General features: G+C 46.9%; 2 protein-coding genes across 8 annotated transcripts; one reads left to right on the forward strand and one right to left on the reverse strand.

Annotated features, from left to right (window-relative positions):
• Positions 1-20,712: 20,712 nt before the first annotated feature.
• LOC105280539 (regulator of G-protein signaling 17) lies at positions 20,713-34,683 on the reverse strand. 4 transcript variants are annotated; one of them, XM_020032136.2, is made up of 5 exons: positions 34,065-34,683; positions 30,365-30,663; positions 29,640-29,651; positions 26,873-27,233; positions 20,713-25,192 (listed from the first exon to the last, which is right to left on the reverse strand). In XM_020032136.2, exons 1-5 carry the CDS (start codon positions 34,071-34,073, stop codon positions 24,956-24,958), a joined length of 918 nt encoding a protein of 305 aa, XP_019887695.1. In that variant the 5' UTR covers positions 34,074-34,683; the 3' UTR covers positions 20,713-24,955. The 4 variants fall into 4 exon arrangements, with proteins under 4 accessions (XP_019887695.1, XP_019887698.1, XP_011339490.1 ...); XM_020032139.2 differs by having other exon boundaries at positions 29,640-29,648; positions 30,362-30,663; XM_011341188.3 differs by having other exon boundaries at positions 30,362-30,663.
• A 5,132-nt stretch (positions 34,684-39,815) lies between these two features.
• On the forward strand, positions 39,816-53,765 carry LOC105280574 (zinc finger protein hangover). 4 transcript variants are annotated; one of them, XM_026968918.1, is made up of 8 exons: positions 39,816-39,946; positions 44,320-44,494; positions 45,470-45,655; positions 46,639-46,955; positions 47,278-47,879; positions 49,089-49,400; positions 50,777-50,869; positions 51,537-53,765. In XM_026968918.1, the coding sequence occupies exons 2-8, from the start codon at positions 44,395-44,397 to the stop codon at positions 52,528-52,530; spliced, it is 2,604 nt and encodes an 867-aa protein (XP_026824719.1). In that variant the 5' UTR covers positions 39,816-39,946; positions 44,320-44,394; the 3' UTR covers positions 52,531-53,765. The 4 variants fall into 4 exon arrangements, with proteins under 4 accessions (XP_026824719.1, XP_026824722.1, XP_026824720.1 ...); XM_026968921.1 differs by having other exon boundaries at positions 46,651-46,955; XM_026968919.1 differs by having other exon boundaries at positions 39,820-39,946; positions 44,302-44,494.
• The last annotated feature ends 18,324 nt before the right edge of the window (positions 53,766-72,089 follow it).

The raw sequence follows: 72,089 nt of genomic DNA on the forward strand, positions 1-72,089 counted from the left end.
CAGCGCGGGCTCGCTGATTAGTTTCTTTATCACCGCTACCCCCTTCCGGCGCGAGCACCAAGTGCTTAATTAACGATCGATCGATCACGCGCGCTTTTGCGCGGCGCGCGCCGATTCCTAGATGATCTCCTCCAATTCCCGCCGGGAGGAACGCAGGCGATTCCGTTCGCCGACCGTTAGCGGCTCATCCGGACGGAAGCGACGAGGTGGCCATTACGCAGTCACCCCGGAACGATGTATCGTACACGCACGTAGGAAACGGTACAGGGAGGAGGACGCGCAACGGTCGATGCAGCGGGCCGGACCACCAACAATACGAACTTCGTCCGGTCTGAGAGTACAAGCAGCGTCCAGTTCTCACCGGGCCGATAGTGGGTTGTCTTTTGCGTTTGCACACACACATTCACGCACACATACTTCTTCACACCAGCCAGATTACCGTGGTCAAGCGGACACGCAGCGAACGGATCACGCGTGTACGTGCGTGCGCACACAGGTAAATGTGTATACAGGTGAGCCGCGAACCCGTGCTCTCTGTTGGCCCTTCTTCAGGCCGTGCACCGTGCGCTCAATGCCGACCCGGAGGAGAATGAAGGATAAGAAGCGCGCGAAGAGGGAACGGGAGTAGCCGGGCCCTCGTAAGACACGTGAAACTGACCAATAGATCCGGTTTAGCGAGTTTCCGGATTCCACGGGGTCATCGGGTGGGCCCCTCGCTCTGCGCGAGCACCCCTCGTCCCTCTTTCGACTCCTTCGTCCGTGGCAGGGAAGAGAGAGAAAGAGAGAAGAAGAGAGCATGGAAGGTCCGGTCGCAGGACCTGCAACCCCTTGCCACTGTTCGTCCTGTAGTACGCGCACTGTCCATCCGCATACATTACCGCGAAATCCGGTTTTCAACAATGCCTGATGCGCTGCCCTCGCGCACCGCTCGCGGTGCCCCCGATCACGGGTCATGCCCGGGGTCCGAGCGATCGAGGGAAGAAGGGGCACGCAACCTGCCGTGGCCAGTGTGAGAGTCGCGAGATCCGTTCCGGGATCCCTTCGACGAAGATAAAACGAGGACACGAAGATAAAACGAGGCGTGTTTCGTTTTGTACTTGATGTTGTTGTTCCTCGTATTTTGTTACATCCGTGCTGCACGATGGCTTTATTTACCATGGTGAGTATAGGATAAAGAATTTATCGCCTATTTGTGATCATTCTCGTTTACCTGGATAGCAGATGAATCCTCCAGATAAGCGAATATGGGACAAGCGTATTCGGGATTCGTCATGGTATCACGGTATCGGGGAGATGTTTCCAATGTTTTGCATATTTCGGACGTTCGAGGAGAAGGCTCTGAAGGCTTCGAAATAATCATCCTACGTAAATGACATCGACGTTCGTGCGATGAGGCGACGCGCCCTGCCCTTACGTGAGATAGTACGTCTCCCCTTTCTTGCGCGCCGCGCAATGACCATTCGCATACATTATCGCCGTCCACCGAAATCCGGTTTTCGACAATACCCGGTGATACGCGCGGACCGGGGTGCCGTCGTGGGTCACCCTCCCCAAGGAGAGAAGGCAGAAGAGAGAAGCGCAACCTGCGACGCAAACCTCGTGAGACCGCGACGAGGGATGCGCTGTTACGTGGTGGAATACATAAGGGACAGTGACCACGGGTCTCTCTCTGTTTCTCTCTCTTTCTCTCTCTGTCCGGCCGTGATGACGGCGCACAGATTTCCTTTGGGGATGACCATCAATGACCGGGGGTTGCGCGAGCGACTTCTTCCCTCCTTCTCCCTCTTCTTCTATTTTTTTAACAATTCTTTATTTCCTCCACTGTCCCCATCACCGGTCCGGTGGGAACGAAAACCTGATCGGGGGAGTCTTCGTCCACTTCGATCGTTCTGCACCACCAGCACCACTACAAGTGCGACAGAGACGGCGCGCGGAGGGATGAACGAAGACGAGACGGACGCGAACCGTTTTCAGCTTGCCGTCAACCCCCCCGTGATGGACATGTGCGCGCAATGAGACTCTGCTGACCGGTAGAAGATCAGAATTGCCGTATTGTCACGCGCGTCGTTTCGTAGGGTCATGGGAAAACCGGGCAAACCGGACATCGTTGGCGAACGGAAACGGGATTCGCCTTTGATGAGTCGCGCGCGGCGCGAGCGTCACGTACGCCTCGAGACGATTTCGGCGAATTAACGTCCGTTCCATGAAAGGGATGGAAAAGAAAAATTGCGCGGCAGTTACACCCGAGACTTCGCTCGTGCCGTCTGCCCGATGACGGTTACCACTTACGTCCTAACTGCCATAATCGTCGCTGTAACGTCTCGCGACCAACGAACGACGTTTGTTCTTGCGCTGACACCCTCGGTGGTGTTGCATCGACGGTTGAAACTTTAACGAACACGCGGAACCGAACGGTCAGCACGGAAAGAACCGCCACGGTCGACATCCAATTTATGCTAATGTCATTTTGAGAATAGATGTATTGCTCGCGGATCGGAGCTGATTGGGCGCATTTATCTACAACGCCGAGAACGAAACGGGAAACGATCGAGGAAATTGATATTTCTTCAAATACTGTTGCGAAATAATTGCGACACGCGCCGCGTTACGCAAGCCCGAGTACGCATGTAAAAGACATTCCACCTCCTGTCGATATGCGGGGATATGTCAAACTAGGATTTTTTTATCGCGCACATCCGACAGTCGGAGAGCGCACATTGTGAAGTATATTAATGGACGAAGCGTGTAAGTGCAAAACGCTGCGGGAATTGGTCGGGCGATTGATCCTTGAACGACTTTTGCGCGGCGAAGAAATCGATCGAGGAAATTGAGCTCTTTTTCTACGCTCCGATAGGTAACCGCAATAAGCGCGGCGGCGCGGTAGCCAAATGGAATCTAATGTATTGCGTAAGAGAGCGATATCGCCGTCCGTCGTTCTGCAAAAGCGAGCACCAAGTATCGCCCCGGATTGCGGATCGATATATCGCGCAATAATGAGCGCTAACGCGCGAGATAACACGGTTCTCCTCTGACGTCTACATTATTAATCATTAATAATCGCAAGGTCTTTTCCTCGATGTCGGTAGCCGTGGTTGCGCTGCCGGCCGTTGCGCACCAAATAGAACGAAACAATACGGCGTTCCGGACAAAACGCGCCTCGCGAGTTGCGTAGCTGTGCGCCAACGCGCGGCGGGTTTCGTTGAAATATTGACACAGGCCGGCCAATGTTCCTGGTAGAGCTATCGCATAAACATGGACCGACGCCGCACGCTTAACGTGCTAATTAACTCGCGCGGAATTGAAAGCCGCCAGTCAGCCCGAAGACCGTTTTCGAACCACTGACGGGCGTTAAGAACGTCATCGTGGAAAATAACGCTCCGCTCGGCTATCCGCTCGCGGATAACCGCAATAAACTCGTCGCGCGGCGGTAGGTAGATCGCCCGAGCACGCTCGCGCGCGCCACACTCGCGCCAGATTTCTCTCCGTGGAGCAGATAATTCCTCGCGCGATCGGCGCACGCGAGAGCAAACCGCCGGCGATTATTGTCAGACAACGGGCCGCACAAAAAGGTCCTTCTTCTTCCTGAAAGAACGGCGGCTTGTCGACGGCGCACGCACGAGCATCTCGCGATTTCTAGCTACCATCGCCGAGATCGCTCGCTCGGACGCGCAGCGTGCTCCGTGAGCGGTCCGAGGATGCTCGGTCTGTTCCTGTCGATCTATTCGTCGATCAAACGATCGGCATTTATCATTCCTCGCCCCTCCCCGCGCCGTCTCGCTCGTCCCGCGCGTGTTTTGCGCCTTTTTGCGGCGAGTCGCAAATTAAACGCCGCATGATTGGCGCAAAACGGTCGCAGGTGCGCTAAGAACTGGAAGACGGTAAATGCAAATAATTTAATGAGATTGGAAACGCTCGGCGAGTCTAGGCTATGATTATAATTTTATCTCTTGATGCGGCTCTCTCGCTCGAAGCGAGTACCGCAGCTATCGTCGTCGTGGTTTTCGGCAGGCTTCGTAAGACGCGACGCGAAACAGGCGACAGGCGACAGGCGGAAATTTCAACGTACTTACGTCGCGCATCATCGCACGTAATTAGATTATTAATTGGCAGCGAGATGTAAGCAGCTTCGCGATGTGACGTACGTCCAGCACGATAGATGAACGTTAAGTTTTTCCTCGAGATGCGCGAGATTACCGATCAACCAGACCGTTGACCATTGACCATCAGGCGAGGGGTTGGTGGGGACACGCTAACGACCGCGTGTCCAGCCGACGACGTGAACGCTCGGAAACGTTATTCTATCGCGGGGCCGTTGGAGCCGCTAAATCACGCACGTCAACGGCCGCTGCGCAAGAAATTCCCCAGGCGTCAATGGGCAATTATGAATTCCACGAGATTGTCGGCAACTATCGACAGAATGCTACAATATACCGTAACGACGATTATCCGCCGTTTTTATGCGCTCGCGATCCTTTCTCCGCGCGCAATCGTCCTCGAGAGCATTAATCGGCGCGCACAGTCGGCTTCTTACCGAATCCGGTTTGCGTGCCGCTTTGTTCGCCAATAAATGATCGTTCCTCCGTAACACGCCGATTTACTGGCGATTTTCCGGCATAACCGCCGCGAGTACGGGCGCTTATCGTTGTCGCCGCGTGTCGCGTTGGCTCCTAGCCGTGTTCCCCGTGTACGTTTTCTTTAATGATCAATTAATAATATGCAACGTGTAGCGGGCGTTCCAGTTTCCTGCCTGGCGGCCACGATAAAGCGTTCTCTCCCTCTCGCGCGCGCTCCGCCAAATCGGTCTAATTAGAGTATCGCGGAAGCTATCGAAAATCCCCATTACTGATAGCGCTCATTACGGCAATCTCGACCTATTTACCGAGCCTAATGAACCGCGGCCGATGTCGCAATCAGCGACCGATCTCGGCGCAAGCGAGTGAGGGAGGATCGTAGTCCGATGAAGCTTTTGTGTGGCGGTCACACGTCTATTGTGCGGTAATCGGTAATGCCGCCTGGCATGACTATTCTGCACGCGTGTATCAGACAAGTTGGATTTCAGCCGGTACTCGCCAGTTGCCGCATCTCTCGCGCGCGATCTCTGTAATCGGAATCTACGGTAATCCGAATTTCCAGCAATCCGTGGTATCTTCCAGATAGTTGTACACGAATAACGCGCTCGCCCGATGCGAGCACGCGTGTTGCTGCCTCTCTCTCTCTCTCTCTCTCTCTCTCTTTCTTTCTTCCTAGCGCGAAATTATATAAATTGTCAGCTTTGTCGGAGAGCTGGCGCGTATAATAGGCGTGCGTAATTCTTTGAAATTACGGTTGCCATCTTTATCCGTCGGCGTTGCCCATTGGCAGAATGTATCGTATTTCGTTGCATCAATCGACCTGTCGCTCCTCGTGGTCGCTAGTGGTGGTGCTAACCGGAGATCCCCTCACGATCGTTTTGTTCCGTACTTACACCTGAAGCGCCGAGATTACAGGTGATGCGGTGCCGCGGCGCAACAGCCGGACGCGAGCAGCAAGAAGACGAAGCGCCAGTAAATCCATGCGGAGGCAACGCACGCACCGAAAGCCCAATTTCAGTCGCGTCACGCGCGCTCATCCCTCGCCGCAGGCTGTAAGCCGATTTTCTATATCGCGGCCACGTTTCGCGCGGCGTGCACCGCGCAAGAAGAGGGATCATTAGAGACGCGTCCATTCATAATCCATTCATAAATTAACTCGGCCGGGGGAGGATAATGGCACGGACTCGGGGCTTCGTAAGGATCCTCTCTTGACCTGCCGGACCGAGGACCAGCCGGTGGGACGAAGACAGAAGGAGGGAGGTACGCAGCGGACGAAGATGCGGAGATGACGCCAAGAGAGAAGAGGAGGAGGAGAAGATGGTACTGGGGATCGGTTACGATCCACAATTCCGCTGCATCCGCGCGCGGGTCCAGATCGTCGCGCACCACGACGGAATTTATGCGTTTAGAGGCGTCGGCTGAATGCTGATGTATACGGCCTCGTATAACGCCGCTATCGCGGCCAACGGCGTAATGGCTCTCCGCCCGGGCCATCCGCGCGCGTATACGACGTATTCGCCACGGAGAGGACTATCGGTAATTATTTATATCGGCCGCGAGATCCCCGAGAGGGATCATGTCGGGCGAGATGGCACGATCGTCTCTCGTGGACGATCGTCCTATCAGCGCGGCACATCCGCGCGATCTTCTCTCCTCGCGCGATCCGCGCCGCCCGTCCCTTAATCCGCCTCGACGTCGCCGAGACGACAGGGCCTTGTATGGCGTTATCTAGCCCCGTGCGCGTTTTACGATGTCATATACGGACTTAACGGGCGGATGATGCACGCGGACGTTTTACGCGCGCGATGGAGCGCGTTGTCAACTTGTCCTGCCGACGTCCCGACTTCTCGAGGGCTTGAGGTAACACGTGGGTTGTTCCCGGCGATTACTAAACGCACGTATTTATAATGCGAGCGTAATAATAATTAACGGTACGCTACGATGATTTTACACTCGGGGACAGATTATGTCTTTGTACGCCGTACTTTAATCGCGGACTTTATGGCGGATATTAAGCGCGCAGATATGGACGCCATAATACACGCGAGCGTCGGGGTCCCACTTTGTCATTTTTACCTGGGACGGATATCGCACGGCGCTTTAACTTGATTACATCTTAAAAGCGCTGGAAATATACCTCGCGTCTCGCCACGCGTGAACCATACGTTTTGCGCAATACACGTTCGCGAGTAGGTACGTGTAATTACTGATAGCGCGACGGCGAACATCGCGACTCGTCGGCGCACAGCATCACCGTATGTCCACACACGAACATGAACAAGATTACAAGCAATTAGTCAGTTATCGGTCGATTCTAAATCATTGTTGGCCGCGCTATCTCCTCGCGATTTCCGTCTCCCTCGCGGAGGATTTTTATTTTCGCCACGTCCCCTTAATCGCAACTATGACTTTATACGTCGCGCAATCAGGATCGTAGATCCGTTTTACGACGACCAGCACATGGCGAGGTGTAGCGCGCGGGGCACTGCGTAAATACGCGCGCTCGCGCGCCCTTAGCGCACATCCGCGTTGCAACAACCTCCGGAAAAGAATCCCGACGTGCGTGGCGTGCGGCGTAAATTACCGTAAATAGATCTCGGACGTGATACAATCTATCTGCCGTGAGATCAATCTTGTCACCGATCGCCCTTATATTCCTCCGCGATACGGCCTCGTTCATTTTTATCGTCGTTGTGTATCACGAGCCTGCTCTCCACCTCTCGTCCCTCTCGTCACCCAAGTGCGGAATGTACGCGCTTTCGTCGGTGTAAGCGATCACGTGCGGCGATACGTTCCCGCGACTTACGCTGTTGCGTGAACTAACCACGGGTTCGCCTTGTAATTTCATTTGTCGAGATTCTATCGGCGAAATTTATACGGTCGCCCGGTGGAAATACGTCGTGGAAAGCAATAAAACGGCCGGCGCGTGATAACGCGAACGGTGCCGCGTTATGCGCCGTTTTTCGACGCTTCGCGAGCCGTTAAATCGGCGCACGAGGAAACACGAGATCCTCTGTGCTCTCTTTTACTATCTGCGTGCAGGAACTGCTGGATTACGCGATGAATGCGCGAACGAGTTACAATTGGACTCGGCAAATTCGTTTCTGTTCATAAATTTGTGCATTACGGATGAAAAATCGATTAAAATAATACAAATGGAAAGGCCGTCCTTGATTCTGACAACTGGGACTCTAATTTTGCAGCGGAATCCTTTTATAACGCCGTGATTTTCATCCTTTTATGTCAATCTTTATATTTGCAGCTTTTTATGTAATTGGATTTTTCATTTATGTTAACAATTCGTCGCGTTCTCATGCACACAGAATGCGTCATCGCTTTACGCCCCATCAATATCGAAATATCTTGTGCAACATAATCCTTAGCATTAATCGAAATATCATTGAAACCCAACTTAGCAAGCCTCAGCCACGTGAGAGTGCAGTTCTACAGCTTTACTTACACGGATTGTACTGAATGTGAGTCACGTAAGTGCGTCCGAAAAAGAGGCGAGGAATGTACGGTGATGCATCGGTATTCGGCGTATCGAAGAGTGACGCAGCGCGGATCCCGATCGTATACATATGTATATACCTATATATACATGCCATCGATACCTTGATTCGGCGTTCCTGATCGTATAGTTAGAATGTGTACGCCCAGGATCGGCATACAAAGAAATCTACTATTTGAAACGCGATCCGCTGACGGAGTCTGAAGCCCATCGCGTCGACTGCGATGAAGAGTATCATCGAAGCTGGAATCACCATCACAGAGTTTTATTATTTCCGATTCTGCCACTGTGAGTTAACATTACAGTTAACGATCGCAACTTATTTCATTGTATTTTCCCGTCCCCTCAATTTGAAAAAATCAGAAGATTCTTCTGATAACTGATAACTGGATTCTTCTGATTCTAATAACTGGACAAAGCACCATTGATAATACGCGCTATTATTTCTAGGATATTACGCGGTTCTCGGTTCTCAGTGTAAGGTTCCGCAAGGCAATTGCGTTCAGAATTGTGTCGATAAACGGGAATCCCGAAGCTGTGCATTGTCTACTATCAATTGGTCTGTACAGTATCGCACTAACGGTACTGATGTCGGCACTGAGTAAGTACTCTTGTAGTGTGATACCCACGACAAAGACGAGCCATGTCCAGACAACGACAGGAAGAAGTCGATTGGTCACGCAGTGACTGATTAATTGATGACTGCGGAAGTTAATTTTGACGGAATTTCCCGGGTAACGCAATCTTGTAACATAGTATTTTTCTATATTATTCACTACATATTCGATATTGATGAGATATTGGTTATCATCCCTCACAATAAATATCCTTCAAGCGAACTAGGTATTTGGTAGAAGACTCTAAATATATGTATTGAAAATAAACATTTCCTTAAAACTGAAAGATAAAATATGTAAAACCGCGCGATTTGTTTATTAGATGTAACTGAAGTGAAAAAGGAAGGTGACATGAAACCTGTAGGATCCACCTTGCCGTAAAAAACAGGGGAGCACTTGCGCTGGTCTTTTTGTGTCGCGGCGGATAACGATTATGGTAGCAGGTTTATACCGAGTGATAACGCGTATCTGCATCTTGATGTCATTATATCGTATCATTAACGCAATTTCTCTGCTCTCGTCGGGCATAAATTCGGGAAAGTTTGTTGTAAACGGCTCGGGCTTATATAGTGCTGCAGATAAGCACGCGGAAAAAGTCCGCTCCTACTCGATATTAACTCAGAGCAGTAACGTAATTATTTTCTAATCTAATTTGTGCACTCCAACTCACAGATATGAAACTCCAGTTCTTCTTATAGAAGCGTGCACTTTTCCAGTACCGTTTAGTAATTAGACATCTGTAAACGTGGCCGCTCACATTTCTTGCAAGATTACGAGATGGAATCTCGCGGAGCCTTTCCCTTAAGCTGTACAATTTCCTGTAAAAAAATATTTCGACTGAGGAAAAATCGCCCTACGGCTGACACAATGTTTACACGTTTCGGGATGATGGGTACATGCAACAGAAGGAATAAGAAAAATCGTTGCGGCGTCCCCGCCGAATATCGAGACGCCGAGAACACTAAGTGCATTTAATTCCGACCGCAGAACGGCAAAAAAGGGTCCATCTCGGCTGATCGTCGAACGGCGTGCGCATCGTGGAGTCACGAAGCATCAAGGGAGGAAGTCGACAGCCGCAGGAGAGGACGCAGAGAAGAAGAAGAAGAAGGATATGATAATGATGAAGCAGAAGACGAAGAAGAAAGAGGATGAAAGAAGAAGATGAGAAGAGAAGAGGAAGAAGCGAGGATCCAGCCGCGTCTACGGTTCCTCGTGGCGACGCGGGTGCCGATTACGGGCGGCGGGCTTGAATCGCGACACGACGCAACTTTATGTGCCTTGATAGCTAGCTGCACCAGGAGGCGGCGCTGGTACGTGCAACGGCGAGAGCCTACCTACCGGACGAGAAGTCGGGGACCCATTGGCCACCGCAATGACCAATCATCATTTGACATTCTTTCACCTGGCTTCGTCCGGTGCGCCAACCATCACTACCACCATTACCACCGTCACAACCACCACCATACTACCGCAGCGAGTGCATATATGTACACATGCGCGTTGCGTATGTCGTACACATGTACGAGCTGCGCGCATGCACATGCAACGGCTGCTGCGCCGTCACCGACGTTGCTGATCAGCAACGTCCACCACTACACTACCGGCCTCAGCGACGCAGGCGATCGGGAGAATCCGAACGAGTAGCTTCGCCGCGCGGAACACATGCGGCGCGACGCTTAGCGTGCGTCGGTAGCCGGCGAGTACAGGTTTATTAGGAAAAATCACAGCCGCGCACTTCGAATTTCAAGTCGCGCCTGATATATGGCGCGTACGTCCCGTGTACGTCGATGTACACCGGCTGACATTAACGTCCCACGGAGTGACGCTATTTATGGAACTGATTTGCAACGTAGATACTCGGTAGGCTCGGTAAAACATAAAAATAGCATATACCGGTAGCGAGATGCTTTTCAGCGAGTGATATGTGCTCCTACGTTCCTGCTCGCCGACTATCAAATTAATCATGCGACTATCGAAGTCCCAGATTAATCGACTGAACATAGAGACCAGTGCGGGCGTTGATGTCTCCCGCGTTGCGCTCTGCTATCGAAGTCACCGGCGTTGAAGTCACCGACGACAGGCGACAAAAGTCTCGAGCGATAAGATCTCGCTGTAAAATTCTGGGTATAATTAAAAATACGTTTTTATTCTCTAATCAGAACATATTTTATATTAATCAATTAATTATTCAATAATATACATTCACTGTTCTCGGTGAAATCTCAATTCCGGAATTGCTCGCCAGAATATTTAGCACAAAATTGAGCTGTTACAGATTATTACTTATTTATTTCTACATTTCTACATTTATTTATACGTTTAATTCATAAATAAACAAAAGATTAAATTAAATCGGTGGTGTTAACCAGAGTTTAGAAATTATTGATTGCAAGAGATAAAGCACTCGATAATGTACTCGAGCGATGTTTACGCTGCATGTACGCTCGTAAACTAGATAGCCGTACCAATGAATGGAACTTTCCTCATGGATCCTCCGCGTAAACAGTTTTCTCGTAACATAGTGCGCTATGCACGCATGGGTGTGCCCCTTTCCATTTCGCGAGCCGAACGAGAGCGCCTTTCGCCAAGGCGCAGCATGTGGCTGCAGGAATGCCGGGTCGATCTCCCTGGCAATTCGCGATCCTTGGTCTCGGAATTTCATTGACTGCCATCATCGGTTGGGGATCGCTTCGGCCGCCAAACCGGCGCGCTTCGACCGACTCCGTTTCGAAACCGACTCGGCTCGGATTATCGGAAGCAATTTGAATCATCCGCGGGACTCTCTCGCTCGTCTGATTTACGAGCGCGAGAGAATACCGTGCGGACCGAGGTGAGATATGTAGCAGTCATCCAATAAATACCAGATGCGAGGTATTTGCTAAAAGAACGATGAAAACATTGAAATTGATATACCGATATGATCTCCCGCACCGCCAGATCTTATTACGATAACATCTTCGGGACTTAATGCATTATTCCAAACTCGCTATTAATTACTTATTTTTATCTCCCTCGCCTCGCGCTCCATGTTATCGAGAAAAACAGCGAATGACATTTTCGTGATATTTATGCTCTTAATGAATCGAGCAAGCAATTAAGACTCGTAGGATCGATGCGAGGATCAGCGGGATCAATTAAAAAAAAAAGAGAGAGAGAACTGGCCGTCTGCGCACGAATATAGAAACAGCTTGTTTACTTCCTCAAAGCGCCATTCCAGCAGTCAAGATAATATTTGTGGTCACGAATCCCCTCATGCGCCACGATATATGCACGCATCAGCGTGCGCCTCGACAATTTGCCGTACCAGAATTGATATCAAGATCGCCACGAGATCGCCCGCTACTACGACGACGACGAGCACTCACCAGCGGAATGTCTATCGAATAGCTTTCAGCCCCTAACAAAAAAGGAATCACGTGCACACACGCACTTGGGAATCTTATCTGAATTTGAGTAATATCGGCTGCCTCTTCGTTAGGGGGAGCTTCCGTTAATTAATAACGTACTCGCGCACGTTAATGATCATTGGCCACGATAATCGCTCGGCTCCACTGTTGCTGGCGATCTTAGATCCGGTTAGTCCCCGTGATGTATACGATGTCACCGATGCGTGGTTCGCGTTGTCACGCGGGCCATCAGGGACGCGCCATCAGGGGTTGTTGACTCGACGACACTCGCGCCTGGAAAAACCGGCGACTTGGGCATTCAGCGTGTCAGCTGCGACCGATTCCGCGGTAGCACATGCCAGACCAGTTCGGCGAATTGAACAGCTCCACTTGCCATATCCTGCCCGCATCCTGCAAGGCATTTCCCTGCCTATTACGGATCGCGCCGCGGCCTCGGGCAGTAAGGGAGCTGTTCAATGAAATTCTTCGCCGCGAAAACCCACCTCTCTCGGGCCTCGCTCGAGAGGCGCGTCCGTTCCGGGAAACAGACCGCGGAATTCGATTCAGTCGCTATTGCGACTGCCATGAAAATCGTGAAAATCATGCCCGACCGGCGCGGCGTGCCTGCGCCAGAGAAAAAGGAGAATCGATACTCCCATCGCACATGTAAAATAAAATAATCAGTGCGTTCCCCAGATTGCAACTGTGCACTTTTTTTATCCGCAGCGGACTGAAAATTGACCGTGGATTAAACACGGTCATACCTCTGCCTTCAGTCGATATTGAGAGTTGCGGTTCAATGATACTCGGTACGAATACTTGTAGTCTATTTGAAAAATAACGCGTACGCGTGTGTAGCACCTGTCAAATATATTAAGTTGCCCGGTGTTTAGGCGCGGCAAAAATCTCGGGCAATTTGCGGCACGAGAAGAATTTTGACGTACCGGCGGACTGTATATCGAGCAGTTGTGCATGACGAGAACGATAAGCGCTCGCGAAAGAACGAACAACGAACCCCGATACGCGACCTCGAACCCCGATACACCTCTCGAATCGCAGGAAAGTGGAATATACCGTGAAATGTGTATCGGAATGAAACCATAAACGCGCGTCGTGATACAGGCGATACTTAGACGCAGTTAACTATGCGTCACGGTTCACCGCAGAAACAACAATTACGTGAAAAATGTCTATCGCGACGACCTTCGCGCCGCGCGGAGCCGCGAGCATCGCTATCCGCGCGCGATCGCGCGCGCAGCTATTTACCTGGCCTATCCCAGCGGCTTCTAATATTTTATAGCTTATGGAAGTTAATATGCCGATTAAATGCAAATTCGCTGCCAGCGATTACACGCAAACACCGAAGAGGCAGCGTCGCGAGACGTCGTAAACAATCCGATATAGCGTCATCGGGTATCAAAATGTCGCAGAGGCAACGCGCACACACGCAAGCCGACACGAGAAAAAGGATCCACCGGATCGTCGCACCCCGAAGTGCCAGCGTACTCTCTGCGAGGAGAGAGATATTAACGGAAAACGTCGTGAGACGTTTATTCAACATTGCAATCCGTCGTAGCGACAATCGTCGCGCGATAGCATTAACAAGAAGCCCGCTTGCAAAGAACAAGTGACGAGGAATTAGGTGACATAATGATTTACTGATAGGTAGCTGTCACAGAGCAACGTGACATAACAGATTCTAACGAGCCGGAACTCTCGCGTTGCTCTGCTTGGAAAAGTGCGCCGTTACGTAACTCGCGCGCGTTGACGGCGTTAACGAGCACCCCGAACAACTTACGTTAAACGTAATCAAGGCGGTTTTTCTCTTCGCGAGATGAGAGGAGCACGCATAAGTGCGGGTGTGTGTATGTATGTATGTATGATGTATATATGTATTTTAACTAAGAAGGTGGCCCGACCGTCGAGCGTGGTGGACCGTACTCTAATTCCCGGTTTCCATCATCCAGCACTCATCTGGGACCCGAAATCACCGTCGCCCCATCGCAGCAGCGCGGCAGCAGCGCGAGGAGGCGCCGCATTGGCGTGGACCATCTCTTCCTTTCTCCGTCGTTAACGTCCTAACGACGATTCCGACGATTTCCTTTCCCTCCATGGCCAGGGGGTTCGAACGTGACCGCTGCCCCTCTCCTCCTCGCCCCCGATCATACGACCGCCGTTAAGTGGCTGCGCGACCGGCGCATTAGTTACGGCCGGGTCAGTAATGACGTTTTCATTCTAATAAATGGTGCGCGTGGAGACGCGGGAGCGGAGGAGCTGCCGAGCTTTCAAGAGAGAGAGAGAGAAGGAACGAATGAGGCTATCCGGGGAGGAGAAAAGCGGAAAGAGATGGAGCGAGGAGGAGTAGGTCGTTGTCCAGAGACGAAGAGAGATGCACCCTCGTCCTTCCCCTCCCGCCCAATCCACTACCCGGTGACGTCTTCTCTCTTTTTCTTTCTTTCTCATACACACGTCGGTGACGTTGCGATGGTTCTTTTGCGCTAAACCACCGCCTCCTCCTCCTCCTCCTCTCGAATGGAGGATTTTCTCACCACATGGAGGACGCGTCAGTTTCTTCGAGAGAGGCGCCCTTGGCCCTCTCCGGACCTCTCAGCGGGTACCATCGCGTCCCTCGGCCCGCGTGTGTGTGCGTGTGCGTGTGCGGACACACTTCCTTTCGCCGTATCTCTCGCTCGTCCGTCCGTCCGTACTTTCGTTCGTTACGTTCATATGTTCGTACGTCCGTTCGTTCGGTCCTGAAGAGCCGAAGGAAGGCCAACGGCGGCGAAGAGAAGAAGACAGGGCGTGGCCGCGATCGCCCGCGCCATAGAGCGCGTTTATTTCGTCGAGAAATTTCTCCCGCGTTCCCTCCGTTGTCGCCGCCGACAACGTCGTCGTTCTCTCCCGGTGGCGGATTAAAATGTTCGGAGCAACAGCTAAACCGATCTCTCGAAACTCTCCTGCGCGAGATATCTCGACACACATCTGCAATCGCCGCGATGTATATCTTTATCTTATATATCCCAGTGAAATATATTTATAAATCATTTATATTGATTAGCAGTTTTCGGATGAGACGAATAATTATTTTTATTAATTAAGGAAGATGCTAAAATGTATAATACAAAACTGACTTCGCACGCTTTTGACTGTTTCAGCTCCTAGACGTAAGCGCGCTTCATACGCCTATGCCTTCATCGTCCACGATCCTCCACTGCCCCTCCATATCCCTTTCCTTCGGCCAGCTTCCGATGGACCCCGTACGCCCTTTTCTCGTCCCCTTTCCGCGCTTTCCAATCGACGGCTAGAGCGTGCACGCACACACGCACACGCGTGTGTCGGATCGCATCGCAAGGCGCGTCACGCGTTTCGATCGCTTCGTTCGACGTTCTTCACGGCACGAAAGACAGAGAGAGAGAGAAAGAGAGACGAGGAACGTTGGACAGCGCAATGAGGACAGCTCGCGACGAAGGAACGAAAACAGCGACAAAGACAGAGAGTAATGCGAGCGAGGAGGAGGATGGAATACCAGCGCGAGGAGGAATAAAAACAGCCCTCTTCTGCTCCTTATCTTGCTCTCTTTTTCCCTTCGTTCCCCTCTCCCTCTCACTAAACCCTCCCATGCTGTCCATCTCCGAGTCACGTCCTCGGACTTTGCGTCGAAAAAGAAGGACGAGACGCAGAGAGGACGAGATTCAGGAAATTTACGCCTGGATGATTATCGTTCGATCGATTCGAGGATCGATAGGCATCCGCCCCGGCTAGATAACTCCGCCAGCGGATGGATTTAATTACGAACGGAATACTTAATCTGCTTATCTCTCAGCCTCCAGACACGAACGTTTTCCCAGCTGTAACGGAAATAGTCGCTACTAGCTACTCGAGGGATACTCGGGGGATCGTATTCCTGGGAACCTGGAAGTTTGGAAGATCATGACTCGAGAACGAGAGAGAGAGAGAGTACGCTGTTCCCATCTCTCCTCGAAAAAAACGTAATTCGCCAATTTAATGCCACGATCTTTGAAATCGGACGCAGCCTTTGAAAGTTCTGCGGTACCGTATTAGTCGCTAAGATTTTTACAATTGCTGTTATTCCGTGTACAATTGTGCACTTACGCGCAAGAGAGAAACGCCGAGCAAAGGCGATAATTGTTCCCAGCATGCACGCCGAATGCATTAATTCTCATTACAGAAGGTATTTATACCTGTATTACCAGGGCGGCTGTACATTAATCGATTTACATGACCAATTCCACAGGTGACCTCGATTCCGAGTGCCGTATCGTGCATGAGATCTCAAGGCCGTTCCTACTAAATGAGACCCGGAATCGAACATCGTACCTCATGAAACTCAAACGAGATTCTCGAGAGATCTCGCGTTATCCTCGTCTCTCCCCATCTCATTTCGTCGCGCTTCGTCCGTGCGTCGATAAACTTCGCACATCACACCTCCGGAGAGAGATTCACTCTAAACCCGGCAAATTTCGAAATGCTTCTACTTCCTGCATCAGCTCGCCGATCACTCATGCGAAATTCCGTTAATTAAAACGATTTACATGATCCCATCTCGAATACAGTAAAATCGCGCGCGGCCCGTTAAGATTTCCGTAACGCGGTGATTTTAATTTAACGGGAAACTTACCACCGTTACTCTTACATCCTATAATATATTTACCCGGCTCTCCCGTCTTTCGAGGACTCCTTTCAACGCCGCGTAATTCGGCGACATTTTCTGATATCCCGTAAACACGGGGATAACGCTCCCTGTGCGATAGTCGAGCTAATAATAACGGCCGTAACGAAGGGTCTTTACAGCCGCGTACAATTCGCGCGCACAGAGAGAGAGAGAATTCCCGCGGCGCTGGTCCGGTCCCAATATTGTAACCGCGAATTACTGGAAATGCCTTATTTTGCGAGAGTGTCACCAGCGGTGCCGGCGACGGGAAAAAGAAGAGAGCGACCGAGCGAATAAGCGGCGGCGTTCCCTCTTTCTCCGTGCGCGCACGGATAAAGGCCACAGGCCTCTCATTACAGATTCCGTGCAGAGTATTTGATTACCGGCGACGATAACAAATTTCAGTAATGCGCGTCGGGAACGAGGAGATAATTAATATCATCGAACACGTCCCGCGTATAAAACCCCCTTCGCCGAGAGAGCAGACGTCTGCGTAGCGCGGGGAAGAGACAGGGGGATATTCACGCAGGGAAGAGGAGAGGCAGAAAGGGGCAACGCATGCCTGACGCGACGTACGGAAGATGTAATCCAACGTGACACCGAAGCGGAAAGTAACATCCCGAGGCAATGCAACCCGACGATGTACGACGTGATGAACGAGCTCTCGCCGTGAATCATTTTATGAGTTTTATAATATCAGTCGGGTTCCTTTTTTTCTCTTTATGCGGCCTGCCTTGAAAGGTGACTCGTGCACTTTCTCCGATGACTGACAAGGAAGGATGAGGAGGACGACTGTTCCTGACGGAGGTTCCCCGAATGGCGGAAAATTCGCAAGGGTGTTTCCAATGAGGGAGTGATCACTGCGATTGGGTTTTGAGCAACGATCGAGCAACGCGGCGCGCGAGACACGACATCGTCGTTAACGCAATTGTCAGCAATGCGTTAGTAGACGCGTATTAGCTGTAAAATCGCGTACGGATCGCCGCTGGAAATTCCAGACACGCGGTTTCACCGACGAACAGCGAGCGACGTCGGCAAGGGTTTAAGCGGGTATGCAGGAGGCAGGCGGAGAGGAGCCGGGTATGGAAGGAAGGCCGCGAAAACGATGTCAGAGCACGACGAAACGCAGGCGATGCAAGCAAACGGGGGCGGGCGGGGACCGAGAAAGAGTTTGAGCTGGTTCGGTTTTCTCCTTGGCCTCTGGATCGCGATCGTTTCCATCGGAGCGCGCCCGGGAGAGCAGCCGCCAGTAGCCAAGGGGCAGAAGCAAAAAAAACTCAAAGCCGACGCCACTCATGCCGGCGAGCGGATTTTTATATCGGGCGTGTAGGTATATGTATGTATGTGTGTGTATGTATTTATGTGGAGCTATACGCGCGTGACGTACGCACACGTGTGCACGGTGACTTGCATTATGCTACTGCTACTGCAGGAGAGTCAATGTATATTTGGTCTTAAATAGATCGATGCGCAAGGATTCGCGGATGCGGATGTAGATTTTTTTAAATCTTATTTCAGGGAATAAATTATGTAAATTTATGGGAATGTCAGAATCGAAGCAATTTACGGGGCTCTACGGATTAAAGATTAAATGAATAATTCTGATAATGTGTGAGTGCATACAGATAACAGAATGCATATTAATATTTTGTTTCAGGTTTTTGCGAAAAATTTGCGAAAGATCTTTCCACCTTGGCGCACCTTCGTCATACGGATTATCTGAATTCATCTCGGAGATGACGTTCCGTAAGAGAATACGGATTTCTCGAAAATGTTTTCTCCGACCAGTTTACGTCAGCTGGAGGTAATTTCTACCGAGGCGAGAAATTAATATTACGGATATTGGAGGAATAGAGGGAAAATGCGCTTCCAACGCCCCGCATTTGCGCCAGAGAGGAGACCAAGTTTCTAATCGATAATTCACGGCACGAGCATATAATGCTCGCATTATATCAATTAATTATCTGCGTACTTATATCAGGTTGGAGAAAGTGGAAATTTTTACGCGTGCCACGGATAGACAGACGCTCGTGGTCGACGTCGGCTTTGAACGAAGACGGTACGATCGACGTGGATCGGAGTGCACGCCTGCAAGGTGAAGAAACCGGGTGCACGTTTCAGCGATGCACTACACCTTCGAAGCGAGGGAGCGAAGGTATACTTTGTTCAGGAGTGTTGCACGTATCGCATCGGATTTCACGTGGGGTCTGTGGTTCCTTGGGAATGGATACTCGGTTATGGATTATGATCGCGGCAGTTTGCAGCCGCGACTGGATATACTGCGGCTATATCCACCATAAGATACACAAGACGAGCGTATATAATACACGTGAAACCTTCCGATCCACCGCGATTGGCCCTTAAGCAGCGCACACTCACGTGAAATCAAATCAGGAGGGCCTTTTCACGAGATTTCGTTGGAGAACTGAAAGCGAAGAATTAACAATTTTTTGCGAGGCAAAAATAAAAATGTATAATGCGTAATCACCATTGGAGGAGCATTCAATATCGTCATCTGATCTGTGAGGTATAGACACTCGAATCACCAAAATTCTTCGGCTGAAAGAAATTTACGGGATACTTTACGTTCGCGCAAAACTATAAAAATATTTAGCCACTCGGAAGCATTATTCTGAGCAAACAGATGTGCGTATCAGCAGACGCGGACGCTTGTCGGTCCACGCCGAAGGCGGAATTGATATCCGTGAGCCTGAATTACGGATTGTTCCTACATGTTTTTCTCTAGCCAGTGTTCACGCCTACAGTGGCGCGCCGGGGAAAGAAAATCGATTCCGAGCGCAGTACAGCTGCAGCTGTTCCGATTGCGTAGGATTGACAATAAGTCCGTAAATTGACGATTTATTTAGCGATGAGAGACCTACGCTCGCGGACAGCAGTGAGAAGCAGGGCGATCATCGCTGCTTAACTTCAATGTAAAATAACTTAAGAGGTAAGTAAATTACACGCGCATGCTTGCACATGTTGTTAGGGAGTTAAATATTTATTTATATGTTAATTTTTTTAATTTATTGAATTTTGGAGTGTCTGAAATTTGAATCAGGTTCACACGTTATTGGCTGCCATCAATGGTGAAATCTGTAAATCAATGATTTGGAGTCTTTAGGTGGTGTTGTGCGTTATTTTTTAATAATAAATTTAAAGTGTTTTGCAAATTTGAGCGATACTGTCGTGCATAATTCCTGCATTGCCAGCGGTGCGTAAACCAGCTTCCATAAAGTCATTTTCCCTTTCAAGAGACTCCATCTGCAGGCAAGAGAAGCAAATTGTTCATCGCGCGCGTCAAGATAATTCTGATTTAACAAGAATATTTTTAATATATTTCGGATAAAAATTAGATAGCATACGATCTAATTTTTGAAAAAATTATATATTAAATCTTTGTTGATAATTAAAGTATATTTCATTCCTCTTTCTCTTCTTGTATCCTATGCTGCAGGAATCTTCTTTCTTTACACAATGTGTAAATTATGTACAACACAATCTCAATATATAATATCTTATTTGTGTCGATCATAAAAATCAACGCAATATCAATACCGATATTAATGCCGATATCAAACTGAGATTCGTGATGATGTTCTTGCTGCTTCTCCTGGGTACTTTCCCCAAATAGAGCACTATATCGCTCGATATATCTGAAAAATAGATTAATTTGGGATTGGACATTTAATCAAGAGACAAGATCGCTTCCGTGGAATCGGGAACTTAAAATTAAGGAAGACCTACCTGTACGCGCGCGTCGCGTCGTGCGTGTGAGCTCACTGATTTTGTCCTTGGTAAAAAGAAAAAAGAAAACGGAAAGTCAGACTATGCAAAGGTCGGGAGAGATTCATGCACGATCGCAGCTGTGCTGATGATGACTCTGGCATGCCCTTACCTCTCCGCCCTACATAGATCTTAAGGGAGATTTCCTCGTGAAGAAAGAAGCAGGGGATCGAAGGTTGAGAAAATTGTGCGTTTATTAGTGAAGACGACGTTCGAGCAATCTCACCGCTTAATTTCATCGACGATGCCGACGCGAGGCCTCCGGAAGTCGCGTTGAGGTCCTAAATGAACAGCCCTGCTGTGGAGACAGGAGGAGAAGAGAGAGCGAAGAGTCCGAGCGCCCCTGACAGGGATACACAACTCCATTTCTATATCACAAAATTTTCATATCACATAGCTTTCTGCGAGCTTTCGCTCGTAAAAGAGCCGCAACAAATGAGAGCGATTAAATTTACCTACGTATGTAAGAAGAATTTATAATAATTAACATGGTAATAATCACATAATAATGCAGCGACAAGTATAATAATAACTATAATTAACGAGGAGCAATATATATATATGTATATATATATATGTATATTACATATATATTGCATGTACAAGTCTTAAGGGGACATTTACATATCTACTTGCGCCGTTATCGCTCTATCCTCTCCCCTCTCTCGGTCTCTAATCGCGTAAAGCTCTCACCGCTTGCGATCTTCGTCGTGTCACGTTCACCTTCCGCTTCAGTGTCGCGCGAGCACGGCGTAATCGTCGAAATTAAGATCGACTTGAGATCACCCCTAATCATCGTCGTCTTTCATTTTCAGCCGCGGCGGACGGGCTGTCCTCGCGTCGAATAGAGAATCGGAGACTTGAAAAAGAACCGCGTCACACTCTCTCGCATTTTCGCACTCTCACTGTTACCCTCGCACGCTCGCACCTATGTGGAACATAGCACACGTGTTTTCTTTTTGCTCTGTATATTTATATATATATATTTTTTCTCTTTATATTTATATATATATATATTTATATATTTATATATTTATATTTATAATAATTAATCTTCTTCGTTCATTAAGACCTATCTATATATTATCTACAGGGCAGTAGCCAAACGCTGTGACTGACTGTGCGAGTGTTGTCGCTTGTGCTGTCCGCTCGCGACGATGCTGACGACTCCGATTTGACTAGAGAGACGCGCATTATACCGCGCCTCGCCTTCCCGATCTCGATGATCCTCGAGGGAGGGTACGTGCGTCTTTCATGTGTGTTATGTGTAACGCAACTGAGACACATTTGTCTACCTGTCTATGCCGACCTGCCGATGTTGATTTTTGCGTCGCAAGTGGAGAACGCAAGGTTTGCGTGTCGCGATGCGCTTCGACTCTTCCGCTCTCTTGGTCTCGGCGGTCGTGAGGCGGATATCGGTGTCCGCCTCGGTATGCGTGCTGACGAATTCCCCGAGAGTATACATCGTTTCGCGCAAGTAAAAAGAAAGGGATATCGGTACGCGTAACACGTGTCGAGCTTACGATATGCCGTCGCGGTCTCAGCCGAGCGTCCGCTCTCTTCCCGATCGAGCGATCGGTATCGCGACACGAGATGATACTCTCCTGATGGGATATCTCGTGTCGCGATGCTGATGGGTTCGCGTCTCCGTGAGACTTGGATCTGACACAAGTTGCGCAACGGCGACGTATAAACGCCAAGCACTTCCCATGGAGCATCATATCGCATTGGATTTATGTTTGGTATTGGCATCTTCTGTGCTTCTAACGCGTTCTCATTAGCATTATGCCACAGGAATGTTACGTATGATAATATCTGAGACGAATTTCCGGTCATTTATATGATTTGATACGTGTAGTGTCCTGCAGTAAACCGCAGATGCAAACCCATCGCAGCGAGCGTTCGTACGGGATCCCCGGGATCCAGAGAAGGGATCCGGGAGCGAAATGGATCGTCCATGATCGACGAGCGATCGGTCGAAGCGCATCGCGCGCGCGGCCGAGAGGGAAAGGATTCTGTGATAGCGCGACCGAACGCCGCGGCGCGAATGATCCTCGATCGTGGTGAACCGCGTTGACGATCGAGTCGTCGTGTTTCTCTCTCTCTCTTTTTTGCTTTATTTTAGATCCTATCTCTCATATACTTACTTACGAATTAGCGCTAAGGGTGTTCGCGCGCCGTGACGCCCCCGCCGCGTCTCGATAACTTCCCCTTCTCTTCTCCCCGCGTTTCCCCTTGTCCTCCGTTCTGATTAGTCTCGTCAAACGTCCAATTTCGACGCGACAGCCTCGATTTCGCGCGAGAGACACTTGGTAGTTTCTGGTGCTTAGGCCTTTTTGTGTTTTCTTCCACGATCACGCGTGTCCGATCGTGGCCGGATGATTCGATATCCGCGTGACGATGACTAGATTTCTACACGAGCGTACGCGCTGGCGTTATCAGCGTGGGCACGTGTGTGCGTGTGTCTTCGTATGCGTATATGTCCGTATGTATGAGTGTACATGTGCGTCTGGTGTGACTGTGATGTATGTGCGTGTTTGTGTATGTGCAATATGTGGATCGAGTGTCGTTCTCCTCTTTGGTGATCGTCAGATTGGTTGGCTTGGACGCACGTTCGATCTTTGGTGTGTTCTCGCTGGCAGTAGCTCGGTATCCACCATGGGGATGACGCGCCAACAGCGACGAGGATCCCTTGGTCCATCGACAACCCGCGGCGGAAGCGAACGTCGAGGTAACCTCGACGAAGCTGCCCGAAAGGGAGACCTCTCCCTCAACTTCCCTCCATCCTCGACGCTCTTACTCTTCTTTTTCTTTTTCGTTTTTTTCTCTGGATTAGTACGTACGGTTTCGCGACCTCGTTCTCCCTCCCGCGAGAGAGAGAGGGTGACTCTCGCGGACTACTGGCGATTATAGAAAAGAGTGCGCGCGATAAAAAATACATTACGTTACGTTACGTTTACGGTACGTTTACCCTGAAGTTACAGCGGGCTGTGTGGTGACGACGCGACGACACGTGGACTCGATTCTCTCCCCGCCGTGTGGGGTGTAAACGTCGCGGGAACGTGTGAGGGGGGGTGAATCGCGAGTTCGATCTTGAGCAGATTAAATCTATCTTTGCGCGCGGCGTTCTTGGACGAGTCCTTGGTTGCGCGCTTTAATCTTAAGATCACAGGAGACACGATCGACAGGATGCGTCCGGGACCGGCCGCGCCCTGAGAGAGGAATGAGTAATCCGTTTACTCCGCGTAGTATCGATTCGCGAGTGTCCGATCGCAGATATTCGTAACGATTCCCCAGCGAGCCCGTCGCGCTTGATCCTTTAGCGGAAAGGTGCGTGCACTCGCGGGATTTCACGTATGACTAGAACAAGTATGCGGCGATCATCATCGTCGCTTTGACCGGACCGGTCGGGTAACTGTTGTACGTAATGAGCATCACGTCGCGAGCATGCTAAATTCGTGCCAGACGGTCGATCATTCCCTTAAAATCACATCTTTCGCGCTTCGCACGCGTCAGATTGACTGATCGAGAAGTAGCTAAGAGTGTCCCTTCGTTCATCCTTCGATATCTGCTAAGAAACAAGGAGAGGATACTTTAATTATTTGCAGTGGATCGCACAAGCGATCACGTCGCCGACGTGGCGCACGTAAGTCGCGTGATCCGGATCGAATCGGCTTTTGAGTCGAGAAGAACGAGAAGGAGGAGGGAATATCGAGCGAGTATCTGGATCGGTCTGCCAAGCGAGCTTGGAAGCTACAGCGACAACGAGGGAGAATCGCGGGACTCAGAGATTGGATGGACTCGGGAATCACACAGTGGTGTTCGCGGTGGCGACCGCCATCCCCGAGCGATCGAGTGACCTTTCTTCCCCCGGCTACGATCCACCGATTTCGATCTGCGTGCATGCGCTTGCACCGAACTCCTGGAAGTGGAACGCCACGACCTGCGATCTTACGCGACTGACCGCGACCGCGATTTCATCGTACGTTTTTTAGTCCTTCGTCATCACACATCATTAACATAATCATCAACGTTATTAACAGTATTATCTCCATCGTGAACAAGATCTTTATAATCGTCAGCTGTGTCATAATGACTCGCGTGTAACGGCGAGCGCGATTACGTGGCCCCGTTGCGCCTTCGCGTGGAAGAGTGAAATCATTGAACAACCCCCTGACACCCGTGCGGGACCAGCGGAGCTTGTCGCCAACCCGGAGGGAATGGCTCCCGGTCTGGAGGCATCGTCTGACCAGGTCGGCTGTTCGCTTGGGCGTTCCTCCTCGCCTTGGACGAAGGTTCTCCAACGAGGGAGATGCTGCCGGTCACGAACCCCTGCTGTGGTCGTCCGGTGAACGTGCTTGGTTTGGAGGTCTTGGTCCGCGCCTCCGACGTCCCTGGACCGTCGATCACGATTACGTCGCCCCGCGCTTCGTTCTGCTGCTACTGCGCTCTTGCCCGCTGCTAGGGCTGGGTGGGACACTATTGTTCAGTTTAGCCAGCTTCCGGTACAACTCGCTGTTGACGAAACGCGGATACGAGTCTCGGTGCATGAGGGTGTAGATCTGCATCTGCGCCTCGTCGAACATGTGCGGCGTAGGCGTAGGCATGTTACCTTCCACTATGTCCCGTACCCGCGAGTCCAGGCTCACCTGCAAGCGAGAAGACGGAAAGGGTGGGTAAAATAAAGCCGTACGAGATGCGTCTGGAAATTTTAAATGTTCATTGAGTTTACGTAATTTGAATGAATCTTTCGATAAGGATTTTTGATACTGTGTGAAAAACGAAAACTGCGTAGATTTGTGATACACTTGACAAATGTTTCATGGTTTTATGTATATAAAATACTACAAGCTATATGAAAAAAATCTTATATATAGAAATCATAATAAATTATACAAACATATTTTATTTTTAGACAGGCATGCATTAATGGATAATTAAACAAATTTCTGGTCCAGTCTAGGATAGATTCTTGATTCTCAAAAGGCAGAACACGCTCGAAAGTGTAGACGAACGAAGATGGAAATCCTCCTTTCCGAGACGTATGGGCTGTAATGCATGCGCGAGGTGGCGATCTTTCACGTTATCTCATAAAACTATCTACGTGATTGCAATAACGTAGAGAGACGCGGCCGTACAATTTTCCACAATGTTCCAATGGCAAAAGACGGTTTGTACATTCGCCTCGTTTGGGCGACCGGATAGCCTGCTAAGCGGGTCACTGGGTCACTGGGTCAGTAGGTTAATATAGAAGAAATCAGTCACGCGCATTCGCAGTTCTTCTTGAACGGGACGCTATATATCGTAAACGAATGTCGATGTTGCGTCCCGCCTCGCATCTCCAGCTGCATTTCATTCCGCCGTCTCGTTTTCCAGATCCTCTCTATAACGCGTACTCTCGAATTTTCGCGCCCGATAAAATGGCGCGTTAGGTATAATGCGCCCTATAACGTTATCGATTCTACCGTCAAAGCCAACAACTCTGTGCCGCTGAGTAGGTAGAAATTATTTTCAGTTATGAAATGTAAGTGCTGGACGATGCGGCGCACCGGCTAGTCAAAGTAGCAGATACCGATCGCACGTCGCTGCCATTATGCGAACTAAATAAACGGTTACACGTTAGAAATTGCTCGCATATTTCTGGACTGATGTTATCTCCTCGAGCGAATGCATCATAATGATATAGCGTGCTCCTGTCGAATGAGTACAATTTCTTACATTAACATCGTCTTCCTTCAAACGTTACACAGAGCAGCGATAGGAGATAACCCGAAGATACTATTAATATACAACGCGATATTTTTTATCATTTGACATTGAGATGATACGTTAATATTTAAGTCGGTAACGACTGCAACTACCTTATTTACAAGTCAAATCGATTTTCCTAAAGCAATGTGATCATAGCGAGAAGAGTATTTCTAATAGCAGCGGATTGAATCGGTCCATTAAAAAAACACTTCATGTTTGACTATTAAATAATACTAAATAAAAATCAAGTCAAGATATTTAAAAATAAAAAGCAAGTGAATATTCAATCCAACAAATAATCGCTTCGTTTTACAGCAATGTCAACAAGAACACACACACCATGTGGGGTATATATCTTCTAAAAATAATTAAGTGTTACATCTTTAAAAATAAAGAAGAATCTATAATTATGTCACTGCATATAACTACACCTTGATAAACATAGATTCTTCTGACACTCATCGGCATTTTCCAAAAGCTCTCATCACTAATCACAATTACAATCGCTCAGATCTTTATCAGATCAAACATGTATCGGAAAATAGCGAGAGATCGAGCCATGCGGATGAGGTACTCACTTCCTTTGGCGAAACTATGGATATGTGATTATTGTAAATGTAGTTCGCCTTCTCCTCGATCATTTTGGGATTGCTTTCTCGCTTAAGTTGCTCGCAGGCCATCCAGAAGGCGATGTTCTCCTCGCTGTACTCGCTCTTGAGGAACTCGTTGAAGAGGCTGCGGCCGGCGGCGCTCTTCATCAGCCGGTCAAAGGACGAACCCCAGGCTCGGACCTCCTCCAAGCTGCAGCACTCCACATTGGCGTCGTGGCCATCGAGTCCGTCAAGACCGTTACCGGCACCTGGGAAGTCGCTGGCGTTGCCTTTCTTCTTGCCCTGATCGCCACCGGTGCTCGTCGAGTTTCCGCCCACCGCCGCTAAACTGATGTGACAGCGTGCGTTAAAATGGCAAAAAAATGGCGTTTCCTCGTTACGCAACAGCACGTGAATTCAACGTGAGATCGTCAAGCAAACCGACGAATGCAAAGATTTTGCGGCAAAATTTGGGGAAGAATCCATCTCGAGGATCAATTCGCGCGACACGTCGAATTATCATCGTCGAGATTAATGAGGATGCCCACGCGAATGTCACCGCATATCTCGCTGTAGGTTTGATCAGTTTTCACGTTAAGGTCGCTATGGCGGAGGCGGGAGACCGTACATTGATCCGTCAAGCTGCACGGACGCGGCACGGTGGATTTGCACGATTTCACGGGTTCAGATTGGGATTTACCAGGGATTAATATACGTGTCAGTGTTGGACGTCGAGATTTATCATCGCAAATCGGCTTCGCGTTAATTATTATAATCGTACAATGATATTACTCCCGGTGATATTATCACCGGGTTAACGTGCATGAACATGTGCATGATGGAAGGAACACGAACGCGAAAGTAATGACGAACAATCCGCGGGTAGGAGAGGAGGGAACGTGTGGGAAATGAATATTAAGCTTAGCAGCCTCGGGAAATGAGGAGATAAAGTGAACGGCGGGGAGAGGGGTGGAAAGGAGGGAAATGCGATTCCATCGAACGAGCGCGGAAATACAGCGGGAAATGATAATGGGTGGCTAACGATCGTTAGGACAGCTAATCTTCTAGCCGAGGCCGCGGATAACGCGGGCTACAAAGAGATGTGAAAAAGGCAGCATCGAGCCGAGAGAAAATATTACTCGTGTCGATAACAGGCGCGGGCACAACCGGGTCATTGGAAAGCCGATTCTTTGTGCCTGATGACGCGGCGTTTGCGAACCACAACCGCGGAAATAAACGTCCTAAACGGTCCACGCGGTCCGATCGCTTAGCAGACGACGAGGAAAATAACTTGTTCTCCTCCTCGAAATCCATTAGGACCTACATTTATTACCGAGAACGTTCCCGTGTGACTAAACGGGAGTGCCGTAACGTGTGGCGTCGCCACGTTTCTTTCTCGTGTCGCGAACATTTGACGTGAAATATCGCGAAGTTGAAAAGTTCATCGTTTATTTGATTAATCCTGTTTGAGATTGTCGATACCTTCTCGGGGGACGCAAACTCGAAGTGGATACAATATGTTTGTTAGACGCAATTCAACGTTGCGCGTTTCTGCAGCAGTATGCTAAGCTGCATCGCAAATTTCTCCCAAAAAAGAAATAGATAATATTGATAATTGTATGTAAATTGATTTGATGCGTGACAACGAGCGCGCCGGAGCAAGGAAAATTCGCGAATGGAGTCGTTGGAAAGGAAGGCGAGCACGGGTCATTGCGTAATATTGACAAGCCGGCTATCGACTGCAGACACATTCCACGTTATCGACAACGTCGATTAATGCACTTGCAATTTATGCACTTACTGCAAGAGAAAGAGAAATACCAATTGTTAACAATTTAAAAATCTGAACATTAATAATTTGCGTAAAGAGTGCGTCAATTTCACTTATACTCGATTGTACATACAATGCTGCAAAGCGAATTGGCATGATTAACGTGAAGCGAAAAACAGTATTTCAATGTTTAAATAAAAATCGCACAATTAATTAATTTAAAGGTATTTGTTCACTAGAAAGAAAATGAAAACGTTTCTAAATTTTTCGTTATTTTTATATATCCGTAGACAGCTTTTACGGCGAGAGAGTATCTTATTTGTTTCGAATAACCGTGTCCGAATGTGAAAAATAATAATTCAGCAAAAAGTCCAGAAAATAAACGCAACAATATCACATCGTTGAAGCGTTCAAATCAGTAACAACAATAATAGCAGTTTCCTTCAAGAATATTTCCCGATTGCAACCATTGCTAATGTAAAGCAAATAAACAACATTGTAAAGTTTGAAAAAGTGTACGGAAATATTATTATTTTGAAATATCCAGTACTTTCTGAAATACCGTTGATATTGGCTCGCTCGGGAATAGAGGCAAAACAGAGGATAGTGCGCGGTGATAGACCAAAGAAACTGTTGCGTTTCTTATGGAAACACACGGTGTCAAAGACGAAGACGTTTCTGCCCCGTTTATCGTCCGCGAAATATCCGGCTGTGTATAATTCATGTGCCTGCGCAATCGGAGATCAGGAAACGCCACTGCACTTCTGGTACAGTCTCTTCCGGGTCGGTGCCGGCCGAGAACTGAATAGGCTATTCGCGAATAACATCCGTAAAGATGGGTCGCGCGCAGAGGAAGGACGGCATGGTATGTGCACAACCCCGTTTCTGAGAGCCGTAATACGTGCATTACGATAGCATCGTCATCGACATACATACACGTAACAAATAAGTCGCATTAACGCACACAGTCCGTGGCCTGCTTACCATTTATTCCTACTTGTGGCATGAAACACAGAAAGGCAATATGTAAGGTACGTTTGCGTGCCAATAAATAGATCACACACGAGACTTTAAAGGCAATGGACAGCGATATCATTTCAATAGGGGGCCAAAAGGCTTCGGTAGACGAAGCGCGGGCGCGTGATAACGATAATAGCGCGCCACTCGTTTTCATCTGTGCCTCGCGCTGATGATTACAATGACAACTCGCGTGCCGATTCGTCTCGACAATATGGCTCGCCATAGCGAGTGTAGCACGATTGTAGATCGCGGGGAGATTGAGCAAGTTACTTCGCGCGATTCGGAGGTCCAACCCTTTGTGCCTCGTGAACGATTTGTCCATTCTCGTGTGCGAATCGACTGTCATTGTTCGATTCATCAGGCCAATGAAACACCTTGTACATCGTCGCGCTGTCCCGTTTGTGACGAGCCGCATCCGTTCAGTGCGTTCCTGCGATTTCTTGTTAATAGCGATCAAAAAAGGAATTGCAATCTTTGCTCAAGTAACTAAGAATCCGGGAAAAAATTGTACGAAAAATTTTCCGCCTCACACATATTATTAAGCACACTGTTATTAAGATCTTCGGATGAAAGCCGTGTAAGAGAGAGAGGAAGAAAGGTGTCGCTCGCTTCTCATCAAGCAACCAATCCTTTCCGGGATCGATCGCGTCGATGTACAAAGTGCGAGCAGGCAGGATCGATAATACCACGAGCAACTGCAGCAACAGCACCAGCACAGGCAACAGTTGTCCTTCTTTGAGCGGCCCATGATTCCGGCCGTCTGGCGTTGCTGTTGCTGTGACTGCTGCTGCGACGCGGGCGTCTGCTGCTGCTGCGACTGCTGTTGCTGCTGCTGGGACGATTGCTGCGGATTGCTGTGCTGCATCGTGGAGCCCGAGGCCTGGCCCTGGTTCTGCGCACGGAGGCGGCAACCACCAGTTACACCCTCGCCGCCTGTCCCGTGGCTAACGCCGATCCCCATTGCAGTTGCACCGAGTCCGCTCGACATCTGCAAGCGACATCCGGCCTCTGAATTCGCGCATCGCGTGCGAAAACGAGCTTATGCCGATACTAAGAATAGGTCTACTAAATCAGCGGTGCGCGGCGAACAATGGGCCACTTGTCGGTTTCGTTGATTTGTTTGCGCAAAGTGGCTGGCATTGAACCCTTTTAGAAACATGCGCTCGCAGGTGGATATTAGTAATGCAGTGTTCGGTGCTCTTGATGGAGCTTGACGAGACTAATATTGCTTGATCAGTGGTTACAGACGAGGTTCCAGTTGTTGTGACGGTTTTGTACCTGCTAGATCGCGCAATTAGCCGGGTACGTTATTATTCTTTCACGTGTATACCGATGTATTTAATTTGCCGTACAAGGGTAACATTGCAAGCCGAAGATCATCATGAAAGTCGTGTGGAGAAATTCAGTTGGATATGTTTCCGGGGAAAAACGAGCTCGCTCATCATTCGCCGGAACTGGAATCCAATTTAGCATTCAACGCGAGGACCGTCGGCCATTAAAACTTCGATTTGAGCGGTCCATATAAATTCCGGGAGAAACATGGCAATGGACTCGCGTGCAGTAGCACGATAAAGTCGTTAAGCTTTAATCGAAATAAGCTGACCGTATGGTAATTGACACATAAGCCTTCAAAAAGCAGCCAATTAGTTCGGATACGATTGTCGTACGCTCAGCTGCACGTATCGATTGGCTCGTATTTTCAGCGCTGCCCAGCTTCGATGGCGATATCGAAGTGAGAGATGTAGCCGGGGAGAGATTTATTATTCTTCCGCTCGCCGTTTCGCGCGCTCCGAGGTCTCCGGTATTTAAAATTCATGATTGCCAGACGGGGCTGAGCTGGACTGACCGATATTGGATATTTCTCGGAGAAAGTCTGAGAGGATTAAACCCTTAATGCGATATTTAAGAACGATCTCAATTCGAAATCAGTACGTTCCGAATCCTCGCTCGGGACATTTCGACATCTCAATTGCATCAATCTGCGCATAATGCCCTCATCTCCGGCGCAAATCAATAATGCAGTCTTTTCCAGTGTTTTTCGCATATTTATTTTTTATATTCATGAGAGAGGAAGGCGCGAGTTATATCGCGGTAATAATCGTGTCAATATCTAGAATCACTGCGCGTTGCCGCGAATGTATATTATCCCGATCGTTAAAAATCACGTGTCTCTTCAGTATCGTCGAGGATCCGCTTTAATGCAATCCGCCCGCGTGACTCGAGATCCTCTCGACACGTTTTCTGATCGCTCGCGAGCGGAACCGACGCGTGATTTTATTGCGGTGTCTGGACCTCGTGAAAATATCCGCGCGCGGTCTGTCCATTCTCTCCTGCTGGGCACAATAGATTCTCGCGGAAGGTGAGCTTCGGATATGCGGCTGCACACGCACTAGCCCTTTATTTTTACGCTGCGCTGTTGTATCGATGACCCGCTCGCCGCGCGGCCTCGCGCGATAACGACTACATCGGATAGTCGCTTATACGGGATGTGGGCAGAGCTTGATAAACAGCAGGCACTGGCGTAAAGTGTATACGCGTAGCCGCGAGGTAAACGTGATGGCGCGTACAAATGAACTACGTGCGAGAACACGAGGAGGAACAGGGAAGAGGAGAAGAGGGGTTGGGGAATGTGTGGAGAGACGCGGACGGGAACAGGATCGAAATTGGGCGATCGGGGTCGTGGCGATCGAGCTGATGGCCGTTTAATCGCTCCGATATAAGTTGGAGCGGGGAGTTACGCGAGTGCCGCAATTCTGGGAGAGGCGGTCGCGAAATAGAAAACCGGAAATGAAGGAAGAGGCCACGCGCGAAAACTGCATTTGGAACGGGCCGGCTCGTAAAACCACCGTGACGTTTATGCGGATTGCGAATAATTCCAGCCCCGTAACTCGGACGGTTTTCCTTCCTCGAAAAACCGGAACGGACTACGGTTACGACAATATATGTAACGATGTAAATTTCAATAACCCACGGGCACGATTTGTTTTGGCAGACATTGTGGAAACAAGCCGTTGCTTACGAAGAACACCGAGAAATTTGGGAAACACTTCGAGCCAGGCGATTGATTGCGAGCGATGAATTTTGTATAAGCGCATGATGTACGTATATACGCTTTGGATATAATAAGAGAGGGTTTTTTTTATACTGCGGAATATGCCGCGCATTCCATGTAGTACGAGATTGTCCGATAAAACATACAAAAAAGAAAATATTGATAAATAAATCGTTTTGCAGAGTAATCTGTGTCACTTTCGGAAGTGGTCCATTGAAACTTGATCAACGATTGCTTGAATTACACTAACGAATGAAACGGCAAACATGAATGATTGTCCGTTTCCATTAGCTATTATCAATCTTTGTTAATTTTCCACGTTTCTGTTAACTACCGTTGGTTCTTGATTTCACTAATTGAAAAAAGCGAAACCACTCTCTCGTACTGGCGTGTATACTTTGACACGTAGATGACTGATATCCTCTGACACAATTCTCGACATTGATTTCGCCATGGTATCTTCTCAGTCTCAAACGTTGCCAATGCATTTAAAACGGCTCTGAAACGGCGATAGTGTTTACGCATAACTGCGTGTCAACATGTCAATGGCCCAGTGGCGTACTGGTTTTATGCAGCACGCAATCGCGGAGCACGTGCAGCTGCAACCACCCCCCGTCCTCGACCTAAAGCTTCGGCCGATAATTCCGTAAATTTACTTCGATCGGTGCGAGCGTATGCGCGTATCCATATAACTGAATTTTGTTACGTCCTTGCATGAGCATTGCGTGAACGGCAAGCTGCAAGCATTTCGAGATCCCAATTAATAATAACAGAGTTTCTGTTCATTCAATAGAGGTTCTGTTATTACGCTGTGTCATTTAATGATTGCAGTATAATCCGATTCTATGCTCTAAAATAATTTAAACACGGTCGTATGCAATCGGTTTTCAATACCCAGGCCAACCTCGTTACTTATCTACGTGTTCCTGCGTCAACGTTTATATGAGCCTGAAGTTTTGCATCTTTAAGTATTAATGTCTTACATAATGTCTTACTTGTATTTTAAACTTTCGAGTGCTTGGCATGCTAGTTAAGAAAGCAACTCCTCATAAGTCTCTTCATTTTGTAAACAGGACTTTCTTGTCGATACTCTCGACTGAATACCGATCACTGAGCAGCAGTTCCCACCCCTACAAAATTAATCGCAATGCGCGATGATTATTCAATTAATCATTCGTGTGGAAAAAATCGTTGTGTTCCACCCCACCTGCCGGGGATGGGGTCTGCATGGAAAATCCGCGCAACTTCGCTATCGACCCTTTTCGCGCTCCAGACTAACTCTTTAACCTTTCGCAAGGGGGTACGAAATATAATGACATTCATCCTCTCACGCTCACCTCTATCATGTTCCATGCGCTCGAAAGCGAGTCCAGCTCGCTTCCCGCGTCCTCAGGATCAGTCTAATCGGCGCGTGGCCGGCGCCTCGGCGCCGAGGTGCGGGGATGCGGGTGCGGGCACGGCCGCGGGCGCACCGTGCCCGCGTTCGCGAGTGTCCCTCCCCTATACGCGGTCGTTCCTTTAGCCCGGTCCTCCCGCGGGGCCGCCTCGCCGGGCCTCGCCCGTACCCCGCATGCTCCCAGCGCGCACCAGTGCCCTCAGGAGGGATCGCGAAACAGCCCAGCGCACGTCGTGAGCCTTCAAGGGCTCGCGAAGCGACACATAGGTACCACCATCCACCACCACGAAGCAACAACCGAGCCGAGCGGGCTCCTCCGATCGGGCGAGGTACCGACTACGCCGACGACGACGAGGACGATAATGCGCGTCCACACTGATGAGCTACGGCGGGCCCCAGCGAGCGGAGGGTTACGTCGCCGACGTCGACGCGCATGATACTCGGACCATTTCCCGCCTTCTTCCGGTTCCGTTCCTGCTGCCGCTCGTGATTTCCGTCCGTCGCGCGTTTCCTCGGCCCTCCTCGCCGATGCGACCCGCGCCACGATATCACTCCACCACGGTGTCACCCTCTCGCGGCGCCCTCCACCCTCCTCCTCTCTCGACGGGGCAGCCGCGCGCGCGGATCGACTGGTCGCTCGGCCGAGTCGCGGTAGGAGAGAAAGGGAGAGAGAGAGAGAGAGAGAGAGAGAGAGAAAGAGAGAGCGAGAGAGAAAGAGAGAGACAGAGCAAGAGAGGCGAGAGTGCGCGGATGCGAGCCTCGCTGTGGAGGAACAAGAGGCCGGAGGTCCTTCGCTGCCGATGGCGTCCGCTCTCAAGAATGCACGCGATACGATCGAGCGGATCTGTCACGCTCCATAAAGATGCGCGACTCCGTAGGCTGTCTTCCGGAAGTTGGTCCTCGCGTACGCTTGGAGCGAGGAACTGGGTACGCTGGAATCCTTGAACTAGGCTGGAAGCTTAGGACAACAACGATGACGACGACAACGACGACGCCGACGCCGACGCCGACGACGACGACGACGACGACGACGACGACGACGACGACGACGACGACGACGACGACGACGACGACGACGACAACAACGACGACGACGGCGACAATGATGATGACGATAACGATGATAAGGATGTCGCACGCGATCGACTCATTTCATGTGTCTCAAGTACGCGGTTTGAAGGCGCGGTCCGCCTTTTGCGCCTTCGCTCGCGATCTCCGATCAGCGCCGACCGATCTCACGGCGGCGCGCCTCCTTGCCTTCGCAGCTGCTGGCGTAGGTGGCCGTAAGCGCGTTGCGGCGTTCAATTTCGTCCTCCGTTACGTTTGACGGAATTATAAATAGATACTCGCGCGCGCCTCTCTCTCTCTTTCTCTGTGATGTGCGTGTGTATTGAGAGGCGGTGCGCGCGCGAAACGCTGGCGCGGCCAGCTTAAGCGCCGCTGCTGCCGCCGCCGGCTCGATCCGTTGCTGATGTTGCTGATCGCGCTGCTGACAGCGGCGCTCGCGATGTTCCGTCGCGCGTACCTCGCACGCGCGGATGAAGGCGGGAGAGAGAAGGAAGAATCAGAAAAGAAAGAGGTGGACGTAGGGGGGAAGACGTCGAGAGGAAGATGCTGGCCCGTTTATCGTAATTGGATGGAGAGAGAAGGAAGCAAGAGGGAGAAGGAAGAGAGAGATATGGAGAAATAGAGAGACAGCGACAGGGAAGGGAGAGAGAGAAAAAGAGAGAGAGAAAGAGAGAGAGAGAGAGAGTAGGGGAAGGAGAGTGGAGCGTAAGCGAGTCGATGCGCCGGTTATTGATTGGCAAAAGTCGAGACCAGAGGGAGAGTCGAACCAGCGGCACTCTGTCACGCCGGCAAGGTAGATTGCCGAGGACTATCTCTGCGTTAGCTTCACGTCGATTGGTCGCTTGGTATCTTCACGGAAGACTTCCGGCAAACTCTGCAAGTCGTACGTAGGAGCTCGTTTGGGGAAGATCGCGGTTTCAGGAAGATTCGTATTGTATCGATGATAACTATGGTAGCGTTGGTTGGTCCTTCCTTCGGGGCGGAGGAGGTGACGTTCACGTTTCAGATCCCGGTCGGGAGCGAGAGCTGACGGACGTGGTGCGATCGAAGATGCGACGCAGGATTTTTGCGATTCCCTCGGGGGAGAGAGAACGTACGTCCGGAATGGGAAGATCGATTTACCGGTATTCGGGTGCACCGCCGCGCGATCAATCGCCGCGATCCTCTCTCGGTGTAAATCGCGCGTGGACACGTATCACTCTTACGTGTGTATACGTTATCTCTTATCTATCTTTGCCTAGCTTCCTCTCTCTCTCTTTCTCTCTTTCTTCCTCTCTCTTTCTCTTTCTCCCACTGTCCGACGCGGCGATTCGTAGATGTACGATCCGGAATTATCGCGTGTCTCTCCTCGCCGCCCTTTTTCCGCGCGCGGGCCGCTCGCCCTCGCTCCACTTTACGCGCGACCCTCGTTATCACGCCCGGGCCGATACGGGCGACGGTCGGGAACGACTCGAGCTTTTTGGAGCTCCGCGACCCGCGAGGAGCTGTCGTCGGCCTCTCGTCCGGAGTTCGGCCAATATGGCGGTTACACGCGCTTACACGGTGCCTTGGCCACCACTGCTTGCCCGTCTCGCGGACGATTCCAGCGACGCCGACGCGAAGCGCCGCGATGCGAAGCTATCCGGCGCGGACGCGTCTCCACAGATTGCCACCGCCGCCACCGCTGACGCCGGCGCCGACGCCGAAGCCGACACCGACACCGACGCCGCCACCGTCCGCAGAACGCCGACGCCGACGCCGACGCCGACGCGGTGGCCGAGCCATCGGCCGGTGTGCGGCAAGCGTCGTGACGGCGGTGTCCGCGCTCGTGATCCTGCGTGCGAATGACCCGCCGATGCACTCGCGATTCTTTGCGATGATCACAGCGGCGTTGTTACGACGATTATGACGTGCGTTACGCAGCCATGCAGGCACACACGCGATGAATGATCGCGACTACAGAAGCGTGCGATTCCGCAGAACACGCAGTAAGCCTGGATGAGATAATCGGACGCGATGCAGTCGCGACGTGCAACGGATGCTTCATGATACGCTAGACAGTAAAATCGTTCGAGCGCGTAAGTAAACGGATTAATCAGCCACGAGGTTCTCGGATGAATTCGGGGAGAGATTGAGAGAGCAGCGAATAAATCGGGAGGCGACCGTAATTTACAGCTGCGAGTCTTAGAAATGATGATTCATTGCGTTTGCTCAATGGTACCTCGATTCATTAACTTGAAAGCTTCCAAGTATCCGGAATTACCGCGTGTCCTTCGTCTTCGCCAACAAACGTACGCGATGCAAGCTCTTTCCTGATACTGCCCTCGGGTCTTTACTTTCGTCATCGGCTTAGCTCAGTTTTATTTATTAATATGACGCATTTGTTCATTTTTCCAAATTACTTGGAAGTTTGGATTTCGTTTTATTTATGCGGCGATCGATGCGAAAGACAGATTTGTATCTTCGTTTAAGAGCACGGCGAGTACGCCGGGGGTTGAAGTCACCAGCGCACTTTCCGATAAACTTTGATTATAAAGCGCAACTAATAATAGATTAATAATAAGCTAATAATAAAAGTGATATAAGAACCAGAAGAAAGCGAAAGCGCATTTACGGGAACGCCGGTTGCGAGGATATTCTCGCAGAACAGCGCGGATACACGCGGCTTCTTCGTAATTATAAATATCATCGCACACATTCTGAAGAGGGCGGCGTTCGTATGCAAAAATAAATAGACACGAGCTTTATCGCAGACACGACAGACCTACGCTTGGATTTTAATGGAAATCTCGTCTCGGGTATTTCAGGAATACCGTGTTTTTCGCGCGGCGAATCTCATTTCTCTCACCGTCACGTCCATCCGGGGGAATGGGGCTGAGGGTGCCCACACATCGGCGTTTTAGCGGCTTTTAAGTTAAGTAGATCCACGCGCGCGCTCCCGCGGATGTGGGAGTACGAGAGCGGAAATTTCTCTCTCGCGCGCGGCAAAAGTGTACCATCACCTCCTTCCGTCCGTGTCGGCGTCCGATCGATCACGCGACCGCGGCCAATACAACCACCATCATCATCCCTCCGTCAGTTTTTCCCGCCTCGCGTCTACGTAAGGAAGAGACGCGACGCGCGAGCGTAAGGGTATGTCCGTACGGGGCCGAGGATCAATACGGTGTCTGTCGCTGGCAAAGCCAATGCAATCGTCGTTCCTAAATTGCGCGATGCGGATGCAGGTGCATCGATGCCTGCGTCGAACGACGATGTCCGCGCGGCATCGGGGTGGCCTTCGGCTGGGCGATAACGGAGCGACCGAAGGGGCGCTGGAAGTTAATTTCAGAGCCGCGTCACGGAACGTTACACATGGTAACGCCGGCCGGCCGGAATGTAAATGAAGGCCGCCGGAGAGCCGAGTGCCGTTGGTACACGCACACCCGCCGTATACTCGGTAGGGAACCAGCCAAGAATGCCGACCAGGACCCAGATCCCGAGAACGGTCGGTCCGGTCGACTGCCTGCTTATCGGCTGAAGCGGACCTTTGATGGCACGACACTCTTGCCTTGGGTAGACTAACCGTGTTGCCTATGCGTGCCGCCAATGTCTGTTGAAATTACGGGGACATTGCAGTGGGTCGGGAGTCCGTTCAGACGAAAGTGAAAATGCTGGAGAAATATTGAGGAATTTGAAGGACTATTTTTACACTCAGGGAAAATGAAGAAATATCTCAGGTCTACATATTGAAGGAATAGCTCAGTGCTTCCTAAAAGAATAAGTTTAATGATTGATTAGTAGAGGATTATTTGTCGAGGGTAGAAAACGTCCTTTAATAAATTAATGATAGAAAATTATAAAATTAAAGGAATAAAGAATTAAAGTAATAAAGTAATAAAGTAATAAAATTAAAGAAATAAAAGACATCGCGCGGAGAAAAGCAACCGAAACTGCAGGTATATTTTTTCTCCTCCTACAGTTTTTAACAAGCTTTTCGAGAATTTTCCTCGAGTTGGCTTTCTCTTATGGGGGTGGCAAAGGAGAATGCTATTTCAAAAATAAATGAGAGGGGTCTGGAGGCCTGCTGAGGGAGACCTTCTAGCAAGCAGGCCTAAGTTTCTAGACCTTTCTGTCAAGAGGTTCCCCGAAAAGGGATCTGAACGGTCTTTCGTACCTCTTCCCCGTTCCCCCCTCCCTCTCCATTCCCTGCACTGCCGAATCCGCCCCTGGAGTGCTTAGCTGCGTTGTGAACACGTGTAGAGAGAGGGAGAAAGAGTGAGAGAGAGGGACGCGTAGAGAAAAAGAGAGACAAATAAATGTATAGGGAAGCTCCTCGTGTGTGTCCGTGCATGATTAGTGTTCGTGTCCGTGCAGATGTATACGTGTAAGGCAGAACACTATACACCCACATACTAAACGGGCCTATCCTCGCGTACTGGTGTTGGTTGTTGGTTCGTGTGATGGGTCGCCGGGTGTGAGGTGGGTTGTTGGGTGTGTGGGGGGGAAGGGGCGGAGAGGGAGGAGAGTCGGAACAGGCTCGACTGCTCCCCCTAATACTGCAGGATTGAATGGGCGAGGAGGGTGGTATTGGGTTCCCTCACCCCACTCCCACCACCCACACGCTGCTGCTCCCAACCCGCCTGAGCCACCCACTTCTAGCCGCCTGCCACCCCGCCTGCCCACCCACTCGCCACCCGGCTGCCGTCGAGGAAACAACCTGCAACCGAACCAGCATAACGTCTCCTCGGACAACGATTTTCATTCACTTGGTCTTCGTCTTCGGCATAAGGAAGAGAGGTGAGTATCAATGCCGAATACGGCGATATATGGTTTTGCGCGCAAAGTGTCTTCCGTGTGTGTCCGTGTCAATCCGTGTGTTCGTGTATCCTACGCTGTCTCGTCACTATATCCGGTGTCATCCAGTCGTCATCTAGTGCCAACACGATTTGAATCACCTTGCCTTCGTCGTTGTTCTCTCGGGATGTGTGTCACTGCGCTTCCTTAGCTTCCCGGGTTATCCGCCGGGAACGCGCGTTTGGGAGAAAGTGCGAGGTGAAACGGCCAAAGAAGGGAGGCAGCACGAAGTGGAGCGGCCGACTGAATGAGAACCGAATGGCGAGAACGGTACCGAGTGATGAGAGAGCGCGAACGAGAGCGAGATGAGAGGCCGCCGCCGCGGCATTGTGTGTATCGCGAATAGGCCGCGCGGATACCCATCGAGACGCGCGCGGCTGTATGTGCGATGCCGTTCAGACGTCCGCGTGTTTGTTGGCGTTCGACGGACAGCGCGCAGCGAGACGGACGGAGAGAGAGTGCCCCGGGAGCGCGCGTGTGCCGGCGCCGCGCGCGAGGGCGACCGTCGCGGTGCTCCGCGATACCGCACGCGATGCCGCCTGCGACTGTGCGCGCGGTATCGGGTATCGCGCACATTTCGGATCCGCGATCTTCCTCGCGACGTGTCACTCGATGACAATGATGATAATGACGATGACGATGACGATGACAATACTGACGACTACGATTTTGCGAGCTTTATCACGCACGGAAGAGTCGATGGAAAGTGGAGACGAGAGAACCAAGCGGAAAGAAGAGACCTCTCGGCTGGACGAAGGATCGTGTGCGTGCAATCGTACGTGTGCACGTGTGCGAGGGGCATCGAAGAGACCTGCCCGGCGTCCTTGGTCAACCGGCAATAATTTCCGGATGAATTTGAATGGTCTTCTTTTCTCTCTCTCTCTTCTCTCTGTCTTCTCTACTTTCTCGGGCACTCGCAGTCTCTCGCTCTCGCTCTCATGTTCCGTCTCCCTCTTTCTCTCTCTCTTCTTCGACCAGGATTGTGTCTCTGCCTTTATTTCGACCGACCGTCGTGTTCCCGTCGTGTCATCTCTTCCTCTCGTCCTCCTCCGGACTTTCCTACTCTTCTTCACTGCGCTATGGCGCAGGGATTCTCAACCGGCGCAGAAACGTAAAGTTTCGTGGCGGTACGGTCTGAACACCCTCTACGTTTCACCATCTGTCGTTTCTAGGGGACGTGCCCTCGATCGGTGGCGGAGGGGGATATTGATTTATTCTTCATGGTAACCCCTTCCTCACACGCTGCGTTCTTGCTGTTCCCCTTCGCTTGCACGTACACGGCCGCTTTGGTGTGCGTGCACGTATACATACCAGAGGGTTGCCAGCAGGGTTGCTCGTCTTTCCCCCTCCCAGTTACTCGAGCGGCAATCGTGGCGATCAATACGCGTCCGTTCTCCTTCCTCATTCCGGATACTGTCGCCACCCCTGTAGAACGTAATACCAGATTCTTGTGCATGTTGGATCGAAATCAATCAAAACGCCAAATTTGCGGGAAGCACTTTAGATGGTATCGATAGAATAATCAGCAGGTGAATGATTGCGAACAAGAAACCTGAAAATCCGCTTGCCAAAAGTAATTTTAAGGGATGAGATGTGTAGATATGAATCTCTCTCGTTCTCATAAAAAGTTGTCTCGTCAATTTTGGTAAAATAACAATCTTGTTAAAAAAATAGATTCTGATAATAACCATTTTGATTTCATAATCGATAAATATTGGGTCATTAAGTATGAAACTTTACAAATAGAACATAAACTTTTGCATTTTTTGGCACATGGACATGATTTATTTTCAATCGAAGTATGCGCCCATGTTATCTACATACTTCTGCCATTTTAGTGGTAGTTGGTCTATGCCTCTACTATAGAAGCCAGGAGTACGGGAATCGATGAAGTCGCAGAAGGCTGTTTCGACTGCCTGTTGAGAATTGAAGAATTTTCCCACCAACAAGTTGTCCAAATTCCGGAAGAAGTAATAATCTGTAGGTGATAGATCTGGTGAATATGGTGGATGACGGAGAGTTTCCAATTCCAACTCCTGTAGCTTTGCCACGGTCAGTCGTGCAGTGTGCGGTCGAGCATTATCATGCAACAGGATTGGCATTGACCGATTGACCAATTTCGGTTGTTTAATAGCAAGTTGTTGCATCATTTCGTCCAGTTGCTTGCAATATACTTCAGCCGTTATCGATGTACCAGGTTTCATAAAGTTGTAGTAGATAACACCTGACCTGGATCACCAAACAGTCACCATAAGCTTCTTCTGTGTAATGTTGGGTTTCGCGTGATGTCTCGGTGGTTCATCAGCGTTCAACCACTGATGTGAGCGTTTACGATTGTCGTAGAGTATCCACTTTTCATCGCAGGTCACAATTCGATTAAAAAAAGATTCATTTTTGTGACGGGAAAGCAAAGAAAGGGAAGCCTCTAGACGTTGCGCCTGCTGCGCATCGGTCAATTCGTGCGGGACCCATTTGTCCAACTTCTTTATCTTACCAATTGCAGCTAAATGAACCAATATGGTGGGTATGGAAACATTGAATATCGATGCCAATTCACGTGTACTTTGAGATGGATCGGACTCTACTACGGCTCTCAAGTGATCATTATCCACCTTCGTCTTTGGTCTTCCACGTGGCTCATTAGCGAGGCTGAAATCTCCATCTCTGAAGTTTTTGAACCAATTGCCCACCGTTGCTTTAGTAGTTGAACCTTCACCAAATACAGCGTTGATATTACGAGCTGTCTCCGACACTGTGGTTCCACGGCGGAACTCATATTTATAAATCACACGAATTTTGGACTTTTCCATAGTTCTATAAAAAAGAATCCACCAATAAAACTAATGAAGATATTTGAACAAACAAATATGACATTTGAAGAGCGAACATACATCTATCACACTAACCTAACCTGATACTGACGTCTGGCGCCAAATTTGAGATAACAAATGTGAAAGATGGCGCTTTTACATTTGTAAAGTTTCATACTTAATGACCCAATATATCGCAGATTTTAGAAAATTAAAAAAATTTGGTAAATTAATTGCATCTACTTGGTTGAAAATATGTATTATTGTAGTTGCAGAAAAAATTAACATCACTGAAAGATTATATTCTAGAAGCAACTTGAAAAATAGAGATATAAACTGTAGGCATTCGACGTTACGATGCTCAAATTCGAAATACTGTTTGTCATCTTCTGTTTACATCTAACAAGGCTATATAAGATTATAAATTCGCTTGCTTTTGGAGACATTGCGGCACTTTCGACGTTTCAGTATTTCGGTATCATTGACGAAGAGCAATCGTAACGAGAAACGATTTAGACAAAAAGAGATTTAAACAATAGCGTGAGTGACCGTTCAGATTCAAATTGACACTGTATTTCTTTTACAAATAAAGATCAACAATTTTAAATCAATTTTGCCCCTACAAAAAGAAATGACTAGGTTGCATAAAAAATAATCAGTCTCCAGAGGTACATTCGCAAAACGACCTATAATTTCTTAACTTTTCGCATTTTAACACGAAAATTATTAAACGCAACGTTCTTAATGAAAAGTTCTTATTCCATTTTCTAACTTTCTGCATCTACCGAATTTACAGCTCCCGATTTTTGCTCTTTTTCGTCTTTTTCTATCGTCGACCATGGAGGAAACAGTCCTTTCGCGCGCGTAAATTGCGTGATTCATCCTGTAAATCGCCTAACTATTTCGAATCTAATCTCGCAGCGGCAGCGTCCCAGGGAAGTCGTTAGCACCTTCATTATGAAGTTTTGCACACTATTCTCTGCTATGTTTGTCCCACATGCTTACGCTTTACGAAACATACCCCCGAGAATTCGAACGTATTTATCCTTCATTTACAGTCGGGCATGGATGCACGGGAGAATGTGTTCGTATGATAATATTTGTCGGTACGTTATCGTATGTTTCATTTAATCGTATGGATATTTAACGCTAGATGCATGTAACATTAATTGCTCAGTTGCGCACTCTTGAAAGTATAACACATTATGCGCAATTTTGGGATTTCTTTAGAAAGCATTATCTATGATATATATATATATATATATATGTTTTTTAAATCATAATAATATCCTAGATAATAATTATTATGATAGCTTTCAATATGATCTTTCGTACGAAATCGAAAAATATAGTTATCATGAATATACACTTTCGTCGTTGAGAACTTTGCTTGTTGCGAGCAAAATTCCCAGTATTGCAATAATGAAATCTATTTTCAAAAAGTATCTAAAGGAAAACTTTTTTTTTGTATCTCTAAGTATCCGTAAGTCTTTTACGATATCGCAGGTACGTGACTAATCTTCAACGACAAAGGGAACAGACACATTTTCTCTACGGGTAGCAACGGCTTTTTACCTGACCATGGAGGGAAGCGGCACGGGTATTAGCAGACTTGATTGCTACGAGGATATGTTTAAAGAAATTACTAGAAAGCTTTATGGCGAGGATCCGGATCATAGAAGTAAGTTAAAATGTCAGATTCGATTGCAAGTTATAAATCACGCATCTTTGCAATGTGTCGGTATATCTATAATTTTTCTTCTTGTAAAAAATGTATATCAATATCTTCAACCCACTACCCCCTATTACTATTCGTCCCATCTTAAAATTTAAAGATTCCTTATCTTATCGTAGCAAATACCGCAGTTAATTTTGCACTAACCTAAAATGTATGTACAGTATGTATTGTTGAAATTGTAAGTTAATAAATATTGTTTTTTCGACGCATTTTAATGCAATTAAATATTATATGTATATTATATGCAATTTATATTATATAAAATTAAATATTATAAATATTATCTGGATGCAGTTCATCATTGAAGATTATTTAATTCAAAATTAATCTATTATATTATCTAAATTATTTAACTGTTTAGCATCCATTATATCCGGCAATAAAAGATATTTTATTTATATAACTAATACTCTATTTTTAATAAGTATCTTTTTTTAAATCGCATCTCTTTTGACCGGTGGTGATGATTAATTAATTAACGGCTCGGCACAGCTTAATCCTCATTATACGCGGCTTTCATATTTCTAGTTGGAGAGAATTTCTAATTAATAAATACGTATCTGAAAATAAGCTAAATAAGAAAAAGAATATTTTCATTTCCAAAGAATTACTATCATTCACTATTATCATGGGAGTTACTTTTAAAATCACAGGTCTGCTTTAATCTCCTTAAAGTTAAGTATCTTTCAGGCGGAATTTATTGTCTGAAAAGATTTCAATTCTACCATGATTTATAGTTAGGTGTAAATTGAAACAGCTGTTACCTGGAAACGTTCAAGGATCTTTCTGTCAGAAAGGTCCGCCTACTTTTGTCCGAATACTTTTGAATACTTTTGCATGATAGAAGTACCGCCTTTTTGTTATGGCTCGAAACGCCTACTTTTGTCACGGCTTATTGTTAAAGTATCAATTTTGTAGCATCAAACGTGCAAAATGAATTTGAAACTTCGGTGACATACAAAAATGACGAAGACACTGGAAATGGTACGGATGGAAGTGACGATGGCCACTGGGCATACGAAGAGGAGCCACTAAAGGGAACGGATGGAAGTCGAATTGCTGCTTATCATTCGGGAAAAGCCACGTGGCGATGTGATGAATGCGGTGAGTATTGTTTGTACTACTAAATTAATTTTTGCAATAATAGTCGCAACGTCGAATATATATATAATATCCCTGCATGTGCGTTATCGTGCCCAAGTAACGTGTCGCGCAAATCTTTTAAAAAAATCGTTTTGCACAGTTAACTTGTTTACCAGCTAGCTTAAAGGTCTGAATCGATAGAGCACTCTGGGTATAGCCGAGTAATTTTCTATCCGGCGATGTAAAAAGTTTAAGTGATGCAAGATAAAAATAAGTCGATTAGCGGGGATAGATAATGAGAAAGGTCCCGTTTACCGATTCTATCGTTTTGCATAATGAACGTAACGTGGTATAACTACATTTCGTGGTTTTTAATATTTTCAGAGTTTTTTTAAGAATTCATATTTTTGCTTTGGTTCTTTATATAAACAATGTGCTTATATATTTCCCGATATAAATTTTTATTTCAATATTTTCAGATTGTTTTAAGAATTCACATTTTTGCTTTGGTTCTTTATATAAAACATATGCTTATATATTTCCCGATATAAATTTTTATTTCAATAATTTCAGATTTTTTTAAGAATTCACATTTTTGCTTTGGTTCTTTATATAAAAAATGTGCTTATATATTTCTCGATATAAATGTTTATTGTCCTGTGATCTCAATGGCTGCGGTTTTTTTTATCTCGTTTGTATAATGAGGCTCGATTAGTATGTTTCATTGTATATGCAATAATATGAAATAAAATAGAATATCTTATGATATTCATGCTGCAAATATATATTTTACGAGAAATTATAACATGTATTACAATTAAGAAGATATTTCTGGCTTTCCATCGCTCTTTCCGCTCTCATTCTCGCTTCTCCACCCTGCACACGCACTTTGCTCTAGATATTACTTCAAGTATCGGAAGAGCTCTGTATAATATTTGCTTGATCATACGTCGTTCGTTTTAAATTTTAAAATAAAAAGGAGGAACTGAATGATTAAATAACAGGTTTATTAACAGGTGATGTTATGGGATGTGGTCCGCGTGAAGTTGCAGAACACTTCATAGAGCTCCATTCGGCAAGAATTCTTACAGATAACAGTAGAAACAGACATCATTCGCCACGTAAAGATTACATGCAGATTGATCTCAAAATTGAAGACGTAATATTGTATTTGGAAAGGTTGCGTGAACGTGCCGAACGTGTAGCGCCTCCTACTCGAAGGACACAAGAAACGCAGACAGTACCAGCAGCTTTACTGCCAGTTACGTCGAGCTTCCTACTGCAAGAACTGCCATCTGCTCCCACGCCACATATGCAACAGGTGAATAAAAATCAGATTCCTGTGTCTTAAAAAGAATCGAAACTTTTATCAATAATCGAGAAATATGTTTTCTGACTGAACGGAAACAATTAAATGATAGTTCCCAAAAGATTTCCAAAAGGATGCACTCAAGGTTTAAGTTTTTAACAAAAGTTTTAGTATTCTTGCGCTCTTGTGAAAATGTTACATAACCAAAAATATTATTCTACTCATGGAACTTTGCCAAAACTGTACAGTGAAAGAATTCGCCATGTGTCCTCATTTCCTTCGCATATTCTTCGTTATTCCAAAATTACTATTATCAAGTTCGTAAATTTCGCAGAATTCAGGCACGATGGCCACCCCCGCCACTGCATCTACGAGCACTAAACGATATTGCTGTCCGTACTGCCCCTATGGTACAGACAGACGCGATCTTTTCACACGTCACGAGAATATTCACCGCGAGGAAAAACCCTTTCAGTGCTACGTCTGTTTTAAACCGTTCAATCGCGCCGATCACGTGAAGAAACACTTTATGAGGATGCATCGCGAGCACACGTATGACCTGAATAGAATACGAAGGCCAGCGGGATCCAAATCGTTACAACAGGACTCGGGTAATACAGCGGCCGCAGCAGCAGCTGCAGCTGCAGTTGTAGCAGCGGCGACTGCTGGCACGAGCAATCAACAACAACCGCAGCAGCAACACGCGAATTATCAATCGAATTTCGCCTGCAGTAAGAACTACCAGTTGCAGCCTAATACTGTCCCATCGACTAGCAACGGAACCAGTTCTTTAAGTCTCTACCAGGCACCGACGATGGCCACGCCGGGTATCATGCAACCCAGCAATAACTGCAATGGGGGTAGACGAGTACAAAATGGATGCAACAGCAAGAGTCATGTCAAGGGTGGCTCTAGGAGTGGTTCGCAGGAACGAAAGTATGTGATCCTTACGTTCAGGGAATATTGATCAGTTCCCAAGTTGCTTCTAATTGTTACTTGCCTAACGAAAATTTGTTCGTAGAAAATATTTTTACTCGGTTGATCAGAAAGTCTATGCGGATTTTCTTTAGCGAAATTTAAACGCAAAATTTTCTATTAAGAATTAAAATGCTTCTTTAAGCAGAATTTTGGAAACATTATCTATTGTTATCGGTATCTATTGTCTTCCTTTCAAATTATGATTGCAATTGATCTGGCGTATTAATATGACGAAATATTTATAGGTAGAGATGGGTTTATAATATACAGGGTGAGGTACCTAAAACAGGCCACCTGAATATCTCGGCCGTTATTGGTGATAGAAAAAAATGTGTCAGACCAAACTTGCATGGTTTCGAGGGACACATAATTTGTTCTAAATAATTTTTTGTTAGGTAGACGCGTAGAGGTCATATGAATGTTAACTTCGTTTTTTTAAATGGTATAATATGTTTTTTTTACGTACCATCTAGTAGAGCGTTTGAAGATGCGCACATTGATCTACGGGTCAAAATCATTCAAGGTCACTGAAGGCTAAAATTTCTAAGTGCTAGAACTTTTTCATTTCTGAGTTTACGGTATTTTCAATAGCAGAGAATTCTAGGCAATATAAGAAATAATGATATGAACAACTCAGAACTTCTCGGAAAAGAAAAAATGTCTAAGGGCTAGAACTTTTTCATTTCTGAATTTACGGTATTTTCAATAGCAGAGAACTCTGGGCAATATAAAAAATAATGATAACAACAACTCAGAACTTCGCGGAAAAAGAAAAAATTTCTAACGGCTAGAACTTTTTCATTTCTGAGTTTACAGTAGTTTTAATAGCAGAAAACTCTAGGTCATATAAAGTAAATTATTTTCCCTTGCAGTTGGCCTTCAGTGACCTTGAATGATTTTGACCCGTAGATCAATGTGCGCATCTTCAAACGCTCTACTAGATGGTACGTAAAAAACATATACCATTTAAAAAAACGAAGTTGACCTTCATATGACCTCTACGCGTCCACCTAATAAAAAACTATTTAGAACAAATTATGTGTCCCTCGAAACCATGCAAGTTTGGTCTGACACATTTTTTTCTATCACCAATAACGAGATATTTAGGTAGCCTGTCTTAGGTGCTTCACCTTGAATAAGTAAGTTCAATTTAAATTGCATTAACAGGTACTACTGCGGAGCTTGTCCTTGGATCGGTGGCGATAATTGGACATTGAAACGGCATATGAACACTCACACGAAGCCTTTTGCGTGCACCCTGTGCGAGTACAAAGCAGCGCGCGCTGAACGACTGTCTACGCACGTGTTGAAAGTCCACAACAAGAGACAGTGCTCTAGGTGTTCATTCCTGGCTGAAGACCTCGGTGAATTGCAAATACATCAGCTTCATGATCACCGCATAAACAACACGAGCACTCCATCGACATCGATTGCACAAACGTCACCGCCAGTGAGCAATCGTCTCCAACAAACTTTGCAGTAAGATAATCTTGATTTTTTATTAATTTTTTTATTAATCGTGATTTTTTATTAACACATTGACTGCCGCGCCGACACCTTTTGTTATTGTCCAGCGCATGACTTTTAAGCCGAGATCCCACGTAGTTCGTCAATATACTCACGAATGGCAAGCTTCGAACTATAAGTCTTATAGATCCCACAGCGCGCAACAGCGAACTATGCCTATCCCATGGTGCACGGCGCGAGATGGCTCGGTGTAGTTCGCCTAGGCTTTGCCGAGCCTCTACGTGCCGTGGAATTCCGACTTTACATGGCACCAATGCCATGTCGAGCAATAGGTGCAAGCGGCAATCTTGCGTCAATTATATGTAAGCATCTAGCTTTTTTCCAGTCGAGTTGAAAGCTTTATTAACGAGGTTGATCAGTGCTAGATAATGATACATTGCATGATTTATGTTACGCAACAAATTCGGCGAATCGAATTATTGTCTCTAATCACTTATTTATATTTTCTGATAAATTATTTATTTTTATTTATTTTATTTATTTAGATTATTTTTATTTATTTTTATTAAGATAAAAAATTAAAATTGTCACGTCCCACACTGGAGCACCTATCATCTCGACAAAATTTATCTCATTGATCATTGATTGAAATAATTGATTGAATTGGCTTCAAGAGATCTTAACATATATAATATTCGACAAAATTTATCTCAATCATTGATTGAATTAGCAGCAGATCTTAATATGTGGAATATTAAGACCTGGCAAGGAAATGATTATATAATACTGCGATGAATATACACAATAACGGTAACGTGTAGAGCAATCATTTATAACATTAGTTGCTTTCCATTTGCACTCAAGTGATACTGAGTCACTCAGTTATGTGAGTATTTTATACTCAGATAAGACATCAATTGTTGTGTAAAAGAAAGTGAGTAAAAGGAACACGCAAGTGAGAAAGTCTTTAGTTAAAAGAAAATATTCTCAATAACCTTAAATCTAGCATTGTAAATTGTATCGTGAGAGAATTTTGGATTTTAACTAAAGACGCTAAAGATGACTATCGCACAAGTTCGTAATCTCACTTCTAATGTAAATCTATTAGACTCACTAAAGCACATGGTCTTAATCACAGGTAAAACCTCAGTTGAATTTCACTTTTCCAGCATCAAAAGGGACATGCATTCAATTGAGTTATAACGTCACAAGTGAGAATTATCTGAGTTTTGATGTAAATGGTAAGCAACTATTTGGAAAGAGGGAAGTCCCATTGCTTCACTTACTTCACTTTTTTAATGTTTTCGAAATTCCAGAATATTATTGTATCAGACATCCCCTATTATGTACAATTTTTTATTGTTCATATTACGATGTTGGGATTGCAGCCCCGTAGGTGGACGTCCGCCACCTGGTCCACCCATTTTTCCCGCACCGCTGACTGCAATCGCACCAACTACGACTGTGATGCCAAGTACCAGGTAAGCCCCGTGGGCCTTATCATTGCTGCACGTGATACCCGTCTTATGTTTATTTGTTCAACAATTTTGACAATCGATTGTCGTCTTCTGTTGCGTCTTTCTCTTGGTTACCATTATCGCCACGTATTACGTTACAGTTGCGCGATGAAGTTTGACGACGCGTCACGGCGGGCATCTAATCATTCGATCATTTTCAACTAATTCATTCACACGCTTGGCGACGAATCGCAGATCCGTATTAATTTTTTCTTGTCGCCTCCGATCGTCAGTATGTTACTATTCATGTAGTAGCATTTAATGATACCGCGTTTTTGGTCGAATCATTTTCCAACGGCATCAACGTGTGTCGGTAACTCGCCGATGACGCGTCCACGAATTGGTCATCTCGTGCGTCATTATCCACTCCTCCTCCTATGTTTTGTGTTACGTTCCCGCGTCATTTTTTGATTATTTTTTTATTCAAAACGAGATCTCTCGATCTCTGCACGCTTAGTTTGCTTTCGGTGTCGTAGACTGCGCGCTCTCGCTGCTGGATGTGTATCTCCTTGTCTGGTTACACACGTTTTTTTTGTTTCTACCCCTCCACGTCGTGCACAAACGACGAACACTCGTACGTTGGTAGAAAAATGACGCGAACGTAACTTATGGAACAGTAACGCGGTTGCAGCGAGATGGTAAAGTCCCCTGCAACTGCAGCGACCATGGCATATCCCACGGAGGAGGAGAGGCGGTCGCACCCTCGTATAGACGGCATCAAGGGTGGCGATAGCGGTGACGGCAACAGCGACGCTGATGATGATGATGATGATGATGATGATGATGATGATGATGATGACGACGACGACGATGATGACGACGTCATCCGTGGCAATGGTAACCGCGACGCGTTCTCACGACACGTCTGTGGTATCACGAGCGACAACGACGATGATCTCATGCTGAGCTATGCTAACGAGAATAGTAAAGGCGCTATCGATAACAATAATTTTGCATGCAGCTACGCGTCAGATCCAAACGGACCGCTAAGTCTGACATCAAACAACTCAGTAGTGGACGGGAACTGGACGCCACCGGATGCAATCCTGAACATCGAGGAGCGAGCTTTCGGCCAGAAGGACGAAGGGAACAAGGAGAACAAGGAAGATCAAGAAAACGAGGGCAACCAGGTGATCCAGATGAACGAGGAGATTCAGGAGGATCAGGAGAACAAGGAGAATTACAATACACCACGCAAGAAGAGACGCCGGAAGCAGAAGCGGCCAATAAAAGTGATATGGAATTTGGACGGCTGCGACTCGTGCGAACAGAAGAAACCGATACTCGCCTTGGGTATCGCGCAAGACGTCATATCGGATGTCACGCAACAAGATCCGCCGCATATCGAAGAAAAGGAGATAACAGAAGAGACCACGTCCACCGAACAATTGACCGAACGACGATCTTGGCGAAAGAAGTTTCGGTGCTACTTATGCCCAAAAAATGCGCTCGCCCGAAGTGCGTGGCGACGACCTTATCATACCAAAGCTACGTTGATGCTTCACCAACTGTGGAAGCATAAACGGGAAACACCGTACAGTGTATCAGCATCACGCGTCTCCTTGCTCATGCAAGCAAGTGAGCACACCGTCCTCACTAAATGTAAACCTTTGAACCACAGATAACGTCCGAGGGTGAATCTAAAAGCAGAAGTTAACAAAACTCATATAGATTAATATATACATATCAATATATACATAATATGCACATATATATGTTGTGTATATATTGTATATATTGATATGTATATATTAATCTATATGAGTTTTGTTAACTTCTGCGTTTAGTTTGTAATTTTTTCTTTCATGATTATTGTAATTCATTTTATTCTCTTACGACAAAGAAGAGAAAATAAATTTTATGTTCGCCCCAGATAGTGGTTCATATTTCTATTTTTATATTGATTTGATGCTTATATACTTAACTACTGCGTTCTCAACTCGTTGATGTTTACATATTTCTAACAGAGATAATTTTCTGAACAGGTTTCGGACGTCTTATTGTATACTGCGAAATGAGAGAAAGGAAAAGATTTTTTTCGAATTTAGTCTTTAACAAATTGTAAGACAAAGAAAAACGAAAGAGAAAAAGAATAATCAGACAGAAATAATAAATAAATAAATAATTTTCAGTGTCCACACTGACAGTAATATATTGATTTCCGTTTTCCAATAAGTCATTTTCTTAACGTGCATTAAAAAAGAGCTAAAAAGGAATATAGAAATTGTTTTCAGTTATGGTCTTGCCATTAGCTAATTGTTGTTTTATATTAGGCATAAAAATATCACAAAAGTTCTTTTTGATACATGTACATAATATATACATATAGTATAAATTTGTATATTAATATACTACATTAAAACATTTCATTGTGTTTTCTAACATAAACGCTGTCTAATGATGCGGCGTCAGTTTAATTGAAAGTACTTTAATATAATGTAAGAATATGTAAATAAATCTTTCGCCGTAGTTTCTTCTCATAAGATGTCCATACTGACTGTAAATGTTATATAGGATAATCCGAGCTCTTCTTGCAAGACAATGGTTGGGCAAACGAATGATGATACCAAAACTGGTAACGAAATGTTATCAAAACTTAGATGTTCGCCAATAATCGATGTCGTGCGGATTTTTCACGTATCGTATAGATTTTTTCATGTTAATGAAGACCAGAAAACGCGCTTTAATCATGAAGGAGCTAATGATTAAATGATACAATTTCTGTACTCAACTGTGTGATTATATGAATTTTGTATAAAGCATTCGTACAAAATCATTATCTCGTTTATGTTATTACTATATATGTATTATGCTTGTTACACATACAAAATGAGAAAAATAAAACCAGATTTGATATAAAGAATGTTGTATCATTAATGAAAGTCAGTCATATATAATAAGTCTCACATAATGAAATCCAGTAGATATGATTATTAATACTTTTCTAATTTCTCTTATACGTGTCCCTTCGCGATATCCAATTTTTAATATTTTCTGCGTTGAAGTTTCTCTTTTCTTTTTAGAAAAAGATTTTCTCGCTGAGGAAAACAATAATGATGTTTCCTTCTGTTTTTGATTAATGTAGCACGCAAATAATGACATGATTAAACTAACAATTTGTGAAATAATTTTTGTATAATGTTCTTTATTTTCTACGAACAGGAATCGAAATTATTTGTTGCAGATATCGTAGCGACAGAAAGAATATCGAACGTCGGTAATATAGTGTGATGCCAGCATGTACAATTTGATGTACAACCAAAGGTTGTCGCCACGGTTTCTATCTCTTTATTATCATGTTTAGTTAATTTACACACACTTACATACACACATACACACGACAGACCGCAAAATAATTTATACTTTGATAATTTCACATTACGTAATTATATTTTAGTAGCCGGTCATCAAAGAATATTTAACTTGCAAACGTTTTACAAACATGTACACATAAAAATATAAAAATAGTCTGTTTTTAAATTGAAATGTTTCACGTAAAGTAATTAAATTAATAATTTTTGTAAATGTAATTGGAAACGTAAATATAAATGTGTGTAATAGGAAAACATTTATATATTAATACATATAACTATATATACATATATGCATACATACCATTTTGGAAATGAAGATATATTTAAATATACGTATGTATATTATTTTTCATTTATCGTACACTCTCTATGGAAGTTTTTACCACATTTGAATAACAGCGCAGCAGGAGCTAAAGCAACAATGGAACTGCTCCAACGAAATTAACGGCGTTTAATGAACGGTGAAATATTATCACGATAATAAAGAGGTAGAATTTAATGAGCAGTAAATTTCAGAAAAAAAGGGGAAGGAAAACTGTATCGCGTACAATGTGTATATCCCCTGATACACAGAAAAGTATCGTTATATTATATACACATCGGTCAGGCCACCCACGCGTTATCGTCGCGTGCATCGGGGATTTATTTAATCAGCTTTTGTCGCACAGTAAACCGCCGCTTTTTATCAAAAAATAATTTCTCCGTCGAATGATTATCCTAACGAACGTTCGCGCAGTAACGTTAAACCTTGAGAGCACGGCTGAGAGGACGTCGACCTGATGTCGACAGTCGATAATTGGATGAAATCTGAAGCCGTCCGACGCGCAGCATCCCCCCGCTTTTCCACCGCGCGTACTAACGTTACCCCGAAATTTTCAATGAACTTTGACGAGCCGATTTCAATCTGCCAGTCGCCAGGCAACATCGCTGCACGACGGCGACGCGAAAGGGGGTAGTTTACAAAACGTACCCCGCATGCACGATGCATGCCGGGGTGTCTCGAGAGAAGCTATCTGATCTCCCCGCCGCAAATTTTCGTGCGTTGTCGATAAAAATTATTATTTCTATCGACGATTGTTTGATCAAAGGATCGTGCTCAGAGGAGCTTTTGCACAAACTGTTTCAGGAAAGCCACGACTGGACACGTCAATATACCTCCCGCATGCACCGACTCGTAAAACTCGCCCTGCTCCTCCTCCTCCTCCCCCTTACCCCTCGACTGCTCGATGTCGATATAAACGCCAGCGTCACGCGTGCACGCGCGCGCGAGAGGCTCATTTGAACGCGCGAACCAAATCAAGATGCAGGCGAATCGCCGAACACGCGAATACTTGCTCAATCTTTAGGAAGAACACGAGTCTCGAATCGCGGAGAAATTTCGAAATCTGGTTAAATCGTGAGTTTACTATGAAAATACGTACATAACCTTGATATTCTCCGTGCAGCATTGCTGTTCCCCTCTTGAAGTTGGCGTCGTAACGTGCGCGCACGAGAGGCTCGTTCGAGCACACGAATTCAAACCGCACTGCGATATTCGTCTCATGTTGCTCTTGACATTTCGAAGTTTGGATAAATCGCGATTTTACTATTAAAATATACGCACACACACCTTATATGCACTCTCCGTGCAGCATCGCTGCTCTCCGCTTGAAGTTGGCGTCGAAACGCGCGCGCGAATGCGCGATAGCGCCGCGTCGATATCTGAAGTGAAGTTTACTGGATATCAGTTAGCCGGTTATGTTGATCGCCGATGCAAGTTGCTGATCGACATCCAGATCCATATTCCATCCGCGGGATGCATCCGGTTGCAACTGAGGATTCACCAAGGGCGGATAGGCAGGACGAAAACATCGAGAGCACGAGAGATCAAGCGCGGGACGAGGAAAAGGCAGCTTTGACGGGAACGGCTGCACCTCGACGCGATGGAAATCGCGTCCCGTCGAGCCGCGCACGAAGCGGGTTAATCGCCGGAGCAAATCAGGTTAGAAAAGTCACGTGAGCTTGCGCGTTCTCTCCGCCTGGATAACGTACAACACGGGTCGTGTTTGCGTCGCTCGTTTTATGCGAAAGCCTCGGACGATTCGTTGCGAAAATTGCGCGATCGATGGATGCGTATTCGATACCTTAGCCGAGGTATGTGTGCGTGCGTGTAACTCTGTGTGTGTGTGTATCAAGATCTCACATGCAAAACCTCAAATGCATGCAATCTCAATTATATATTTTAATTATTACATATTATATATTATTATATATTTTAATGATATTATCTCAATTATTAATAATCGCATTTCTATCACTCGTTCTGGTGTGGCTGTGGGGGAAGCAGCTCAATCGCTTTCGGATGTGACGTGATTTGAGACTTAAAATTCGTCCCACGGCCGAATAATAATAATAATAATAATAACAATGATAACTCGCTCTAATTTACATCCTTGTAATATCCGCAATTATCGCATTAATCTGACCTGAGTTATCAATATGCAGCGCCATATTAGGGGCGAGCCGGGGGCCGGATATAACTGCGATTAGTATAATGACAATGCGATTAATCGTTTCGTCATTGAACCGATTAATCTGTTAAAACTGGCGGGCGCAATAACGCATCGGACTTCATCGCGGCTTCGTGCAGTATTACGGCGGTGCAGTTATACGTGCCTATATACTTTATGGCTTACTGATTGCGTAATTGATCGCTGCGCCTCGCTGTTGCACCCTCCTCGCGTATTTATGAGTCTCGCCCGGATTACACGGAAAGTATGCGCGATTCAGATACACTCTCGCCGTCGCGCTTTATCTCGTCGCGCGGGCGCGGGATTCGATAATTAACTGGATCGACGATCGTTATCGCGCTCGCGGAAAAATCGAAACCTGGCGAGAAAGAGCGAGAGACGGTCATACTTGCGCGCTGTGAATGGGGGCGAGGGGGGAGGGAATGGAGGGTGACGCGAGTGCACTAAATGTCGTGGTTCGCTTCGCGTTCCGTTGCGCACCGATAATCAAATATTCGTTCATTCACGAGAACAACAATGAAACGCTGCCGCGCGATTAATGATTTACGGAATTAATAACGCGCAATTGCGCACTTTCTTCCGGCGTAATTGGCCTTCTCGGCGAGTTTCTATGCATTCGGCTGCGATCACGTGCGCGCTATTTGCAATTCGGCATTTTCGGTATTTAATTTGATGACGCAATTTAATTTTTACTAATTGCAGCATGTAGATGACTGCGCGCATCGCGCTCGATGGGAGAAACATCCCTCCCATGACGCACGCAATATTCCATTTAATTTTGGGAAAAACGTATGTGACAGTTATATACGGAAATTACGTATTTTTTCTCCAGCAGAGAGACAGACTACTGCTAGAGTATATCATAACACTTCATTATTCTTCCTCTATAAACAGACAGATATTTCATTCTCATGACGTTGAATTCGTAATTGCCAGCGTATTTGCATTTATACGCGTCAGTTCGCCGAGGCGAATCTGCCTCGCGATAAAATATCAGCGATACATTTTATTCGCCCGCTCATTTTTATTCGTTACAGCCATTTGCGCGTGACAAACGGCGCGTTTTAATCGATTGACAAATCTCCCGTCCGCGTCCCTCTAATTCGTCATCGTGGCGAGCCCGAGATCGCGAGTCGCGAATTGCGCTGCATCGAAATCCTGCAGTGTAATGCACTTTAATTGCGAGCGCACCCAAGCCGATCGTTAAAGCACGCGCTCTCGAATCGTCCTGCGATCGTTGTTCAGCGTTTTTCGACGTCCTGCTCCTGCGACGTCGCCAAAACTGACCCACTTTGGCTTCTCAGGCGGAACATGGTACAACGCAGTCGTGCACCTTCGAGCGCATAATTAATCGCTTCCCGTCCGACGCGACGAATGGAAAGCCGCCTGGTCACGAGAGGGTCATTCTGACCTTCTTTTTTTTCTTTACGACTCCAAGCGCGATACACGGCGCAGATTTTCCCGACCGATATTTTCGCGGTGATAAATAATTGCCTCGGTAATCGCGATCGGTTTGCAACCCCGCGCATGCCGGCACAGCGAGTGTACCGTTCGTGATTTCCTTTCGAGCGTTCCGCGTATGCAAACAGAGGATTAATCATGCAGTTGTCACTGAAGCTTTTTTACTTTTCACTCTTCATCCCCTTCGCACGTTTTTCACCCCGAGCGCCAATGGGAAGCATCGTTCTCGGGCGATAAAAAATCGTTAGGTAATCGCGGTTTCAATTCCTGCGCAAAAAGAAGCAGAAATAAACTCGTCTTTATTTATTTTTATCCACCCTCACTTCGCTCCTTGCTCGCGAGCGCGACTCGCGGATCTGATACGCTTCTCCAAGATCGCGCATCTTCATACGCGGGACGTCGTATAAAAGCAATCACGAAACTTCATGAAGTGTCGGTAGCCCGGAGTTGCGGAGGCGCATAGTGGCGGTTCAACGTGTGTTATGTGTACGCTCGTCAATTATTTCGCGAAAATTATGCGCGCGCGCGTTACGGTACACCGCGGTAACCTCGTTGCTTGCATCGCTATTTTACGCGAGGGAAGAAATTTGATCGTTCCCTCGCGCGAGCGCGTTAACTTTGTGTCGGCGCGACGCGTTATGACGCGTTATGCACGACAGCGAGCCAACCGGGAATTCGCGGGAATCGATTTTGTTCCGTCGGAGAAATCGTCCGTGTAATCGGGTGATTAGATTCACATATTACTGCTAATTTCATATTAATCCACTAACACGAAGAGCTCGCGCCCTACAGCGACTCGGCGCACCGATTCGGCAGTTCAGCGGCCACCGAATTACGTTCGCCATTTGAATCGGCCGCGCATAGCTCGTTAACTCTCGCCTGCGCGCGCGGGCGCACGCGCGCCCGCCTGTAAGCTCGCGACCGACAAAGTTAATTCGTTGTTAACATGCCTGGCTGTTATTCCGCTTGCAGACCAGCCGACATGCAAACGCGACGGTGCGTTATCGTCGTTAAAAGGTCTCCACAGCTGCGAGATCGATGTTGACCCATTCGCTGCTTGTAAAAGCCCTTTCGAATTTCACCCTCGCAGAGAAATTGGTAACTAGCGTTCGGAACGGAATGCGCCTCATTGAAATTGAATGTTTGACTTTGCTCGCGCATTATTTTCCCTCAGGAGTTCGGCTCATATTTGATATTTGATTAATATGTAATCACAAATGCGATTGAATTAGAAATTTTCAAAGTTACACGTTACAGCCAACGGGTCATGGCTACCGGTCGCTTGCGGGACCGATGTAAAGTGCGCCGTAGGCCTTGTTCACCGAATATGTTATTACAAACTCGTTAACCGCATCCCAGGAAGTTAGCGCGCGAACCGTTGAAAATAATCGGGTCACGGTAATGCTTTCGCGGAAACGTCCCTTATCTTTTTAGCAGCGATGCTGACTTTACAGTGCGGAGGTAGCGATTATCCGGTAGTGGGATGCGGCAGTAAGCCACAACCGCACACCTGTCGCTGTCCGTTTCCTCTTCCTTGCCCTAATCGCCCTCGGTTGAGTTTTGACTCTCTCCCTGCCAGTTACCCTTTCGCAAATTGAGATTATTCTCGAATCAATTTTCATCGCCGATCGTCGGCGCGGGCATCGCGAGAGTCGAAATAATCGAATGCGTGTCTCTCGCGAGCGCATGTGCATGCAACACGCGCGCGTAATCTCCGGCGATTAGGCCGGCCATTATTTTCCACCGCGGACGGGAATGCACAGCTTCATTAGCTCGGTCGTCCAAAATTCCGCAGGATCGGAGGGATCCGATCCCTTCGAATCGGAGGGATTATGTACGCGGGGTTTCCGGCATTGTCAGACGGACTGAGTGCGAGAGCTTCATTTAATGATCGGTCGGCGCGAGTGCAGGCCCCCCTTTTTGCGTTTCAGCCGAGCTTGCGGGATGATCGTAAATTAATTAATGCTTAATCCGCGGGTCGCGCGCCATCCACTTGAAAAATCGTATCGCGTGCTCGAGCGCCGGATGTCCGCAAGCAGATCAGATTTCCGCTCGTGCGCCGCTTGACTTTTCGAAGGAACCGGCGACAAGAGCCGCACAAGGTCGCAATTAATTCACGTAATTAAGGATGGAAGAAGAGACCCCATCTAGAGTCAAAGAAGAAGGCTTTATGATAGGACGTGCGCTGAATTCTCGGATTGTAGAACGTCGCGCTCTCGCTTGATGAGGAACAATTTCCGGATTGACTGGAAGAGTTCGCGATAGTTGAAGAGGGCAGAAGCTGCCTGATTCCGTATTACGCCGGCACGAGAGCAAGCGGACGGATATCATTACAAAATCCATGTTTCATTCCGCGAAACAATCTGTAACTGAATTTATTTTTGCCATTGTGCAATTTAACTCGGGATTTACCTACGCGATACGTGCTGTTGCTCAGATCTGATGCAGACCTGTTGATTACATATCAGTTTTGTTAACTACATTTCTCCTGTAAACACATGCTGATGAACGTGGAATCCACAGCGCGGTAATTGCATAGGTGACTTTAAATCTTAATCAATTCCCGCGGAGGGATCAGTAATCGTTCGTTGGCACTGGCAAATTACTCGATGTGCAATTAATATTTGATTGAATACAGTATCTTGCTGTTTCACAGGTTTTGCATTACAGATCGCTTTCTTTTGTCCCGGGTAATTCCGGTAGCGCAGCGTTTGCGCTGAATTATTCGTATTGTACGACCTGCAATTACTGATACCGCCCTGGTAGGAAGCATACGATACTTTTTATGGCGATGCCGGGGATGAATAAAACGTCATATACAAAGCGGCCGGTCGGCTCGGCCAGCCATCGGGGAGTAACAGAAACAACAATTATCGGCGAGCCGACATGGGTCCCCTCTGGCATCCGTTTCGGAAATGACGGTAACCATGACTCGTTTCCTTCCTTCCTTCCTACCTTCGTGTGCCTCTCCTCGCTACCTGCGCCTCGTGCGTGCAGAATCGATTGGCGATTAACGTCGACTGGCCGCGTAAAAGGATTACGCGTTGGCGGTGCGTAATTATTTTACAGCGTGCGGTATTTTTATCGTTAACGCGACGCAACAGGAAACGGACGGATTGCGTCGGAAGAAAAAAATAAATGCGTGAACAGAGAAAAGATGATAAGGGTGAGAGAGAAAGAGATGGAGAGCAAGGAAAGGCACGAAATATGAGAAGAAAATAATTTCAGAATAATGGAGGGTACGAGAGAGAACAAGATGAATCAATGTTAATTATTCGTGTCCTGCGAGGATAAAAACTGTTCACGCATTCAACCGGCCACCGGCCAATCAGAGCGTGAAAATTTCACTTTAAGAGAATCGGTTTACTTAAGAGTTAAAGCGCTTTCGCGATTTTACGAATTTAAACATGGAAATTACACGGCCGCACTGAGATGTCCCGGGATGGGCAGGCGGAAGCGGAAGGGCACGGTAGAGAATTGATAGCGAGCCGAGATAATAAAGAATGGTGACCCGCTTCGGAAACGTAATAACAGTAATTATGATCCCGCGGAGCGCTATTATCCCCCACATTCGTTTCCGCGGGACATTTACGGTCGCGCGTGACTTTGTCTCCTTTCGTTTTATTAATAAATCGATTTGTGTGAGTTTTCTTAAATCAGCGTACGTGTCAGGATAGGTCTCTTTGCATATTAGATATACCGATAGAACGTGATGTCGAGATCGAAAGGAGCCTTTGCTCTGGAGAACCGAATATTCCTCGCAACAAACTGTGGCAGAAAGGTGCGATAATGATAGCGTATTCGATTTTTATACGTTGACTACAGAAACATTTTTTATATAATTTATTCATACATCTTTTTATTTGATATTTATCTAATGAATCTAATAGAATTCATCGCGGGGGATAACTAATTATTATTAACATCTAATGTATTTGCACCTACGCAAGGCGTCTCGACGTCCGCCGGAAACGGAACTGCAGCGCGAGCCGCGCCTTAAATCATCGAGATACTCGGGACTGATTGCGCTCTCGGCAGCACTCTCCGCCGAACGGTGATTTTTATCGGCGGATTTACGCCTGGCGCGTTTGCCAAAACAGGAACGCCAGGTCTCGAAAGCCGTCAGCGGCTTTTTACCCTCTGTGCGCGCGAAGGGTGTGAAGCCGATCGACGATTCGCAGCGGGCGAGCTAAAAAGATTATCCGGTGTCGGCCGACCGGGTGTAGGTGCAGTAATGCGCGAAACCGACGGAGACGTCATCCAAACGCTCGTCCAGCCAGAAAATTACGGCGTCGTCGTGCACCTCGTCATCATCGTCGTTCGCTCGCTCGCTCGCTCGTTCGTTCATTCGTTCGTTCGTTCGTTCGTTCGCTCGCAATCTGGATTTATTCCGCGCAATTACCGCGATAAGGGTCCACCTTAATAATCGTTCGTTAATCGTCATCCGCCCGCTCTCCGCCGCTCCGTCATTCTGGCTCGCGGTCGCACACGCCGCATCGGGAAATGAAGAACGTCCCGCCTGGCGAGCATACATCATCCGGCAGCCTGGGAAATGTATTATGGATATAAATGTTGTACGCTCGGTTAACGCAATTTAAATTTGCAACCGTGTTCCATACAGTCCTCAAGTAACCGAGACTGCTCGGTTGCCGTTGATGTCCGCCATACGAAAGCATCGTGAGGGCACAAATGAAACCGCGCGGCGGAATTGCATTGCATCGGATTGCACGTTGTACTTGAGAAGCCATAAAAATAATATTTGTCTACACTTTGTGGACGCTATTCTGATTTCCGGAAAGTAAATCTAAACTCGAATTCCTCGCGAATGATTTCTCTCAAACTTTTAAGTTACTTATTAGAGCATTGTCACGCCGATCTAATCGAGATTGCTCGGCATTTATTGGCAAGATCAACAGATTAGCCCGCGAGTAAATATAATTGGTACAGGAATCCCAGCATGTGCATGTGTACGTACGTGTGTGCGAGTACTTGGCTTGGGGGTTCACGCGGTTACGCCGGTAACGCCATTTGCGCGCAAGAGCGTGTACCGGAGCTGCAACCCTTCAAGGAAGTGCCGCCACCCTTCCCCTCCATTCCCTCTCTAAGAAGTGACAGCTAACGCCGCCATATATAGCTCGTAAACTGCTTGCGGTTTAGTGTTTCAGAAAAGGCCTTTGAATGCAACGTGTCAAGGCGGTGTCACCATCGAGATTGGGGTGATCAAAGAAGATCGGGGCAGTAATGTGCAGCTATGACATTCCAAGCTTTAATTGCTTTTGAATATCCCTTGTTACCATGGGTCCCCTTACAAATTCCTTTTGCGCGACGTTCCATGCATAATGCCGGCCAAGTCGAAACACATGCATACATGCGGACGAAATTGTCATAAGCGAAGATTGATACGTGCAACCTGCACGCGCTTTTCGCGCAGATTGTGCGAGAGACAATTGCGGGTCCAATTACTTGAGTTTTTGTTTTATTATTGGCTATCCCTGCAATATTTTTAAAGAAATATTGAGTTTCATGGATTCATCCGTATCTAGGTTTACGATATTTGTCTTGAAATCTCAGAATTGATCACGGAAATGTTTGTTTTTCGTTTTTGTGATGAAAGATTCAGTTCTGTCCAGTTCTGTTTAATCAAAAGAATATTAAAAAGTCCTACCATTTTTCTGTTTTCATTATAATTAGATGTGTGAATAGATCAATGTTCATAAATTGCACACGTTAACGTGCAATCTAAATACACATTCCCATGATAATCCCTTCGTCGTTGATATTGCATGGCATGTCATAATTACGCTATAAGCAATTAACGAAGCGGTCGGCAATGCTCATGGGAATCCGTACGATGCGAGACGCGTCGAACAAGAGATGTACCGCGCTGCAGATTATAGATTCTAGATGGGTTATTACGGATTGAGCGGGTCTTTACACTTGGCAAGGTCGCCCGGGAAATGAGCCATGAATAAAATCGATTTTGCCATTCAAATTACAATATTCATGATCGAAACTTTATTACTTTAAAAAGAATACATTGAGGAATAACGATGAAATGACATTGGAATAATTAATCAGGCCATTTCATCTCCAAAATCTCGAGTTGGAATTCTGATCTTGACCATTACGCCCAACCTCGTGAATAATTACAATTTGCGCTCTTTACAAAGGGATCATCGGGAAAAAGATGCAACATGTTGCTTCTTCTTGGCAGCACATCTTGAAATACGCACGGCAAGGAATACGCGATAAAAATCTGTTCTCAATACCGAACAAAGTGCCTCATCACCCCACTCCGAGCGTGCCTACTGCGCCATAACTCCCTCCAGCCGATCGATCCAAAATACAATATCAGGATGCTCGCGTGCATTAGCAAAACGGTTATGCCGTTGTTGCAAACGCGCTCACGTGGAGGCGCATGAAAGTACGCGCGTGCTGTAACAGGTGAAACGTAAACTTCGTACTCTGCGCGCGGTAAATATTTGACGAAGTTGCGTCGCGCGGAAGCCCGGAGAACGGGAATGGGATACATACGTGTACAGCACCGATACGCCGTTCTCCACCCTCCACGAGTAGCGAGAAGCGAACATGGAGGAGGTACCCGTTTTCGCGCACTCCCGCAATCGGGCTAATCCAATCCGGCCGCGAAACGGAATCAATGTCAAATATCCATAAACGCGACATAACAGATTAGAGAACGATGGCACGACGTGCCGCGACGCGTTATCCGCCGCGCCGCAGCCGGAGCGGAGCTGATAGAGTCGTCCTGCCGAAACGGACCGCCAATCCCAGGTGATATCCTAGAAGCGAGATCGATATTCGAAACACAGACTGCAGCCGCTCGAGCTGAAAAGCCTCGCCGATAATTGAACCGCCGTCGTACCACCCCGCGCGCCGAGGAGCTTTCACCCTTTCCTCCCTCTCTATGAATCGATATTATCTGTCTTATATATCCGGCGAAACGCCGGCAGACTCGCCCCGGCGCGCTCTGTCGAGCTGCCCGCTTTACGATCCCGGCCTCGACCCGGATTTCTCTCTCGCACTCTCCAGTTTTAAGGAAGCAACCGGAAATACGGGTGCACGAGAAGCTACGGGTGCTCGGGACGCGCTGTTTGCTTTTTTTCGTCTCCTTTATATCCGTATCATCGCGTCGTAACCATCCGCCTGGATTTCGGACGTTAACCGGAGCGCAATCTTTACGATCTACTTGTTTCTCGATCTAGAGGAGCGCGGCGAAGAATGAGAGAGAAAGAGAGAGAGAGAGAGAGAGAGAGAGAAAGGGACAAGGAAATAGAGAGGAAGCTGATAAGCGTTTCTTCCACGTGTCTGGACGCTTCTTCTTCCATCAAATCTCGCTTAAGCGTCCCTAGTGAGCGGAATGGTCCGAGCGCGCGTTTGCCCGCGCGTTTTCCACATCTTACTTCGTTCTCCAGCGCGCGAACTCCAGGCCAATCGCGACCATTCTTCGCGTGCCGTGGATTTAATTTTGTGGTACCTAATTCGCTCGCGCTCGCTGCACCGTTCCTCCGCTTGGTTTAAACAATGGACGATTCAGTTGAAATGAAAGGGCACCACCCAAGTGAACGTACGGAGCCGTCAATTGTCCTGCCGTGAAAATCGTGAGGGCGCAGGACGCAGGAGGAGAGACGTGCGTTTTGATCGTGCAAACCCACGGACAACCTTAATTATTTTCGCGATTTTCCCCGGGAGACGTTCGCCTTGCTCTTGCAAGCTGCGATTCCAGTGAAACGGCGAGATAAAATTGTCCTCGCGACTGAAACAGGAGTAACGATGTAAAAAGCACGGACTTCCTCGCGCTCTGCGCTCTGTTTAATTTAAAGATAAGCACGTGCGTAACCGCTAAAATGATTGCTTAATTGAAAAGCAGCGGCGATGAATGGGTTTTGTGTATCAGTCAGGTGCACTGCGCTTGCTATCCAGGTAAAATATAAAGTCGTGACTCTCTTAAGCTTGGATACGTAAAAGACGCTCGGGGAGAAGAGTTATCGATCGGATACTCATAATATTTCACCCTCCCAACGCTTTGTTTTCGTTGTACGGTTGCGATAACGCTCGCGGCAATTAAAACGTTAAGGTAGCGTTGCTACGTGCTTTTGGTACGGGCCAAATGCGATCCTGGCGGCATTATCAAAGCAGCTTGCATTGTCGAAACAACCCCCGGTGATTCCAAAAAATAATGTTTTCCCCGATTGCAGTAATCCCTCGGGTTATCTTAGGTATCATAAGAAAAGAAAGGCGCGCGCACACGCACAGAGAGATTCAGAGGTAGATCGAAGCATAATCCAGAGGCACTCGAGAAGTGAATACTGAATACATTACCGACCTAATGCAGTTCGCACATAAATTAACATACATCGTTGCGGAATCGCCGCGCTGCGAAATCTTCTTAAAGTTTCAATGGGCCGCGAAAACTTTTCGACGAAATGAAAATTTGCTGGAACTTTTCCTCGCGCGCGCGGGGGAGGGATTGATCGTCATATCTATCCGTGTCAGCGAGTTTGAGTCCCCCTGCGTCACGTTAAGTCCGTGTTATTCCTGAAAGTTATTGGAAGTAATGACAATGCTCCATTTAATCCTGATCCTTCAAAAAATTTTTGGCTCCCTTTTTTATACACGTTACACCTGTCACGAATATTAATTACATTTACCGGGATTTCATTAAATCCTAAATTTTATCATTTTTAATAAAAAAAAGATTATGAACAGACTGCTTCTAATATTAATGGAAACAACTCTTTGACGTGCGGACCAAATGAAATTGATTAAAATGTGCGCGTACCCATACGCGCACGATATTATTAGAAAAATCTATCAGCAGTATCGTAACAATGTGGTAATAATCGACTGGCCATTTCAAGATTCTATAACACGAATTGCACAGCAAGATGAGAAACGATCGCAATCGACGATGAGAAATCCACCGAGCAAATTATTGATTGGTTTTCCGAAGACAGAACGTTTCCCGAGTCTCGGATATTTCATTTTTCACCGCGAGAAATACGGTTATTTTCACTTCGGGTATATCAAAGGACCAGCTATACGTTACAAGAAACAACTTGCACCAACTAGTGAGACAACAGGAATAATACGGCGAATATGTAAAATCGGTCTCCTCCCTCGAAAGGAGGGGTGAAGTATCGTTTCCAATATCCCTCGTATGACGCGGAATTTACATGATGATATCGATGTGGCACCTAAGAAACTTTGCACTTGGCGCTTATACAATATTTCTTAGACGTGTGAAAGCGTATTGGGTATCTCAGAAGTGATCTGTTACGTACGTTATCCGGGCTAGTTTGCGCGAAGAATTACATTAGCATATTGTCTTCAGTATGATCTCTGATACAATAATAAATGAAATCTCCCGACTTTACTATTTGATTCATTTTATTTGCCGCATGATTATTTTATCGACAACGCAATCTTCTATTCTTTATCTTCACGTTTCCGAAGCCACAGGAGTTTCCTCCCCATGGGAAGACATTCCTGGATCTCTTTGCTTCTTGCGGAAATTCAGAAAATACTGAACCGTAACGAACACCCTGTAGATTCCACGGATTCTTTCCCACAGGATCACCAAGGGAGCGCGTCCTGTGCGAGCTTCTACCTCTTCTTCTCCAGCACGTTTCTGTTTACCATGGCGAGCACGTTGCTGTCCACCGGCGCCTGGTGCTTCCTGGTTAGGCTACCCATGATCCATCTGGCGCGTGAGCCCTCGAGGATCATCGTCGTCCTCAGCGGTTACGTCTTCGCTACCGGTGCACTCACGTTGCCCGCCTCATGCATCCTGTATCGCGAGCACAACGTGACTCCAGGTCGCCGCACCTTATTGCCGGTAAGACTGTTCGCAATAATTACGAATCGGTGCGCTGATTGCGTAACTGCATGATCGCGGTGATTGCAATTAAACGACGCCTTACGCGTATCTCTGAAGCGATGAATTCAAATGTGCGCTCCAGGCTTTCGCGGTTTATAAACGCAGTCTCATAGAGAGCTCTGATGAGAGAAACAGAAAGAGAGAGAATTTTTGAAATAATGAGATGGAATGACTTTTGCCCTCGTGCTTGCACGAAGGCGAATTCTTTTCTAGTTGTTGCAAACTTTTCACGATTTATACTCGCTTGAATAAAAATTCCGATGGCTAAATTCGAAAATAAAATAAGAATGAAAAATACGCGCGATACGGATGCGAGGTCGACCGCGGCGGTGTGAAAGTAATAAATTCAATCTGTCGGCCGAATCTTTGCTTCGTTAAACGCAAGTCGCTGACGCAGGTATCATGGCAGGCAGGCAGAAACAAACACAAGCCGGATAGATGGAAATCGAATTTCCAGCTCCCGGCTCGACCGTCATTCGGCTGCGCGATAAAATCAACGGATACTCAGTTTTTTCTCGTCATGGCGAGAACTCATCCCCGTCAACGACCCCTTAGGCCTAACGCCGAGTTGGTCGAGAGGACTGGGAATGGACGTTCTGAGCGAGTGCACGCGCGCAGTGACGCGATCGACGTGAAATTTAAGAGAAAATCCTCGTACTCCGCTCGCAAGCGTTACAGCTCGCAGCTGCGGGCGCAGATCGACCACTTAAATCTTCGCGGACGATTTCCCCGTGATCTATGACGGACACGGCGCGCCCAGCAGCGGAAATAAATTTCCCTTGACTCGGTCCCTATAACGTCCCCTGAAAGCCCGGTGAATGCCGCCGCCGCCGCCACACCACTCGTCCTATTAACTTCTCGCGTCGCTGACATTCTCATTCTTAACCCTCTCGACAATGGTCCATGATCGACGAATAATCGTAGTGAGTTAGTTACCATCGAGAAATGATCGGTTATGCGTTCCTACGGACGAAGAATATAAATGTCACTAAGACTTTTCTCTTTTCTGATTTTTTTTGTGTTTTCAGGGATTACGTTTTTTATTTACGTTAATGTTTAATATGGAAAATGTATTTGCAACAATAATGCGTTAGAAAATAATGAATTTAAATTAGTAAAACTCAATATGTAAATACAAAACCGATTCAACAAATTAAAATGCATAGAAGTGTTTTTCAAATTAACTAGTCTTGTTTTAAATATCAATAGGAAATAATGTGCAATTTTACGTAATTATTAATGATAATTATTTATACAAGGACCTATGTTTCGATAATTCTAATGCAGCGTGAATTAAAATTACTATTCGAATATATATAATTCCTCGCTTTTGTGTGATTTCATATAGTATATTCATAAGAGGAGATAATTAAATCACGCGTATGAAATTGCGCGTTAAAACGACGCGCACTATAAAATAGATGAGAATTAAAACGAATCCTATTTATTATCACATAATTCATAGGTACGCACGTCGACTACGAGAGAGACTCTAACAAAGTTCGATTATATTGTGATGCTGTAGCGCGAAACGATTCTACAGTATAAAATTATGAAACAGTTACGCGAGCAGATTAGGTAACGGAGTTTGCTTGCGTCTGATCGCCGTCGTCTGAAAATTTTGAAAAATCATTTTATTTCGTTCACGAGTCAATGGAATTAATAATCGTTCTATAATTTACTCGGAGTTGTGCGCCAAGAGTTTACTCGCGAGTAAGACTCTTCCCTCTTTTCATCGCACCGAGGACAGCAAAGGAACAAGAGGAGACTGAGACACAGCCACCCATAGATCTCTACATACACATGTGTTCGTTGCATCCACATGCTGCGGTCAGTTAGCTGTTATCATTAGGAGGAGTTACGGCGACGTGAGCGATTGCGAATTGTAGGCAAGGGCCGCGTTCGCTCGCGCGTGCAATGAACTTGGACAGGCCTGATTTATGCATTCATTAATTAACACGACGCACGATGACCAGTACAACTCGTCTCTGTTTTTCCAATGGCGTTTCTGCATCTAATTCGACGCTCGCGCGCGAGTCGACCTGCTTTCGACGAGAGAAAATCTCGCAAGCGCGGCCAATCCTATCGCTGCCTCACCTATTTTAATTCAACGCGTTGTGAATTACAATAATAACGTCGTTTGCATATACTACGCGGCTTAATCCACAGGAATGATTAATTAATACCGCGTATTTTAATTTAATTCGTGGCGACGTGCCTACGCGCTGTCCTCTATATTCGATATCCGCGCGATGCATCCATCGACGAATAAATAGCGCAAAGTACGCGTCAGTTAATGCTGCGGGTGTCATGCTTGCTTTTGACCGAAAAATTCGGAAACTGTGCGGGGCAGGTATCATTGCGCTTAATTACTCCGAAATACCTTGATTATTAATTGCGTCCGGCGGAGTTCGCTCTGTACTTTCGCTGCTCCATTTCACGCTTGATGTAAGCGCGCGATGAATTTTCGACGCGCGTAATAACTCGCAATTCGCTCCATAATGAGTAGTTTATGTCGATGTTACGGGGAGAACGGACGCGGTTAATTGCGATCGCAAACGCGCGCGAGCGCTAATTAACGCGTTACGACGATCGCGGCACTTCCGCGCTTGTTAAGCGCGTCTCTGACGAGCGTCATAATGGCGCGAAACGCGACGATCGCCACTTTCAGTCGTCCAGTTCGCGCACACCGCTCGTCAGAGCATTTTACATACAACGATTACGCGATGCACCCTCGGACGACGCACCGACGACGGTTTCGTCGCGACGCGGCCGTTTGCGAGCCGGTAATTACGTTCCTCGCGGCGTAGCAGCTAATCGCTATTACACACCTTAATTAAAGCAAAACTCGATCTCGCACTTGGCGCATGATGCACGTTGAATACACGAGCTAGCACATCGATCTGATCACGACATCGGTTGACTGATCAGATCAGAAGAGCACCGAAAAAATCAGCAGAAACGCGCGTCGAGATTGATGAGTCCACTAATGAGTAATTGATCGCTGCCAATTAACGTGATGACGGCTAATCGCGGATTGAGATCATAGAAACGTAATCAGAGCATTCTGAAAAAAACGCGTTCTTTCGACTGCACTTGCCAGAAATACATGGAATAACATATCATCTTTTCTTTCCCGTTTGAGCTACATCGTTATAACTCGACATCAGCGGTTTTGAGCGACGACCGATCGATGGCTGCACACTACGTGATAGCAATTACAATATTCGTGCATCGACCAGTTGTTGCACATTTATGCGCTATTTTTCGTCGTCCACTGGCTCCACCGCGCGCGCGCGCGTTAACGAGAACGGAAAAAATAACGTTCAACTGTTAGTTTTTCCTGGTGGTTTCGTGCGTATCGTATTTATCCTTTCCAAGCGTATAAATCAGCACATGAACGGATCGTGAGATCAATTAGTATGCTGATTCGCAATTAGCCGCGTGCGTTTCGCGATGGGCGTTGCTGTGCGTATTCATGAGACTAAATGATATGCATCCGTGGAGACAGAAAGAATGTAGCAGCGCTGATAAATCGACCGACAAATCAATTTTTCATTCTATTTGTATAACCGGTTGTTTATCGGCGTTGATCAGTATTTGGACACGTTCCTGTGTCTTCTATAGATCGCTGTAACATATTTTAACATTGCGAATTTGTTTTGCCCGTCTAGAGGTTTCGTATATATAATTTATAAGTATTCGTCCCATTTATTCAGTCTTTTTCATAACGAATATGTGTTGCAACTCATATTATTAAAAACTAAAAAAACGGGAAAAATATATTTTACAACCTAATAGATCTTTCACGCGCGGTGAAAGCATTTTCATTACTTTTTAAAGGCTGCAAATTTTGCAAATTTCTATTTCTATTTCTTCATACGTGGATGTACGAGTACATGTTAGTACGAGTACTTGATAATTACTTTGGTAATTGGGTAATTTCCACTTTCACACAACTCTAACTTCATATTTATGAACAAATATGAAAAAATTTCAAG

The sequence above is a fragment of the Ooceraea biroi genome, chromosome 4 (assembly GCF_003672135.1).
Source record: "Ooceraea biroi isolate clonal line C1 chromosome 4, Obir_v5.4, whole genome shotgun sequence".
In the NCBI taxonomy this organism is placed as follows: domain Eukaryota; kingdom Metazoa; phylum Arthropoda; class Insecta; order Hymenoptera; family Formicidae; genus Ooceraea; species Ooceraea biroi.

What these genes read in the sequence shown, in the direction of transcription:
- LOC105280539 (XM_011341188.3), bottom strand. An exon ending in CCATAGTTTCGCCAAAGGAA is followed by an intron (nt 25,193 to 26,872) that starts GTGAGTACCTCA and finishes TCTCGCTTGCAG; the next exon opens with GTGAGCCTGGACTCGCGGGT.
- LOC105280574 (XM_026968918.1), top strand. Translation starts at nt 44,395, where the DNA reads ATGGAGGGAAGCGGCACGGGTATTAGCAGACTTGATTGCTACGAGGAT. An exon ending in CGAGGATCCGGATCATAGAA is followed by an intron (nt 44,495 to 45,469) that starts GTAAGTTAAAAT and finishes TCAATTTTGTAG; the next exon opens with CATCAAACGTGCAAAATGAA. An exon ending in CCACGCCACATATGCAACAG is followed by an intron (nt 46,956 to 47,277) that starts GTGAATAAAAAT and finishes TAAATTTCGCAG; the next exon opens with AATTCAGGCACGATGGCCAC.